At 41.6% G+C, this 72,089-nt stretch overlaps 2 protein-coding genes across 2 annotated transcripts; both read right to left on the reverse strand.

The window, feature by feature from the left end:
- Window positions 1-2,060: 2,060 nt before the first annotated feature.
- On the reverse strand, window positions 2,061-22,386 carry LOC117558264 (tetraspanin-8-like). The gene is made up of 9 exons (XM_034234317.1): window positions 22,220-22,386; window positions 20,043-20,099; window positions 9,770-9,889; window positions 8,813-8,887; window positions 6,592-6,687; window positions 5,964-6,083; window positions 4,898-4,930; window positions 4,716-4,799; window positions 2,061-2,715 (listed from the first exon to the last, which is right to left on the reverse strand). Exons 1-9 carry the CDS (start codon window positions 22,277-22,279, stop codon window positions 2,626-2,628), a joined length of 735 nt encoding a protein of 244 aa, XP_034090208.1. The 5' UTR covers window positions 22,280-22,386; the 3' UTR covers window positions 2,061-2,625.
- A 30,538-nt stretch (window positions 22,387-52,924) lies between these two features.
- Window positions 52,925-67,956, reverse strand: LOC117558271 (tetraspanin-8-like). Its single transcript, XM_034234330.1, has 9 exons — window positions 67,773-67,956; window positions 65,608-65,664; window positions 60,453-60,572; window positions 60,173-60,247; window positions 57,040-57,129; window positions 55,543-55,662; window positions 54,888-54,920; window positions 54,714-54,797; window positions 52,925-53,593 (listed from the first exon to the last, which is right to left on the reverse strand). Exons 1-9 carry the CDS (start codon window positions 67,830-67,832, stop codon window positions 53,504-53,506), a joined length of 729 nt encoding a protein of 242 aa, XP_034090221.1. The 5' UTR covers window positions 67,833-67,956; the 3' UTR covers window positions 52,925-53,503.
- Window positions 67,957-72,089: the final 4,133 nt, after the last annotated feature.

Here is a 72,089-nt window from a genome sequence, read left to right on the forward strand (position 1 = left end):
GTTGACGGCCGGCACTTTAAAAAAAAAAAAGGTTTAACGTCATCATTTAAATTGCGCTGACAGCCGACAGAGGGCGACAGCGGCCGCTAATGCAGTTGTGTGGTTTTTATGTCAAATAATCACACATGAAGAAGAAAAAAGACCGGCCACATGAAGAGAAGGGATTAGACGCCACGGCAGACAGGGAGAATGAAAAAACATGGTTAAAAATCAAAGAAAACGAAAAAGGTGGGGCCGAGAAGGGAAGAGAGAAAAAGATGAAGTCACTCGCAGGTGAAGCATATACATGTGGCAAATTGACAGACCTTTTTGGCAGCAGCGCTGCTACAAGCACTATCAGCAGCAGCAGCTTAGAACAAGTGCAAGATGATGAAGAGAATGATGAGGGCGCGAGTTCAGATATACAGCCAGCCTCCTGCGTTCATGATGAGGGACAGAGTTGAGCTGCTGGAAGAACCAGCTCAACTGGCACGTATACAAGTGCAGGGCAAGAGCAAGAGGTGGGTGAGAATGATCCCTTGAACTCAGTGGCGTTTTCTCCTGGAGGCCAAGGGATGCCAGGCTTCCCCTGTTTGTTTGTATTGTAGTTATAATATTAATAAATACATAAAAACACTTCGTTTAGTTTCGGTAATTATTCTGCCGGCCCGTCTCTCCCCCATTCTCATTGAGTATTTTACAAAGAGTGAAACAGCGCCCCTCTAGATGTTATGGTGAAACAGTAGATTGCACTCTGTTGTGAGAGGAGGCCAGCCGAAATTGGCTTCCCTTGGTTAAAAAAAAATGGAGGGATTGACCAATCAGATGAGGCTCACTCATGCCTCACAATCCAACCAAATCGCATCAACTTCAGTTCGTACTGTAACTGTCATCACTGCCCTTAAAAAGTAGCAAGCAACTGAAGCAAGTGCAATTATGGAGGGTGGAGAATTTCATCAAAAATAATTTTACTAAACTTCCGCTACAGCAGCAACTAAAAATGAAATCTGATGATAGGCCAATGCCCAAACTGGAGCTGTGTACTGAGATGAAAAAAGGAGCGAATCGGACGTAAAACTTTAAATAATAAACAGCGGATTTCTAACATTTGACATTTCATGTGGCCGGACTGGGTCAGTTTCCAGGGCTGAATTTTAGTCCCAGTCCGCCCCTGCATGAAGAAGTGGATTTTGCATAATTGGTCTCCTTTAAGAAATATAGGAACAATGCGGAAAGGTGAAGTGGTAACGAGCAGGTTAATTCACAGCAATCTTAATAGTACACTAATAAAATACTCAGCAAAGACAGGAAGTTATGACGAGGCTAAGGAACGTGGGAAGGGTTGAACACAACGTTGGAAATATATTGGAATTTGGAGAAAGCACTCAGTATTGAGGAACAGTCAAAATTCCAGAAGGAGGCAGCGTCCACACAGCGGCGTGTGTTGAAGCTCGCCGGGGGGCGTGTCTGAAACTCGACCAACAACCAATCACATGAATCTCCCGCCCCTGACACACAAGCAGCGGTTTGATTGGCTAGAGCTTGTACTGGCATCTGATTCGATTGGCTGACGCTTCTGCCGAAAGTTGAACATTGCTCAACTTTTGCAGCGAGCCACGCCAGCAAAGCTCCCACAATGGAGTTCGGCGAAAAGTGACGTCACCCATTCAAAGTGAAGCTTTCAACGCACGCCGCTGTGGACGGGCCGTAACACTGCAGATGCCAACGGCTGTAAAACACCAAAGAAGACGAATCGTCTTTCACTTTTTGTTGGATTCTGGTACTCAACAAGTCCAAATAGTGCCAAATATAACTGCTAATGATATTTAGGAGATCTGAAATTAAATCAGTTTCACAGCAAGGACTAATGAAATGATCACATATCTGGAAAAACCACATAAAGAGTAGAGTTTATAACTAAATTATTAACTAAAGTCTGTAAAATGTTCCCGGCAACTTTAGAACATGTTATTTTGTCCAGGTTTCGATGAGGACACACTGGATCCATGATACTCACTGAGTCTAAAGCAATGGGAAGAGAGTGGAGCACAAAAGGGTTATTAGATCAGGAAATAACAACGTCAGGTCCGAATGGCTTTATTCAAGTATCACAACAATACAGGATTAATATCTAGAATAAAGGTTTGTTTGTTTTATCCTCAGAGTAATCATCTTTCAGGCATGACGTTACACACTCTGGACAGTAGGTGGCGGCATTCACCTTAAACTGTTTCCTAATGATAACTTCAGAAATGTCTTACAATCACTGACCATCGAAACATCGATATGGACACTTCATTTGTAATTTTTCTTAGAGTTAAAGGTTAAATTGGCAATAATTCTTTAAGCAAATGAGATGCTCATAAACGTACAAATAAAGCGTGGGAACTGGGTTTCTTGGATCCAGAAGAAGTTCCTGACGTTTACCCAATACCACTATTCTATAACTATAATACAGCAAACGATCAAAACACACAAGAGCGATTACAAAAATAAATGTTTTGCAACTCAAGTTCCATTCTCCTCAGTACAAAAAGCTGAAAGTAATAAAGCAGTTTTCCTGAACCACATGTCAGGAGAAGATATAATATGAAAGGTAAAGTAAGGCCTCCAGTGAAAGGTCAGAGGTCACGAGAGGAGCGTTCTCTAGTAGCTCTTCATGGCCATGGACGATCCTCCGCTGTCGTGCTTTCTGATCAGATGGATCATCAGGACGCTCATCAGCAGGGCCAGCAGCTGGAAAAAACACAGGAAGACGGTTAAAAAACAGACCAATCAGAAGACACTATTGCGGAAGAGAAAAATAAAAAGGTAAGCAAATTTAAAATCCACTTATTTTTGCCCCATGAAGCGTTTTACCTCGTAACTAACTTGCTCCGAATTAATAACAACAAATTCTACATTTACTTCGGTTATGTTGAGGTCCAACTGCAACATTAACATTGCTGTTAAATCAAATCAATCATCAACAATAGGGGAAATTCCGACCCCTCTTTAATATTATTTCCTTTTATTATTATTTTTTTTATCCATCCATCTTCTCCCGCTTATCCGTGGTCGGGTCTCGGGGGTAGCAGTTCCAGCAGAGAGCCCCAAACGTTCCTTTCCCCTCATCAACCAGCTCTGACTGGGGGATCCCAAGGCGCTCCCAGGCCAGCGAAGAGATATAATCCCTCCACCTGGTCCTAGGTCTACCCCTTGGTCTCTTCCCAGCTGGACGTGCCTGGAACACCTCCCTAGGGAGGCGCCCAGGTGGCATCCTAACTAGGTGCCCGAACCACCTCAACTGGCTCCTTTCGACGCGAAGGAGGAGCGGCTCAACTCCGAGTCCCTCCCTGATGACCGAACTTCAGCCACCCTGCGGAGAAAACCCATCTCGGCCGCTTGTATCCGCGATCTCGTTCTTTAAATTATTATTCATTTATTTAACAGGGACAACATTTCTATACATGTGCCAGAGTTAGCCAAGAGGCTATTTTTCATCTGTAGTCCCTGGTCAACCTAAAGACAATACATACAATCAAATAAAAACATGCAACAAACATTACTGGAATACTTAATAAAAATAAATAAAACAAAAAACAGAACAATTCAACAAAACAATTAAATAAAAAAGTATTCCAGGAAGTATTGTGTTGAACAAACCCAACCTATTACTCATTGTGTCCAAGGTTTGGTTATTTTTTTGTAATCTCCTATAATTAATAACCTATAATCAATAACCTATAATTAGGGATGCTCCGATCGCCAATTTCGGGGCCGATCACCGATCGCTGATCCGATCGAGTGGGCGGGGCCTAAATGGAAGATTTAAACTTTAAATCTTCCATTGAAAGTGATGTTTTAAACTCAGTTAATGCTCATTCTCTGGAGCTTCCACAAACAACAATCAACTTAATTATTACATTCAAATGATGTACATTATTCAAGTTTACATTCATTTTGGAGAATAACACGGGAGAGATGAGCGGAAGCGCTCTCTTTTCCTCTCTCCCTCCCTCTCTCTCTCTGACAGCCTGTCAGTATCTCAGCTCACTGATCCAGTAATGAGTGACCCGACAGTGAAGAATAAATATATTTATAACTAGTGTAGCTAGTTCCAGAGGTAGATAAAATAGCTAAGTGTGTTAGGTCTAACTCTTGTGTGTTTCGCTGCGCTCACCTGTCCGGCGGGCGGAGCTGCAGGATTTCTGCTTCACGTTGCATTCCGCTATTTTACTGTCTTTTTCAGACACCTTAAAATAATGCCAGACCGGTGAAGCCATGTTGGCGAGCTTGTTTTGCCGCTCACAGAGAAAAGTGTCATGTATTTTACGTCATGCGATCGGCTCTCGCGATCGGCATGTTTAGAGAGCACCGATCGATCGGCAGAGAGAGTATCGGCCGATCTCGATCGGTGACCGATCGAGATCGGCCGATACTCTCTCTACTGACCGATCGATCGGAGCATCCCTACCTATAATCATGCGTTCATGTGAAATTTGCTGACTTTTCTCAAAACACAACAACTTCTTAAGACCTCCAAATGTTACGTTTAGAACTTCGACTGAAGACTAGGAGAAAAAATGACTTTGTGGTTTGCTAGGTCCAATGAATTAGTTAGACCTTAAATGAAATGGAATAGCAAAGCAATGTGTCGAAGTCAACCCGAGCTGTTACGGTTGGCGGCGAAACGCTGCTGAATGGAGCCGAATCCATCAACACGGACAAAAAAGAAGAATAAATAAGAAACTTACTGCGAGGATTGCAAACGTGAAGCAGAAGCCCATAAAGATCTTGAAAAAGATATCGAAAAACCCAAAGATAACACCGCTGCAGCTCTGCAGGAGAAAAAGATGGAGAAAGGGTCATTATCTGGAAACGTCACAGGAAGGAGAACTGGATGGTGTCTTGGTGTCTTGGTTAATTGATTGAATACCGTCGCGTAGATCTGGTCTGGGCCGAAGGTTCCCTGCAAGAAAAACAAAGGTACAGAAAGTCATAAACAAGTGTTCAAAAACAGCTATACCTGCATTTAAACAGAAGTGAACCACACATCGTCAAGAGGTCATTTAAGGCATCCCACTCCCTTAATAAACCTTTACTGTATTAACTAAACCTGTAAATACATGAACACCCTAGGTCAGGGGTGTCAAACTCAAGGCCCGGGGGCCAAATCCGGCCCGCGACTTCATTTCATGTGGCCCCACATGCCGCTTTACAGAAGCACATTGCCCATAAACTACATGTCCCACAATGCATCTCAAATATGTCTTTTTTTTTCAAAATGTTGCTTTTTTGTTTTTGTTTTTCCAGAATTTGGCTTTTCTTTTTAAATCATTTTGTGACATGCGCACTGAAGAGACTTGCAATTGTTTGCCCAGACTTCTGCTTAGTTATTACCCTATCCGATAATAAACCAATGCAGAGGCAATAATGTAATATAATACATTATTTTATATATATTAAATATTTATATATTTATTCTTATATAGTCTTATATATAAAACCGGCCCTATGAGTGCAACCATGATGCTAATGTGGCCTGAGTTGAAATTGAGCTTGACACCCTGCCCTAGGTAATGCAACAGTTCATCTTTAAGAGTATATGTTATGTTCTGATCCTGTGATGATAACTCCTTCTTGCTTTACTCAGACAACTTTGACTTTCTAAGCAATACTGAGAATTGTGATTCATGAGGTATTACCCTCATGAATCACTGTTTAGAGTTTTAAAGAAACTCAAACACACAACTGCCATAGTGTTTTAGGGATATAGGATTCAATATCTTAATCTGTTCCTTATGTGGACGGAAGAAGCTCGAATGGCAACTCATAGACCATCCACGACTACCATCATTACCTAAAATCATACACAGCTTCCAGATGATTTGGTCGTTAGTGAGGTAAAAGTGGCGTTAAGTTTTGCACAAGAACTAAATGGGGCTGACTGATTACCTATACAGTATATTTATAGACCTGGTCTTTCATTTAACAAAACCTACCACAGGTTTGTCTTTACATCCGGACGCAAAGGGGAATCCTGTATGTTGCATCTTGCACTCACAGGACCGAGAGATGTTGTTTCCCCAGTCGCTGGAGCTGACTACACCACAGCATTGGGCCTGAAAACATACGAGACAAAAGGTTACACAAGGTGGGAATTTAGCCTGGGAACTATCCATTTCCAATGCTTCTAATGGGTTAAGATAAGAAGTACTTAATGGATCCCGATTTGTGATTTGTTTGCATTGCAGCAGCATAAAAAGACAAGGCCGTGTACATTAGAGGAATGAAAAGACTAGAAATAAACAATCCAAAATGTAAAAACAGTAGAAAATATACACGTTGAAATACAAATTTAGATTAACAAAATATAAAGCAGGAAGTTATATATATTAAGTGTGTAAGGAATGGAATATTAAACATTACATTGAATATAAATGTAAAATGTACAGTGAGTTTTTATCAAATATGAATGTAACTGTAATGTAAGCATCAATGTACAACCCTTCATTTAAAAAAAAGAGATCTATTTACTTCCTCTAACGTACATTGGAAAGCATTCATCCTAGAAGAACCGTGTTTTAGGTTAGCTAGACTACATTTGAAAGATTTTAAAAGTGCATTTACACCCTCTTCGAATCTCATTAGCATCGATTTCATTTCTTTGTCTTCCATGAAAGGCTTTGCCACTTCAGCGGAGGCGGTGTCCAAAGAATCCTTCAGCTATAATAAAACAAACAACAACATTAGCATCAAGACCGAGAGAGAAGGTTTAAAGAATGTTAAGAAAGTCCAACCCGGTCTCACGGCATTTTGTGTTATAGTCACGAAATTAATGTAATCTATTGATTCGTGTTCACCAACACGATTTTCACATTTTTTTCGAGTCACACAGCGATTTTAAAAGCAATGTATTTCTATTGGTAGTGTGTTTCGTGCCTGCCCCATGGCTTTTTGTCCGGTCGGGTCTTGGAAGACCGGAAGCTGTGGGGTTCATAAAAAAGATGTCTTACTCAATATCTTACCCTAAGCCTAACCCTTTTATTTTAAATTCTATAATGTCGGATTTTTTTGCCGTCCCCGAGGAAAAGAAATGGCTCAGTCCCCCAGATAACTGAAATTATTATTCACATTGCTTTTAAAATCGTTCTGTGTGACACTAAAAAAATGGCGAAATCGTGTTGGTGAACACGAATCAATAGATTCATTTCGTGACTATAACACGAAATGCTGTGAGACTGTGTTGGAAAATCAACTTAAACTAGCATCAAGTTCGAGCACCATTTAAAGAAAAGTGTAGTGTTGTAACATCTACTAGCTGAAAAGCTTAAATATAAAATGCTGAAGTATGTTTTCATTGGCTTTATAATCAATAATCAATCTGTCTATCACCTTCTATCATGGGCCACTTCTGATTGGTTAACAATGGCTGGTACATGTGGAGCACAGCACTTCTGATTGGTTAACAATGGCTGGTACATGTGGAGCACAGCACTTCTGATTGGTTAACAATGGCTGGTACATGTGGAGCACAGCACTTCTGATTGGTTAACAATGGCTGGTACATGTGGAGCACAGCACTTCTGATTGGTTAACAATGGCTGGTACATGTGGAGCACAGCACTTCTGATTGGTTAACAATGGCTGGTACATTTGGAGCACAGCACTTCTGATTGGTGTGGATGACTGACACACAAGAAGAAAAAATATATATAAAAAATAAAAGTTAAAAAAATAAATGTTAAAAAAATCGCAGACTTTGTGATTTGATAATCGCATCATTTCGAATCGCAATTTCGATTTAAAATCGATTAATCGTTTAGCCCTAGTGGGTGTGTATCGCAATGATGCTCGAAATGTCCCTTATAGGCCTACGTCTGTTTCCGGTTATTTTATTTTGAAATTCAGTTCCTGACGGACGCCAAAAAAGCCCAAGATTATAGAATTAAACAAATAAAAACAAGGATACTTGTGTGTTATTGGTGAGTGAATAACAGTGTGTTATTGGTGAGTAAATAACAGTGTGTTATTGGTGAGTAAATAACAGTGTGTTATTGGTGAGTAAATAACAGTGTGGTTATTGGTGAGTAAATAACAGTGTGTTATTGGTGAGTAAATAACAGTGTGTTATTAGTGAGTAAATAACAGTGTGTTATTGGTGAGTAAATAACAGTGTGTTATTGGTGAGTAAATAACAGTGTGTTATTAGTGAGTAAATAACAGTGTGTTATTGGTGAGTAAATAACAGTGTGTTATTGGTGAGTGAATAACAGTGTGTTATTAGTGAGTAAATAACAGTGTGTTATTGGTGAGTAAATAACAGTGTGTTATTGGTGAGTAAATAACAGTGTGTTATTTAGAAAAGAATAACAAATTAGAAGGAAAAAAAGATTTAAAAAAATACAGATTTCAGTATTTTCTGAGGCATCATTTATTTTCCTCGCGGACGGCAAAAAAAGTCAGACATTATACGATTTAAAATAAAAACAATAATCGTGGCTTGATATTGAGTAAGAAAATGTTTTTATGAACCCCACAGCTTCCGGTCTTCCAAGACCCGACCGGACCAAAAGACGCAGGCACGAAACACACTACCAATAGAAATACATTGCTTTTTAAAATCGTTCTGTGACACGAAAAAAGGGGAAATGGTGTTGGTGAACACGAATCAATAGATTACATGTCGTGACTATAACACGACATGCCGTAAGACTGGGTTGGTTATAGACAGCACGTTAGCATCAAGGTAGATAAAGATAATATAAGCATGAAGTCAGTTAGATATAGAGGAAGTCACATGGAGGTAGAAATAGCATTGCGAAAGTAGAGAGCTGGATAAACAGATTACCTTGTTTCTTGAGACAACGACAACAATGCCAAAGATCAGCATGATGATCATTCCCGCCACCATGAAGCCTGCAAACTGTTATCAATGTCAGAACACTCTGTTAGATATGGTGGTTAATCTAAAGACAAATTAGTGTCATCATATAATAATATAATATATATAATAATATATATAATAATATAAAGAGAAGAAGAAGAGAGGAAGAAAGAGAGAAAAGAAGGATAGAAGAAAGAAGGAAGAGAAGAAGAAGAAGATAAGAGAGAGAAGAAGAAGAAGAGAAGGAGAAGAAGAAGGGAAGAGAAGATAAGAAGAAGAGAGAAGGAGAAGAGAGAGAAGAATAGAGAAGAGAAGAGACAAGAGAGAAGAGGAGAAGAGAAGAAGAAGAATAGAGAAGAGAAGAAGAGAAGAAGAAGAAGAGAAAGATATAAGAAGGAGAAGAGATAAGCTAGAAGAGAGAGAAGAATAAGAAGAATAAAGAGATACGAGAAGATAAGGAAGATAGAAAGAAGAAGAATATAAAGAGAGATAGAATGAAATGAAGAAAGAGAAGAGAGAAGAAGAGTAAATTAAGATATAAGAAGAAGATAGAGAAATAAGAAATAGAAGAATAATAAAGATAGAATATATAAGAATAAGAAGATAATATAATAGAATAATCATAATAAGAATAGATGAATAATAATAATATAATATATAATAATATTAATATAATAATTATAATATAATAATATATAATAATAATAATAATATAATATAATAATAATATAATATATAATATAATATATAATAATATATAATAATATAATATATAATAATAATAATATAATATAATAATATATCCGCCTTTCAGGGCACAGAGAGTCGCTTTCCAGAAAAACAGGAGTAAAAAACAAACAAAAAACAGTCAGACAAACAAAACAACATGAATTCTTCCTCAGTTTCACATCTTGTACGTACTATTTTGAAGACGAGTTCTTTCTCCATGCATGCAGCAACGATTCCCAAGACAGGGAGGATGAGGACACCGAGGGCAAACACCCAACTCCAGGCCAGACTCGGACCCCCCACCGCCGTTACCTGGAAAACAGGACAACACAAGGTCACAGATGGGCCCATAGTTCATCCTCAGTCTCTCTATTTACTTATAGAGCACATTTAAAACAACTTCAGTGGAACAAAGTGCTGTTCAGGGAACACATCACCTCTCTTCTCCTCTCTTCAGGGGACCTCACCTCCTCTAGGGGGGACCTCACCTCCTCTAGGGGGGTCCTCACCTCCTCTGGGGGGTCCTCACCTCCTCTAGGGGGGACCTCACCTCCTCTGGGGGGTCCTCACCTCCTCTAGGGGGGTCCTCACCTCCTCTGGGGGGTCCTCACCTCCTCTAGGGGGGACCTCACCTCCTCTGGGGGGTCCTCACCTCCTCTAGGGGGGTCCTCACCTCCTCTAGGGGGGACCTCACCTCCTCTGGGGGGTCCTCACCTCCTCTAGGGGGGTCCTCACCTCCTCTAGGGGGTCCTCACCTCCTCTAGGGGGTCCTCACCTCCTCTAGGGGGGACCTCACCTCCTCTCTAGGGGGGTCCGGGGGCATGCACCCCTGGGAAGATTTTTTTTTTTAAATGTTGAAGTGAAATGCATCAATCTGGTGCACTTTGAGCACAAAATGAATTTATGGACACAGCTCTCCACTCTCAGATGAAAGAGAGCTGTATATACTTTTCAATAATCCAAACATCTTTAGGATATGATCACAACAAATAACAAATCATTTCAACTGGTTTATTCATATCTTGTGTTACCTAGTTAGCATTCTTTCTTTTACTTTATGCATATTTTACTAATCACTCCCCTTTTAAACTGTTTACTGTCCTATAGCACACATAGGAAGGATTTCTTACTTTATCTATATTAATAAAGGGGTGCTCTCTCACACACACACACACACACACACAGGTTGTGTGCTCCTCCGTGGCGATGACGGCTTGCGTTAAAAAATAATAATAAACATATTTGTAAAGTGGGGGGACACAAACGGGATTTCGAAAAGTGCTGGGGACATGTCCCCCCCCCTGTCCCCCCTGGAGATTACGCCATGCGTGTGTGTGCGTCAAGTGGAATAAATATATGCAAGTTACAACACACACAGTAAAGCTCTGGCCCTCATGTGCTGTATAGGCTGCATGATAGGCTGTTCAATGGGGCTGATGTGTAGATTCTGCCAGAAGGAAAATCAGCGGGGAGGTGCCACATTGCTTTTCTTCCCGACTGCAACGCTGGTCCCGCAAATCAAGCAAGAACGTGATTGGTCGATATTCATTGTGGGGGTGGGGGGAGGAGGGGTGTTAGATAGATATAGAGTTGTAGTAAGTAGATAGAGTTCGCTATGATTTAGGTTTCGTTTGCATGGGGTAGATTCTTTTAATTACATTTCGTTTTTTGTTTTGTGTATTTTTTACATTTTGGATTTTCTTGGCGAGCTATTTTTAGAACGTGCCCGGCGGGCGCCTCCCGTTGCCCCTGCGGGCGACTGAGTGCCCGCGGGCACCGTGTTGGCTACCCCTGCTGTAAGTACTAGCCTAGCTTAGCTTAGCTGTTGTCAAGTTGCCATGGTGAAGCTGCTTTATCCGCCGTTTAAACAGTAACGTTACACATGGTAAAATCGTGCTCTTACTCTGCTTGGAAAATAGTTGCAAGCAAGCGAATTGTTTTTTTATATTAGTTTTTCAATTTGATCCGAATAGTGAAAATAATAGGAGCAATGTGGAACATCTGGGGCTAAGGCAATTATTGGCTACAGTTCGTTCATTTGTTTTCCGTTCTTCATTTATTTAAATACTGTTGACTGTATCGGTAACAAGTGTTACCTGTTAGGCCGACTGTTACGGCTATGTTATTAAAAGTATTGTTATAACAGAAATATGTGTTTTGTATCTTCAGGTTGTAAAACGTTATAGACGGAGTTTGGAGCCAGATTTGGTCCCCGGGCGCTGCGCTGCGCTGGGTTACATGCAGAGGACACATTTAGTTTTAATGTGTGCGAGTACTGAGACAATAAATACATATAAATCGTAATAGTATGCTCTTTCTGCGCTTCTGCTTAACAGCGTGTTATCAGGTGTCTCGGAGCGTGTTATGAAAAAAAAAAAAATCTCTCCGCACCGAATATTCGCTGCTGATTACTACTGAATATCCGGAGCCCGAAAAATGGTATTCGGGACAGCCCTACTAGGAACATGTATTAATGTCCACATTTGTATCCTTACGGCCCGTCCACACGGCGGCGTGCGTTGACGCTTGCCGGCGGGCGTGTCTGAAACTCGACCAACAACCAATCACATGAATCTCCCGCCCCGGACATACAAGTACGCGGTTTGATTGGCTAGAGCTTGTACTGGCATATGATTCGATTGGCTGACGCCTCCGTCGAGGCATCAAAAGTTGAACATTGCTCAACTTTTGAAGCGAGCAACGCTAGCAACGCTCCACGTCGCTTCCCAAAATGCAGTTCGGCTAAAAGTGACGTCACCCAAAGTGAATGGCAGAAGCGTTGGAAGCTTCAACGCACGCCGCTGCGTGGACGGGCCGTTAATGTTTGTGTTGTGATCGTAGTCTTGTCTGTTGGTTGTTTTGTGACGTGATTTAGTTTTGCTTTTTTTGTAACTGTCTTGCTTTTGTACCATGTTAAGACCCCGTTGAAACATGATGGTTCATTTCAAGGGGTCTATCCTAAACTAACACATTTCAAATAATAATATGTTGCTTCTGAAGATAAATGATTCATTTATCAACATCCGAGAAAAATACGCTACTTAGCCAGGCTAGCTTAGATCAGAAACAGCTTGTTCTGAAATCGATGTTGAGAGCTGCGTTTCTGGCAAATACGTCTTGCAAAACGTAGTGCTCGACTGAAGAGTGAATTATATAAGTATGTTTAAATACCATCAAATCCTGGTGTGGACAATTATTCTTCTACACCAGTGTTTCTCAAACGTTTTCATACCAAGGACACTTAACCAATAAAAAAACACAAATATCCAAAATCACATCGTTTTTCTAGAACAGATTACAAATCGCCTGAAAATGGTACAAACAAGTGGCAACATGTTTGACGAAGGTGTTGCGCTGGGCTATATCATGCAATCGAAAGTGAAACTTAAGCTCGCTCCATTGCGGAGATATTCCCGCGAGAGTGCGGAAAACTTACATTTATTCATTTATTTCAAATGTGAAATGTTACCAATATACTCACGGACCACTAGGGGGCGCTCACGGACCACCAGTGGTCCACGGACCACACTTTGAGAAGCACTGAATCTACACCAAAGCTACTCAAAATGTACATTTTGATTTTTTTCGTTTTTAAGGCTGCATATAGATGTAAATACATCTTCCGGCACTTATTGATTAACTGTTGACAAAATCACTGTTTATTCTAGTATATACAAGTAATGAGTTTTGTTACACTTTATATCATATTGTAGTAAATGTTTACTTCTCTATCTACTTTCTCAAAGGCTTCACATCCAGATGGACAGACAGAATATATTCATTTAATCGTTTGCCATAACCATGTATCGTTTTTAAAACAGCGGCGTGTTTCTACTAATATTAGTGTTGTTGCCGGTGTAGAGCCATCGTACAGTTATCTTTACACAGCAGCTCATACTCTGGTGAAAGAATAGACCGACACAAACATTGGATTTGTTGGCAATTTAAAAAAATAGAATATCCAATAATAATCCCCAGAAAATGATATAAATTCCAGGAAAAATCATTGTTTCTAAACTGGATTATGTTTAATTCCAGGTTTTACAAAAGTCTTTGAATATTTGCCTAACTTTTCCTTTTCAGATTGTTAAACATTTTGAGAATTGTTACATTTTTCCCTTCACATTATGAAATGACATAAGGATTGAGAGTTTAAGTAATGTAATTATGTTATCAGGCCATAGTCTTTTAATTTAATATTTAATGAAGCTAACGTAAATATAATCCTAAATTGAAGACAGTGCAATTTTGCAGAACACAGATTGATTAGATTAGAGTGTCTTACACCTGAGCTGGATCTCTTATGGTCCTGAAGTTTAAAATGCTTGACTAGTGATTGCCTTGAAGTAAATCTTTAATGCAAGCTGGTTTTGATTTTATAGTTTGATAAATGAGATTAAATTAAGCTTAGCGCAAGTTCAGACAGGAAGACCTATCACTCCGTATTGCACGTCATGGCAATACTCGCTCCCTGCACTAGATGACAGGGAGCGCCACTCCTCAGCTAACCTATCACTCCCCTCCATTTACAAGCCTAATTATCGCACCTGTTAATCCCTCTATATATGCTCTCCCCTTTCCTATCGGCTGTCTTCCAGGTGTCAACACGCAACCCTCCTCCACCCCTTCGCCTCCTGCTTTCAACTCAGGGCCAAGCTTAACCTTCTCCCTTCCAACCGGACCTAACCACTTATCACCACCACCAGTGTCCAGACCCAGGGGGGTTCATCGGAAACGGTTCTTCCCTTCCCGATTGATATCCTACAAAACCTGGGCCTAATCGCCAAAACACCATTTCATTCACTTGTTATAAACTGTCATCATTATGTTTCATTTATATAATGTGACCGATAATAAATATGTATTCCATACATCACGTCTCTCCTGATTGAACTAAGGAGTAAATGTTAAAACATATTAGTTTAAAATAAATGTTGTTGTTATTATGTATCTGTGATTTTATTATGCTTTTGACAAAAGATGCTCCAAACACTGATGATTTTTCTATTGTGATTGAATGTCTCAATCTTATCATGTTGTTCTTAATGTGATTGTTATTGATGTAATTGATGTTGTGTAAGTCCACACTCAAATCTGAAGATTCCCATTGATTTAAGTACTGAACAAAATATTATTAGACTAAGGTTTTTAGGTTATCAAAATTGATAAAAAGAGAGAAACTGTTGGAACCTGGCTGCTCAGATACCTCATTCACACCAACGCAACTCCGGTTCAAGCTCCGTGCTAGAGCTTTTCAGGTTCAGAACCGGTTCTTCGGTTTAGCTCCGGCTCTTTTCACACCGCCCAGAGTCCGACTGGTGCTGCGTCATCGTTTGCGTCATGACGTAACCGTTTGCGTGCCTGCTTCATAAAGCCAAACCGCGTACCGTACCTCTGTAATCTGTACCAGATTCCCAGCAGGTAGCTGGTCTCTTCAGTGGACCACTGCTGCTTGTTAAGTTTCTCCATCGTTGTGTACAAACTGGATACAACGCCGGCTTCTTGTTGTTGTTCAGGAGTTGATCCCGCCCCTGCCCCCGCCTCGACGTAAGTGTGACGTATGCGGTGCTTTTGCTCCAGCCGGACAATTTGTTGGTGCTTGAAACGAACCGGATTCCGGAGCTAAGAGGCTGCTCCGCTGCGGTGTGAAGAGGAAAACCCGGGGCTTTTCAAGCTCCAGCTCCGAACCGGCCCTGAAACACCGTTGGTGTGAATGAGGTGTCAGTGTTGTGTCTCCCTGCTCCTGCCTGCTGGCGTCAGCTGATAGAGGTGTTATGGTTCTATGTTGTTATGCAGCATGTTGATGATTCTCTCTGAGCTAAACACACGGGTCTGGGGTAGAGTTCTTCAGAATTGACGTGGCAACTCTACCGTGAAGTCAGAACCTCTGGCTCTTGGACTTGTTTTGTGAATTCTCCGGCTGAAGCTCCTCAAAGCTCCTGCTCTCCCCGTGCCTCCTTTGAGTCGATGACTCCTCCTGCATTGCCACACAGAAGTTTCCCCCTCACCAAGTTTGATTTCTGCTCTGATTGCATCGTCTCCCAGAAAAGGTGGAATGGAAAATCTCCTGAAGGCTGCATCTGCTTTGCATTAAAAACAAAAAGGACTGAAAGCCTCCTCTACGTCTCACGCAGCTGCCAGGCCTTCCTTATAAACATCCCCATCCTTCACCTTGACTTGTTTTAAACATCTCTAAACAGGTACGGGGTGTTCAGATGTGTGCAGGATTATCCAAGTAACAAACCAGCTGCTTTGGTTTTCACTCAAAGCTTTGACATAATTAACATTCCTACGTCTGAAAGAGGTTATAAAAGGTTGTTTAATGGTACTATTTGTATTTACAGTAATCAACACAAACAAACTCTGGAACCTGTTTTAACTTATTGTTTTATTTGTAGTTCACATCTGACTCATTTAGTGGTTTACTCTGTGAGTCACGTTACGGTAAATCTGCCGCCAGGAGACATCCCGTAATGGAGAAGTTGTAAAAGATGATTGTCACACGAGATGTCAAACTCTGGCAGAAATACAACCCTGTTTCTGGTTCAACTTCTGTCGGAGCGCTTGTAGTTTATGCTTCTAGTAAACCCAGAGTAGTGTTGTTATATCTCTGTAAAAAGTCCAGACGCTTGATTCTTTGTACAAATTACCCCAAAAGATATAAAGTGAGCTACAGCTATAACTAACTAACGCTGATGCAAAAGGCTGCAGTTCATTCCTGTCCACTGCCAAGAGTCCTAAACCCAGGAAATGACTCATCCTTTTAGCATTTCCTGTCCCCTGGTCTGGAGGTCAATGGTTATCTGAAAGTGCTTTTGGTTGTTGGTTGAGATAAGGTCGGTAGTTTAACACAATCTGAAGAGATGTTGAGGTTTTGTCAAACGAAATGGTTGGTTTTTGGTCTTTTCATGGGATTTATTGACAATGAAATGAACCATCACATTTGAACCGAGCTAAAAAAGGCTTACACCTTTTCCAAAGTCAAATTCAAGCATTTTCAAGGTGCATTTTCCAGCTTTTCAATCATCTTACAGCTGTTGTAAATTACATATTTATATACACATACTCAAATGATTATTTCCCTACCTCACATTAACTCAGATGTTCTTTATGCTATAAACAACCAAATGTGTGTTTCGTGATAATAATAATAATGGGTTCCATTTATAAAGCACTTCATATTTGATTTCAAATCCAGAAGTGCTACAAGTGATAGCCTTCTACACGAGGATGAAAAATTAAAGAAAAGAAAAGTAAGTTTAATATTTCAAAATGAGTGACCTGTCGTAGACTGGGCCTCCCATATAACCTGTCTGAGCCGATATACAACAATCAGCCAAATAACTTTTTAATACATTATTGATTACTATTGTTGAGGTACTTTTAGGTTGGCAGTAAACACAAGTCAGAGGTAAATGGTGTACTTTCACTCCTCTACATGTATTTAATCCCTTTAGTTACTTCACAGATGTGGATGAATGATCTGAAATCTAATCAAGTGTTGAATCAGACTTTAGTTCCACCTGGAGTAAATCCACCAGCTACCCTGCAGTATACAAAGTACTTCAAACTAGCTGCACCTTCACCAGCTTTGAGAACACTTTCATGATCAATCATTATAAAACATATCAATATATTATTCTGAAATGGACCAATCTGCACAACGACTACTTTTACTGTCTTTCACTATATTTTGATGAGAATACTTTTCTACTTTTACTTGAGGAACATTTTGAATGCAGGACTTTTACTGTAACAGAGTATTCCTACACTCTGGTACTTCTACCTTTACTCAAGTACAAGATCTGAGTACTTCTACCTTTACTCAAGTACAAGATCTGAGTACTTCTACTTTTACTCAAGAACAAGATCTGAGTACTTCTACTTTTACTCAATTATAAGATCTGAGTACTTCTACTTTTACTCAAGTACAAGATCTGAGTACTTCTACTTTTACTCAAGTATAAGATCTGAGTACTTCTACTTTTACTCAAGTACAAGATCTGAGTACTTCTACTTTTACTCAAGTACAAGATCTGAGTACTTCTACTTTTACTCAAGTACAAGATCTGAGTACTTCTACTTTTACTCAAGTACAAGATCTGAGTACTTCTACTTTTACTCAAGTACAAGATCTGAGTACTTCTACTTTTACTCAAGTACAAGATCTGAGTACTTCTACTTTTACTCAAGTACAGGATCTGAGTACTTCTACTTTTACTCAAGTACAATATCTGAGTACTTCTACTCAAGTACAAGATCTGAGTACTTCTACTTTTACTCAAGTACAAGATCTGAGTACTTCTACTTTTACTCAAGTACAGGATCTGAGTACTTCTACTTTTACTAAGTACAAGACCTGAGTACTTCTACTTTTACTCAAGTACAAGATCTGAGTACTTCTACTTTTACTCAAGTACAAGATCTGAGTACTTCTACTTTTACTAAGTACAAGACCTGAGTACTTCTACTTTTACTCAAGTACAAGATCTGAGTACTTCTACTTTTACTAAGTACAAGACCTGAGTACTTCTACTTTTACTCAAGTACAATATCTGAGTACTTCTACTTTTACTCAAGTACAATACCTGAGTACTTCTACTTTTACTCAAGTACAGGATCTGAGTACTTCTACTTTTACTAAGTTCAAGACCTGAGTACTTCTACTTTTACTCAAGTATAATACCTGAGTACTTATTCCACCTCTGGTAGTGTATTAGTCTGAAAATCACGCAGAGCTGCATAGAAATAGCCTCACAATGGAAACAAGTGGAAAATAATATTTACAAATGTGTCCAATGATTTGTAGGTAATGCGACTCAAGACACCTGACTTATACTTCTTCAAAGGAAGACTGCGTTCATTCTACAATTACATGGCATTAAAGCAACATGTAGTTTTACTTGTATAATACTTCAATTTTATATAAAAGACAGTTTGTTTTCATCTGTTTTCAAATAAACAAAGTATTGGCTTTCAGAATATTAAACTTGTTTCTGAAAATTCAGAAAAATACAACTTTGAAGCTTCGGCATAATTACAAGCGGAGAACGGACTAATGTAACGTCACAGCAAGCATAACAACAGCCGGTGTTTCTTGTGAGTGTTTCCCCGGTACACAAACACACACACACACACACACACACACACACACACACACACACACACACACACACACACACACACACACGCGAGCTTCCCCCAGACCAGTAATACAAAGGAAGATGTGTCTTCGGGTCAATGTGACTGATTTCGAGAGAGCAAGTCACATTTGGTTTAGGCACGAAACATACTACCAGTAGAAATACATTGCTTTCAAAATCGCTCTGTGTCGAATCAATAGATTATATTTCGTGACTATAACACGAAATGCCGTGAGTGCTTCATCCTCTGAACACCACACGATGGCGACTGTAACGCACATAACATAGGTTACGCTCCTCTGAAATGATTGTCCCCTGCCTAATCTAAAATGCTTCTACGGCGTACCTTTCATGTGGCTCGTCAGCGCAGACTCTCCCATCGTTATGTTGCACACTTTGCAGGAGGCTACTCGTGGGCTTGACCCTCGTCTTAGCCATGGCTTGTATTTGTCTTCTGCTAGCCAACGCTCGTTGAAACTGCAACCTCCTGGCACACAGTCATCGCTCACTCTCATCAGAATGCCCAGGTCACACGTAACACAAACACTTGCAGGTCGCGCGCATAGCGCGGGAAGGCCCCAGCGGAGCTGTTTTATGTAGAAGCGACGCAATTATTTTCTTTTAATCTAAAAAGCGAACTATTCAGTCAGACAGTAATTTATTGTAAAAGTAAAGCATTTACATTTTCAAGCACTTTATCTCAATTTCAAGCACCATTCCCAAAATTCAAGCACTTTCCCCAACCTTGAAAACACCACGTCAAATTTCAAGCATTTTCAAGGATTTCAAGCACCCGTACGAACCCCAGGGAGATGCTACCTTCAGGGTCCACTACAGAAATAGGACATCCCTGTACCACTCTATAGTAAAAGGAGAGTCGTTTTTTTGCTTGGTTTGTCAGCAGGACTACAGAAAAACTAAAGGCACCATTTTCATCAAAATTGGTGGAAGAGTGAAGCCTATCCAAGCAAGAAGCTATTCTGGATCAGAGTCACGAGGCAGACGCATATTTATGTTTCACTTTTGTTAACATTTAGAGGTATGGCTTTTGCCCTGCAGTCATGTGGTGTCGGAATAATCCGAAAAAATGTATCCAGAATCGAAAAATGTCAGGTTTACATTTGGAGAAACGTATCAGAGAGATATCTACGTATTGACATAAAAGGCAGCCGTTCATAAAGTTAGAGGCTCATCTTGGCTTTTTAAACTTCTGACAATTTAAAATGTTAAAATGCAAATAAACGTCTGCATTTCGAAAGCCAAAATGTAGGACCTTTTGTGGATTCACTATCTATGATGTTGTTGTTGTTGTTGTTGTTTACCTGGTGGCTGAAGGGGGTGGCCTGCACTGCTCCGTAGACCAGCACACCGCCGAGTATCTGAGGACAGAATCAAATGTTAAAAATGCCAGGTATGGAGGCTGAAGAGTGCCAAACAATATAGATTTTTGGAAAATTGAGGATAAAAGACAACATGTAAACAATTTAGAAAGAAATTAAACCAATTGTAAATTAAACTAACATATATTTAAATGGAATAAAAAAACAAATGGCAAATTTCTACCTATCCATGCCTGAAGTGTGTACCCGTTTCTGTCATTCCTGCCTTTCGACACTAGAGGGAGATAGAACCCAAAAACTAAAATCACTTTCTCCGGCTCCTCCCAATTCTTTTTTTGAAAGTTGTAAATAAATTACCTTTTTTTATTATACAATTAGCTGATGCATTTACTCTGCTGCAAAAAAGATATGAGAGGCAGGAGACATTGTGTTGGTTTGAAAAGGAAGGAAAGTGGGTGTGATGGACAGGAGAGCATTGCAAAACTGGCCCCGGTAATGGTACAAATCTCAACCTGTCCTTCAATGGACAGCGTCCCCCCCCCCCCCATCTATGTATATACTCGCATTTTAGACTCTGTTACTAACTGTATATCTGTAGACTTGGTATGTCTTAAATGTCCGGTTAGGATGTATTAGAACGAAATCTAAAATGAAAATTGTAAATAAGCAATCTGTATGTAAAAAAACACCTGTATGTAAATTGTAAATAAGCCATCTGTATGTCAAATATGTCTTATATGTCTTAAATGATATGATGAATTGGAAATGGAGGACCCTGATGTAAACAAGACGAAAGTCTTTCTCTGGTCTGCATCCCCTTAACAATTGTATGTTTTGAGCTGTACTGTACTGTACCCAATATACAAGCTGTTAATAAACTTTTCAATCAATCAATCAAAAGTGAAGAAATGTGCAATAAGTTTTATTGCCTTGCACAATTCCAAACTTTATTTTTTTTGTTAATCTTTTCATTCTTTCTGCCTAAAACAAGCAAAGATAAAACCAGCTGATCGAGCTGAACAACATTATTTCTAAGTGAAATAAAAAAGGTGGAATGAAGGGCGCGAAAAGATCTCTTTGATGTTTTCGCGCTTTTTTATTCTAGAACCTGATTCAGCTTTATTCTCTTGCTCAGTTTCCCACATGTTTTGGTGAAAAGGTTCAGTTTTATAGCTTTTTTCTCTTCTCCCTCAAAAACAACCAGACCTTAAATGCCCCTCACCCCTCAGACCCCCCTCTCTCTTTAGTTCCTTCTTCCTTTCTCCAGCGCTCCGAGCAAAACACAGAGAAACCATCTGAAACTCGACCCGGCTGCCATTGTTTTGTGCAGTTACTGGAAATGACTGAACGCTGATGTAGACATTTGAGTTACACGAGTAATACATAAATAAAGAATCCTTCACTACTTTCATTTAAGTTTTACGCCTTCAAGTTTTACGCCTTAATTTTCAATTAAATCATAGTTTTAGGCTTTTTTACATTAAGAAATTTAATTTAAGAGTTTTGAAAACCCATAAATAAACCAAATAAATTCTAAAAACATATATATTTGTATTTCTTTTGAGCAAATCTCTATCCTTTCTGTTTTTCTTCATCATAATAAAAATAAATTCTAGATTCTACATTTTTGTTCCCAACCAGATAAAACCCTATCTTTGTTTAATAACAAGTGAAATAATTTTAAAATATATATTAATTAACTTATTATACACTTATATACTAATAAAGGGCTGGCTTATCTACAGCCAGTTGAGTAGCACTTGAAATGTTTTAACTCTATGAAACCTGATGTACTTTATGATTCTGTTTTCTTCTAGTTTGTATTTTATTGGTCGAACGCACTTGTCTAAATATTGGATAAAAGCGTCAGCTAAATGCAATGTAATCTAATAATCTAATAATTCATCAAAGTGTTGTGACTTCTTGCAATCTTCATTTTGTAGAATTATTTTTATAAATAAAAAAAACATATTACTACAATTTCGATTTCTTTCGATCAATTGAACTTTAAACACAGACAATTACAATAAAAATATTTTACTTGGTTTTCTTTTCGAATGCTAACCCGAACCTCTTTCCCCCTCTTTTGACCCTTTAGCCCAAACACAAAATAACGTTGAGAAAAAGGAGCAATAATAATCATAAAGATTTGTACTCACTGCAAACACCACATTGAAGAAGATAAAGAGGCATTTGATGCATCCGTTAATTTTCCCCATCTTCAGTTTTGAGAGTTTCTCTGAGATGCAACTGCGTGCTGACACTGAAACACAGAGGGTGTGTGAGAGGGTGTGTGTGTGTGAGAGGGTGTGTGTCTGTGAGATGGTATGCAACAGCAGTCTATATGGCGCTGGTATGCAGGAGCATGTGCTTTGATGCTGAGAACTCAGATCTGCACAACATAGAACAGATCTGCACGACACAGATCAGATCTGCACGACACAGAACAGATCTGCACGACACAGAACAGATCTGCACGACACAGAACAGATCTGCACGACACAGAACAGATCTGCACACAAGAGTGATTCTGATCTAGTTCATTTTTCTCATTTGTTGCATTGCATCTTTTCCATTGAATATGCTTTGTGTGAACAGATAAGAATATTTAAGGCCAAACAACAAACTTTTTTTGGGACATTATTTACTTTTTAAAATGCTGCAAATACAAAACGCAGCAAGAAGCTCAAACACAACGGAAACCAGGGGACACTAAAGAGTGACGCACACAACGGGGAGACCAGGGGACACTAAAGAGCACTCCGGCCCCAGCTGTGTGCGTCACTCTTTAGTGTCCCCTGGTCTCCAGCTGTGTGCGTCACTCTTTAGTGTCCCCTGGTCTCCCAGCTGTGTGCGTCACTCTTTAGTGTCCCCTGGTCTCCCAGCTGTGTGCGTCACTTTTTAGAGTCCCCTGGTCTCCCAGCTGTGTGCGTCACTCTTTAGTGTCCCCTGGTCTCCCAGCTGTGTGCGTCACTTTTTAGAGTCCCCTGGTCTCGCAGCTGTGTGCGTCACTCTTTAGTGTCCCCTGGTCTCCCAGCTGTGTGTGTCACTCTTTAGTGTCCCCTGGTCTCCCAGCTGTGTGTGTCACTCTTTAGTGTCCCCTGGTCTCCCAGCTGTGTGTCACTCCTTAGTGTCCCCTGGTCTCCCAGCTGTGTGCATCACTCTTTAGTGTCCCCTGGTCTCCCAGCTGTGTGCGTCACTCTTTAGTGTCCCCTGGTCTCCCAGCTGTGTGCGTCACTCTTTAGTGTCCCCTGGTCTCCCAGCTGTGTGCGTCACTCTTTAGTGTCCCCTGGTCTCCCAGCTGTGTGCGTCACTTTTTAGAGTCCCCTGGTCTCCCAGCTGTGTGCGTCACTCTTAGTGTCCCCTGGTCTCCCAGCTGTGTGCGTCACTCTTTAGTGTCCCCTGGTCTCCCAGCTGTGTGCGTCACTTTTTAGAGTCCCCTGGTCTCCCAGCTGTGTGCGTCACTCTTTAGTGTCCCCTGGTCTCCCAGCTGTGTGCGTCACTTTTTAGTGTCCCCTGGTCTCCCAGCTGTGTGTGTCACTCTTTAGTGTCCCCTGGTCTCCCAGCTGTGTGTCACTCCTTAGTGTCCCCTGGTCTCCCAGCTGTGTGCATCACTCTTTAGTGTCCCCTGGTCTCCCAGCTGTGTGCGTCACTCTTTAGTGTCCCCTGGTCTCCCAGCTGTGTGCGTCACTCTTTAGTGTCCCCTGGTCTCCCAGCTGTGTGCGTCACTCTTTAGTGTCCCCTGGTCTCCCAGCTGTGTGCGTCACTCTTTAGTGTCCCCTGGTCTCCCAGCTGTGTGCGTCACTCTTTAGTGTCCGCTGGTCTCCCAGCTGTGTGCGTCACTTTTTAGAGTCCCCTGGTCTCCCAGCTGTGTGCGTCACTCTTTAGTGTCCCCTGGTCTCCCAGCTGTGTGCGTCACTCTTTAGAGTCCCCTGGTCTCCCAGCTGTGTGCGTCACTCTTTAGTGTCCCCTGGTCTCCCAGCTGTGTGCGTCACTCTTTAGTGTCCCCTGGTCTCCCAGCTGTGTGCGTCACTCCTTAGTGTCCCCTGGTCTCCCAGCTGTGTGCGTCACTCTTTAGTGTCCCCTGGTCTCCCAGCTGTGTGCGTCACTCCTTAGTGTCCCCTGGTCTCCCAGCTGTGTGCGTCACTCTTTAGTGTCCCCTGGTCTCCCAGCTGTGTGCGTCACTCCTTAGTGTCCCCTGGTCTCCCAGCTGTGTGTGTCACTCCTTAGTGTCCCCTGGTCTCCCAGCTGTGTGCGTCACTCTTTAGTGTCCCCTGGTCTCCCAGCTGTGTGCGTCACTCCTTAGTGTCCCCTGGTCTCCCAGCTGTGTGCGTCACTCTTTAGTGTCCCCTGGTCTCCCAGCTGTGTGCGTCACTCTTTAGTGTCCCCTGGTCTCTCAGCTGTGTGGGTCAGTCTTTAGTATCCCCTGGTCTCCCAGCTGTGTGCGTCACTCTTTAGTGTCCCCTGGTCTCCCAGCTGTGTGTGTCACTCCTTAGTGTCCCCTGGTCTCCCAGCTGTGTGCGTCACTCCTTAGTGTCCCCTGGTCTCCCAGCTGTGTGCGTCACTCCTTAGTGTCCCCTGGTCTCCCAGCTGTGTGCGTCACTCTTTAGTGTCCCCTGGTCTCCAGCTGTGTGCGTCACTCTTTAGTATCCCCTGGTCTCCCAGCTGTGTGGGTCAGTCTTTAGTGTCCACTGGTCTCCCAGCTGTGTGCGTCAGTCTTTAGTGTCCCCTGGTCTCCCAGCTGTGTGCGTCACTCTTTAGTGTCCCCTGGTCTCCCAGCTGTGTGCGTCACTCCTTAGTGTCCCCTGGTCTCCCAGCTGTGTGCGTCACTCTTTAGTGTCCCCTGGTCTCCCAGCTGTGTGCGTCACTCCTTAGTGTCCCCTGGTCTCCGTTGTGTTTGAGCTTCTTCAGCGTTTTGTATTTGCAGCGTTTGGTTTCAGCAGCTTTTAGTAAACGCTGCGCATGTCTCCTCAATTTGCTGAATGTTTTCTAAATGCTGCATGTGTTGTTGCTGAAGATGTTTCTTCATTTGTTTTGGAACATTTGTTTTTTTATATTTGTACAGTTTCAGAAGTGTTGGGCCGTTGTGACGCATTTGCACCTGTCGGTAAAATGAAAAATTTCCAATAAAATATAAAAAAAAGTTACAAATATTGACATTTAAAGTTATTAAGTTAGAATGTGTAATACAATATATAAAATATACATTAAAATATATTATAAAAGCATAAAAAGGTTCAATTAAAGTAAGATTGTGCAATGAAAACATTTAGTTAATATAGGTCATATGATGTGAAATCACTGAGATGATGGTGTGAAAGACAACGGACACAATGACAAGTAGCTTCATGTATGGATCTATTACAAAACATCAAATCATTAAAGTGAAGTCTGGCTAAATCTGGTTTAAAGTCGTTCAGCAAACAAAAACTACTTTAAAGAGTCCTCTGCTGCTGATGTTCAGGTGTATATCAGTATGTAGTGTCTCTACTTTAAAGAGTCCTCTCCTGCTGATGTTCAGGTGTATATCAGTATGTAGTGTCTCTACTTTAAAGAGTCCTTTCCTGCTGATGTTCAGGTGTATATCAGTATGTAGTGTCTCTACTTTAAAGAGTCCTCTCCTGCTGATGTTCAGGTGTATATCAGTATGTAGTGTCTCTACTTTAAAGAGTCCTCTCCTGCTGATGTTCAGGTGTGTATCAGTATGTAGGGTCTCTACTTTAAATAGTCCTCTCCTGCTGATGTTCAGGTGTATATCAGTATGTAGTGTCTCTACTTTAAAGAGTCCTCTCCTGCTGATGTTCAGGTGTATATCAGTATGTAGTGTCTCTACTTTAAAGAGTCCTCTCCTGCTGATGTTCAGGTGTATATCAGTATGTAGTGTCTCTACTTTAAAGAGTCCTCTCCAGCTGATGTTCAGGTGTATATCAGTATGTAGTGTCTCTACTTTAAAGAGTCCTATACTGCTGATGTTCAGGTGTATATCAGTATGTAGTGTCTCTACTTTAAAGAGTCCTCTCCTGCTGATGTTCAGGTGTATATCAGTATGTAGTGTCTCTACTTTAAAGAGTCCTCTCCTGCTGATGTTCAGGTGTATATCAGTATGTAGTGTCTCTACTTTAAAGAGTCCTCTCCTGCTGATGTTCAGGTGTATATCAGTATGTAGTGTCTCTACTTTAAAGAGTCCTCTCCTGCTGATGTTCAGGTGTGTATCAGTATGTAGTGTCTCTACTTTAAAGAGTCCTCTCCTGCTGATGTTCAGGTGTATATCAGTATGTAGTGTCTCTACTTTAAAGAGTCCTCTCCTGCTGATGTTCAGGTGTATATCAGTATGTAGTGTCTCTACTTTAAAGAGTCCTCTCCTGCTGATGTTCAGGTGTATATCAGTATGTAGTGTCTCTACTTTAAAGAGTCCTCTCCTGCTGATGTTCAGGTGTATATCAGTATGTAGTGTCTCTACTTTAAAGAGTCCTCTCCAGCTGATGTTCAGGTGTATATCAGTATGTAGTGTCTCTACTTTAAAGAGTCCTATACTGCTGATGTTCAGGTGTATATCAGTATGTAGTGTCTCTACTTTAAAGAGTCCTCTCCTGCTGATGTTCAGGTGTATATCAGTATGTAGTGTCTCTACTTTAAAGAGTCCTCTCCTGCTGATGTTCAGGTGTATATCAGTATGTAGTGTCTCTACTTTAAAGAGTCCTCTCCTGCTGATGTTCAGGTGTATATCAGTATGTAGTGTCTCTACTTTAAAGAGTCCTCTCCTGCTGATGTTCAGATGTGTATCAGTATGTAGTGTCTCTACTTTAAAGAGTCCTCTCCTGCTGATGTTCAGGTGTATATCAGTATGTAGTGTCTCTACTTTAAAGAGTCCTCTCCTGCTGATGTTCAGGTGTATATTAGTATGTAGTGTCTCTACTTTAAAGAGTCCTCTCCTGCTGATGTTCAGGTGTATATCAGTATGTGGTGTCTCTACTTTAAGAGTCCTCTCCTGCTGATGTTCAGGTGTATATCAGTATGTAGTGTCTCTACTTTAAAGAGTCCTCTCCTGCTGATGTTCAGGTGTATATCAGTATGTAGTGTCTCTACTTTAAAGAGTCCTCTCCTGCTGATGTTCAGGTGTATATCAGTATGTAGTGTCTCTACTTTAAAGAGTCCTCTCCTGCTGATGTTCAGGTGTATATCAGTATGTAGTGTCTCTACTTTAAAGAGTCCTCTCCTGCTGATGTTCAGGTGTGTATCAGTATGTAGTGTCTCTACTTTAAAGAGTCCTCTCCTGCTGATGTTCAGGTGTATATCAGTATGTAGTGTCTCTACTTTAAAGAGTCCTCTCCTGCTGATGTTCAGGTGTATATCAGTATGTAGTGTCTCTACTTTAAAGAGTCCTCTCCTGCTGATGTTCAGGTGTATATCAGTATGTAGTGTCTCTACTTTAAAGAGTCCTCTCCTGCTGATGTTCAGGTGTATATCAGTATGTAGTGTCTCTACTTTAAAGAGTCCTCTCCTGCTGATGTTCAGGTGTATATCAGTATGTAGTGTCTCTACTTTAAAGAGTCCTCTCCAGCTGATGTTCAGGTGTATATCAGTATGTAGTGTCTCTACTTTAAAGAGTCCTCTCCTGCTGATGTTCAGGTGTATATCAGTATGTAGTGTCTCTACTTTAAATCCAATCCAATCCAATCCACTTTATTTATATAGCACATATTAAAAACAGAGGGTTTACCAAAGTGCTTCACAGCAGACATAACATTATAGTAAAATATAATAGTACAAGAATAGATAAAAGGCACATAAGGGCTATGGACAGACAAATAAAAGCATAACAATCGATAAAACAGCTCAAACTGACTCGAGAGCGAGGGAAAAGAGGTGGGTCTTCAGGCGGGACTTAAACGTTTGAAGGGTGGGCGACAATTTGACATGGGGGGGGCAGGTCGTTCCAGAGCCTGGGGGCTACCGCTGAGAAGGCTCGGTCTCCCCTGGTCTTTTTCCTAGTTAATTACTAGTTAGTTAAAAAGCTCTTTATTTCTCTCATACTGCCTGTGCTGCAGCACCTCTTTTCACCCTCTGTCTGAAACCATAGCCACCCAATTAGTGCTTCAGATGGAAGGTCTAACCCCCAAAACACACCAGGAGCGTCTGCGTTGTGTTACGGCCACGCTGCGGCGGTCGTAAGGATCGCGGCCACTCTAGTCAATGGGTGCTATTACACCACACGCGCCGGGTTACGGCTCAGACGCGTCCCAGAAGCGGCTCGGCGCAGCGCTTCTCTAAAATTAGGATGAATCCTATTTTTGCCGCGGCGCAGCCGTAAGGTAAAGTCGGGCAGGCAGCCCCCCCCTCGCAGGAAGTGGAAAGGTGAGCATCCGGGCCAGGTCCATCCCCCACATATACTAATTTAGCAGACCCCACAACACCTCCACTACGAAACGCACCATGGACGACGAGGTGTTCATAATGGAAGTGGAGAAACACACAATTTTATATGATGTAACCAATGCTTTTTACAAGGACTTTACAGGCACTGTAAATGATATATATATATAGAATAATTATGATGATGAATGCATATTTTTTTACCACTAAAATACAGCAACACATCTTTGATTCATGTTGTTTATAACTGGAATATTACAATTATTATTAACTGTGTCTGTAGTCTACAACACAACAAAATAGGAAATAACAACAATAAACACGATTTAAACAGACACAAACATAAACCATTTAACTACGTATAGCCTACTTACTTGTAGAAGTACAAATGTCCAGGAAATATTCCAAAATCAACAACAACTGCGAGGCTGCACACACGACGCTCCGCTTCTGCAACGTTTTGAAACGCGTCTGGTGTGTGTTGTCGCAGGAGGAGGTGGCAGCGTGGCGCAGCCGCAACGTAACGCAGCGCAGACGCTCCTGGTGTGTTTTGGGGGTAAGAGCTTCTGACCACACACTCAGGCACACACCCAGACAATTGCACTTTGGTAACGTTTGAGTGTTTAAGTGTGTATTTCATATAGTAATGGGAATCTGATTGAACTCTAATGGACATCACTTACGGCCCCTACACACGGCGGCGTGCGTTACCGCTTGGCGGTGGGCGTGTCTGAAGCTTGGGGATTTTTTACGAACAACGCGACCAACAACCAATCACATGAATGTCCCGCCCCGCACATTCAAAGCAAAGCATTCATGCTACATCCATGCTGGCTAAATATACTGTCTATGCTTGCTAGCTGTCCATTCAAACGAAGTACACTGGATATAAACTCCCCAAACAGGCGAACACCTACCAGTTTCACCCACTGTCTCTGCCACCTCCCCCCATGCCTGGCTCCTCCGGTTTGTATCCCTGTATGTAAAGAGGGACTGGTCATATAGTACCGGGTGATTCCCTCCCGCCACGATCATTTTCTCCTCCATTTTTTGACATGGGAAATAACTGCGGTCTGGCTCTCCCAACATACACGCGGTTTGATTGGCTAGCGCTTGTAATGTCAGATTTGCATACGCGGGATTTGATTGGCTGACGCCTCCGTCGAGGCGGCAAAAGTAGAACATTGCTCTACTTTTGCAGCGAGCACCGCGAGAGAAGCTACGCTTTGCTCCCACAATGCAGTTCGGCGAATCGTGACGTCACCCCATTCAAAGTGAATGGGCAGAAGCGTTGAAGCGGCAACGCACGCCGCCGTGTGTAGGCTCCGTTAGTGTCTATGAGTCAGTGTTCAAGTTGGAAAAACTCTTTCTATCAGCCTTTTATTCAGCTCAAGACAATTATGTATGCAAAGCAGTACCACATAAAGAGTGTCTTAACCAGGGGCGTCGCCTGGACCTGGAAACATTCGGGGCTTAGCCCACAGTGGCGGCGCTACAGTCGAATTTTCTACTGCAAGACTCCCCACACGCACATACACAATTGCGCCATCTGGTGTCACAAACGTGTGCCTGCATTAGCTTTGTTACGGCAATGGATTGTGGGAGATTCTCATAGCACGTGAGGATCTCTTGAGGGTAAGGTGCCTGTATTATCTCGGTGGACAAAATGTATGTTTTTATTTTATAAGGACAATAACGTACTGTTGTGTTTGTTTAGTTTAAGGTTAATTGTTTAATGCTCACAGTCACAGCAACATGTTTTTTGTGTGATTGGCTATTTGTTTTATGATTTATCAACGTGATCATCAATAGCTAATCTGAGCACCAGAACCCAGCTCACGTGTCCTTTTATGCTGTCCATTGAAATGCAGGTATGTGAGTTTTGTACACCAGTTTATTTATGTTTAATGTTTCACATTGCTCCACATGATGCCTCGACTACAAAGTCTTCCATGTTTCTACGCTTCTTCCTCTGTGTCACAGTTTCGGGAATATCAAGATCATTGCACAGGGCCTTGGTCTTGTCATAGACCTCATGTGCTTTCTCGTTACTTCGGTAACTGTTCAGTGTGTTCTCAACTGCTGTTTTGTAATCTACTGCCTGCACCAAGTCAATTGTTTCTTTCTGCAGGTATTTGTGCAGGCCCTGAGTGGTTGAGAGCAGTGTCTGGAACATGACAGCATGTAGATGGTACTGAATTTTCAAAGCTTGCTTTCCAGTCCCTTTGCTAGAGGGGCTAAAGGCTCCCTAAAGTCTTGATCAAAGCAGGAGGTTTTTGACATGCCCAGCAAACAAGTTGTTTGTCCCCTACCTCTAGCTGTTTCTGAAATGTTTGCAATCTCTGATGGTGGACAAGAGATGTGGAGAAGAAAGAGTAGAGACACTCCAGGAGATCAACGCAGCTATGTGAGTTTTGAACACCAGTTTGTATAAGTTTAATGTTTCACATTGCTTGTGAAAAATATACTACCACTATACGATCACTGATGTTTTGTTGTTGACTGGACACTTATTTTGTAAAAGAGATAGCATGTGAGGATCGCTTAAGCAATGCAGCTCACGTGTCCTTTTTATATGCTGTCCATTGAAATGCAGGAAAGTAATCACCAGCTCTGAGTGATCTGTTGCCGAGGGGACACTACACCGGAGTTACATAAGCACAGACAAAGTGCTATTTTGGGGGGAACTCACCTCCTCTGGGGGGGGGCCCCAGGAAGATTTTTTTTTAAATATTGAAGTTAAAAGCATCAATCTTGTGCACTTTGAGAGCAACATTAAGAGATATGGATACATCTCTCAACACCCATATGTCAAAAAGAAATCAAAGAATCAGAATCAGAAACGGGTTTATTATTTAAAAACACTTCATTTTCCAATTAAATCATAAACTATGTCAAATTATTAGAAATTGTTAGTAATCAGATTAAACAGAAAAAAGGGATGGAAGGAGGAAATAATAATCCCTCATCTCTTGCTGTTTGCGGTTGAAATGATCTATTTTGCTGGCCAAACATGCTGGATGGAAAGCAGTGGTGTCTCACTTGCCTTGACTTGTATCTGCAGTCCCTAAATCAGTCATGTTACTCATTGACTCTTGTCTGTTCTGGTGTTCCTGTTCATTGTTGTCTCCATGGTCGTTCTTGTCTGTTGCATCTCCTTCTTGTGTGTCCCTTTCTCCTGTTCTCCTTTCTTCATCCTCTACTCTGTTTGGCTCATCTGTGATGACTGTGGGTAAACACAAACAAGTATGTAAGTCAATCAGTTTCCAGCTCTGTCAAATAAATGAATTTCAAGATACACAAATGGGTCTTCATTAAAATGAGTGTCACCACACTGTCACAAAATGTAATGCTAACCAATAGGGGTGTAACGGTTCACAAACATTTCGGTTCGGTACGTACCTCGGTTTTTTGGTCACGGTTCGGTTCGGTACGTTTTCGGTACAGCAGAATTTTTTTTCACAAAACAAAACATATATATATATTTTTTTATTATTATTATTAAACTGTGAATAATGTATTCACTCAAATAAATACAAAATATAATAAAATAAACATTAAGGTGCAGCATTTCGATGAACTGAAATAATCTGTATTTGAACTTTACTGTACTAGTACTCACAAAACATAAACTATTAGTTTTGGGTTTTTAATTATTATTAAACTGTGAATATTCACTCAAATAAATACAAAATATAATAAAATGAACATTAAGGTGCAGCATTTCGATGAACTGAAATAATCTGTATTTGAACTGTAGCCTACTGTACTAGCACCTAAGCAGCCAGTTTGACATTAGGACTTGCTTGTCATTGTATTTTCATGTTTTTTTAAATAAAAATTAACTTGTCCACATTGCTTGCTGAAAGGGCAGATCTGCTGGCACTAACAATGTCTCCTGCTGTGGAGAACACCCTCTCTAGGGACAGAGGTAGCAGATACAGCCAGGTAGCGCTTTGCTAACATGGCAACATAAGGATATTTGGCGTTTGTAATAGCTTTGGCTCGGTCTGAACTTTCTGCGAGTGGTGGAGGCTTAAATGCTAGCGGGAGTTGGGTTTGCACTTCAGTCTTTTTTCTTTTGGTACCGGTGATATTCACGTTCGGGTGATGCCTTTTCAAGAGTGTGCAAGTTTGATGTATTGCCAGCCGCGTAACCAATTTTAGTTGAACAATGCCGACAAACAGCTTTGGTTCGGTCCACCTGTCTTTGTCCGTCATCCTTGTACGTAACTGCGAAACCAAAATGTTCCCAAACCGGAGACTTCAATGAAGCTGGAGGATTTTCGAGCTCAACTTTATCTGCGTTCGCCATGAATTTTTGACAGTTCCTCAAATTACTGACTACATTTGAACGCATCCCTCTGACCAGCTCTCATAGTATGCCTCTCATCCAATGAAATGACTTGCTCGCTCTATGACGCGTTGAACCCAATGTGAGCAAATTACTCTGAATGCTGCGACGCAGCACCTGAGATTACTTCCAAAAAGTTATTCACGTTCTCAATTTTTTACGTTTAACGTTATATTCGTTCGGTACACTTCGGTACACACCTGTACCGAACCGAAGGGCCCGTACCAAATAATTTCGGTACGGGTACGTGTACAGTTACACCCCTACTAACCAATTGAAAATAGTTAAATTTACATTGGAAACCTCTTGTAGATATAACTGTTAAGAGTAGTTATCTGCCAATAGGACAGAATCATTCCTATACAAATGCAGTTTGAGTAATTCACTTAATATATTCACTTAACACTTTAATATAGTCATTTTCACTTAATACTCTAATATAGTCCTCTTTCTGCATTCAACACTAAGGAAAGTTGTACAATTTGACATGATAATGAGGAAAAAAGGCCTCCAACAATGCAGATCATTTTTTGATCATATCAATTTTAAGATGGGGGTCAAGGCTTAATATTTGGGAGCATAGTGTCCCTTCCCCCTTTCAGGAGCCCCACTGGATTAGCTTTGATCTGAAATATTTGTATACAAAGCTTGTTAGCTGGCTGTCCATCTCATAATGTACACATAGAAACTAGCTGTCAATAGGAAATATCAATCAGAAGAATTATAATTTCTTGCAAAAATCTGTCACAAAAGAGGTTGCACATTTAAATGCAGGTGTTGTTATGGCAACGTCAGTGGCCAGACAGCCACATTTACTGCTGCAAATACGTTCAAACATGCTGTTGACACATAAAGCAGTGTTAACTATGCCACCATTTCAGCTGACTTTTTCTCAGAAATACTGTCACATAACATCCATATATTTCAGTGCTAGGTTGATGCTTAGCTAAGCTAACTATGAAACACTTTAACTGACAGGACTCCGGATCAACTGTGTAATGTAAGGTAGCTTCTAGCTTCATGTCGAACACAGACAGTAAGTCAACATTTCCCAGAGAGCTTTCTTTGAAATCATCAGGTAACGCTAAAAAACACAACATTTAGATTGAATGACAAAGTGTTTATTTAATATATCTGGCTACTAGCTATAGCTACTTGCTAACGGTTTAGCTTACCCGCGCGATTCAAAGTAACGTCAACGTAGCTATCATTTATGCTTTGCTTACATGTTCGCATAACTTGTAAGTTTACTGACATTTACATACCTTGTTCACCTGGCTCAGGTGGTGGCTCTGGGGTTGTTGTGTGAGCCACCACTTGAGAATTGCCGTCTTTTTTATTTAAAAAAATGTCTAATGTCCATCTTCAGAAACTCCGCGTCCGCGGCTGAAAGTTTAAAGTTCAAACACTGTCACAGAGGAGAGGTACGTACCTGTCAGCCAATAAAACACGTTTATTTCCATGCAACTCTCTGATTGGTCTGGTGGTTGCCTCTGTTGCATTCACTGAACACGGGAAATTACATTCCTGCCGTCCTCTAGGTAAAGTACGGTTAATGTATTATATTATTGAGGGAGAATTTGTCCGGGGCTAAAGAAAAAACATCCGGGGCTAAAGCCCCGGATGCCTACCCCAGGCGACGCCCATGGTCTTAACGTTGACAAAGATGAACGTTGAACCGATCTAGCAGGAACAACTTGTCGATGCACGGTGGGTGAACTTTAAATCCGCCCCCACATTTAATTAGTAGCTTCGCTTTCCCACCAACTTTCATGATATTTGGCAGTAGCTTTGTGCCGTAATCCTGCAGGGAATCAGAGATGGGATCAGGCAGGATGAGTGGAAATACCTGTTTGAGATCACCTGGATCTGAAGGTTATTCTTGAATAACTTGATATGATAAAGACGTGGACATCAACACTGCTGAGATTTCTTCTCTTGGTTTAGCTTTGGGGCGTATGACAACAAAGCCTTTGAATATCGATCAGGTTACAGTGGGGTTTTTTCAAGAGAGCTTACCCACCATTCAGGGTGCAGGATGGTGCGCAAAGACCCAGTGTGTGTGTGTGTGTGTGTGTGTGTGTGTGTGTGTGTGTGTGTGTGTGTGTGTGTGTGTGTGTGTGCGTGCGTGTGTGTGTGTGTGTGTGTGTGCGCTTTACGAGGCTCATTGTTAAAGTTTTTATGATGGAAAAGTAACATTCCTGTCTGTGACTCAGGAGAATCAACAAGAAGGATAAACCACGCGAAGGTCGGGCAGAAAACACTCAGACAACCAGATCAGACACTTACATTTCGTTTTTCAAAGTGATATATTTCAACATCTTCAGGCCAGATTTCTGTGATAATGTATACTCAGACTGACACCCCGTATACATAGTAATGTGCATGTTATTTAAAGGTCCCCTATTATACTGTTTTCCATCAGTATATCACAGGTCTCAAATATATCCAGAGCCTGTCTCTGATTGGCTGAAACACCAAACAGATCATTGCAGCATTACCCATAATCCCCTCTGTTTCAGCCCTGTTTCCAAAGTGCTGATTCTCTGTCTGTTACTTCAGATGAAAATAAGGAGCCCCTCCCCACGCCCCTCTGAGAGACATTTGGTTACAAAGAACTCAATGGTGCTCTAGGAGGAGATTCAGGTGATAAGACCTGTCTCTGCGGTCCTGCCTGACTCTCATCACACTTCCCTGATGGCTCCCACAGGATTGTTGACATTCTCGTGGATTCATCTTCTTATTACAGACACATGCATTTCCTAACATTTGGTCTACCTATGTTGTAAATGTATTATCTCTTTCAAATCAAATCAAATCAAGTTTTATTTATAGAGCACATTTATAAAGAGTTTTGGTGGAGCCAAAGTGCTGTACATATAATAAAAATAGCCTACAGTAGAGACACTTTACAGCAAATACAACAACACAGATTGTTCAGAATATCAGTATGAGAAAAACGACACCCTCTGTCCTTAGATATTTACACACGGCATCTATTGCACGTCTGTCCGTCCTGGGAGACGGATCCCCCCTCTGTTGCTCTCCCTGAGGTTTCTCCCATTTTTTCCCCTTAAACTGTGGGTTTTCTCTGGAAGTTTTTCCTTGTACGATGTGAGGGTCTAAGGACAGAGGGTCTAGGGACAGAGGGTCTGAGGACAGAGGGTCTAAGGACAGAGGGTCTAAGGACAGAGGGTCTAGGGACAGAGGGTCTAAGGACAGAGGGTCAAAGGACAGAGGGTCTGAGGACAGAGGGTCTAAGGACAGAGGGTCTAAGGACAAAGGGTCTGAGGACAGAGGGCCTAGGGACAGAGGGTCTAAGGGCTGAGGGTCTAAGGACAGAGGGTCAGAGGACAGAGTGTCTGAGGACAGAGGGTCAAAGGACAGAGGGTCTGAGGACAGAGGGTCTGAGGACAGAGGGTCAAAGGGCAGAGGACAGAGGGTCTGAGGACAGAGGATTTAAGGACAGAGGGTCTATGGACAGAGGGTCTGAGGACAGAGGGTCTGAGGACAGAGGGTCAAAGGGCAGAGGGTCTGAGGACAGAGGGTCTAAGGACAGAGGGTCTGAGGACAGAGGGTCTTAGGACAGAGGGTCTACGGACAGAGGGTCTAAGGACAGAGGGTCTGAGGACAGAGGGTCTGAGGACAGAGGGTCAAAGGGCAGAGGGTCTGAGGACAGAGGGTCTAAGGACAGAGGGTCAGAGGACAGAGGGTCTAAGGACAGAGGGTCTAAGGACAGAGGGTCAAAGGGCAGAGGGTCAAAGGACAGAGGGTCTAAGGACAGAGGGTCTAAGGTCAGAGGGTCTAAGGACAGAGGGTCTGAGGACAGAGGGTCTTAGGACAGAGGGTCTAAGGACAGAGGGTCTAAGGACAGAGGGTCTAAGGACAGAGGGTGTCGTATTGTCATACTGATATTCTGTACAAACTGTGAAGTCCACTGAGACAAATGTAACATTTGTGATATTGGGCTATAAATAAACATTGATTGTTGATTGAAGATGAGGGGGGGTACCTTGGTTGCTGATTGGCTAACAGTTACACAAGCCAAAACATCGTTATGACATCATAAAGTGGCCAAAATCTGATCAGCTCATTTTCAGGTTTTATATAAATGGATCAAAAAGAGAGAATATTTTTGTTCACACACACACACACACACACACACACACACACACACACACACACACACACACACACACACACACACACACACACACACACACACACACACACACACGCACACGCACACCACACACACACACACACACACACCACACACACACACACACACACACACACACACACACACTGTGGCTTTGGGATGGAGCTGTGGCTGGGGGTGAGTCCTCCTCCACAGATAAGTGCAGCTGGAGGATTAACACGGTAGCCTTGCCTAACCCTAACCCTAACCCTAACCCTTTTCCTCACTTCCTCCCAATATGAAAAAGTGAATTTTTGAATAGGTGACCTTTAATGTAGTACAATGTAAACAACTTTTGTTGTTACTGTTTTGTTCTATCTTTAGACATTTATTTTAATTTCGTATGTTTATATAAATACTTTTTTAAAAATGTATTTTTCGGTCATGTATACATATCTTTTCTTTATTTTATATCGAGGGGTGAGAACCAGAGGGGCAAGTAAGTGACATTTTGGTCCAAAATGAGTTCTATATATCAAATGAAAGCTCTCGATGAGCTCTTTCTACTGAAAGGGTGCATGTGAATTCTAAACCAATCCAGAGTTATTCATCAAAAACCAAAAGACCTAACACAGAACACACTGAACTATTTGGAAATGTATTATGGGTAAAGCCTTTGGATAGCACTTGAGTCAAAACGGCTGACACCATATGTAAGCAAGCTAGGTCAACCATGAGAAGAAAGCTTTTCACTGCTGAAGAAGTGTTACTAAGCTTATTTCAAGATGCAGAAGAACTTGATGAAGAGAATGAAATAATCCAGGATTCAAAGTCAATGCTGAGTGACAAAGGAAACTTAGTTTCTACAGATCCATCTTCAACAGAGAATTCAACTCATCAGAGATCAGCACATGAATGTTCCAGTATCTGTCAACTCTTTCAGGTACTGAGCATGTGGTGGGCAGAACAGGAATGCTGGTTTTAGTGCCATGTGTCTCCATGCAGTCAACACCTTGCCCATCTCCATTATTGACCATACATTCATGGGGTCTGGAGTTTCTGGACACAGCAAGATGGAATGTGACAGTGTCCATGCAGCCATTGAGACCGCCAGAAAAAAAGGGCCTGTGTACAGTTCGGAGGGGTACTACTGTACACTCTAGTGAGGATGGCAAGGAGGAACAGGCCATAGAAGGTGATTGAGCTTGGGCACAGCGACTTTCTGGATTTCAAGTCCTTCTCCCAACACGCTGCTCGATTATGGCAAAAATCATAATCACGATTATTTTGGTCAATATTGATATCACGATTATTAAATACGATTATTCATTGACTTTGAAAACATCTATTTATTGAACTTAAAAAAAATAAAAATAATTTGAACAGTATCTTTTTAACAGTTGATTACCCTGAACTTTAAGTATAACTCAACTGCAAAGTATTCAGCTGAAGCCACGTCTTTTTTAACTTCCCCACGGCATTTGTCATATAGGGCCGGCAGTGCAGATCTGGTGAAATGATGCCGAGATGGCATCGCGTAACGCTTGTCCATATTGTTAGCCAGTTGCTAAAAAACCCTGGTTGCTAACCGTGCTAACTGCGCACATGTCTTTAGCTATGTAGAATGTGATGGCTGGTTATATCTTTGTGTCCTTGCGAGCTGGTTGAGTAGGCCGCGGCACTGTAAAGCACGTCCTTAATTGATGACTGTGATGTGATGGATGAAGTCGAGGGGGCACGCTCGTGAACTGTCAACGGGGGGGGCGGGGGGTGCCTCGCTGCGGGGAAACTGTGGACCTCGTTGCAAGCCAAAATCGTAATCGAGATTAAAATACGATTAATTGCACAGCCCTACAACACACGGTCCGAAACAGAACCAAAGACACAGAGGGAAAAACAGTTAGTTGGCAGAAAATGAAATGGCTGCGCTACACAAAAGAGCAGCCTCGCTGGAACAACCTGGGGAGCCTCCGCTAAGACGCTGCGAATATCCACTCAAGCCCTGGTCTTCTCTGTAGCGGAATACTGCACCCCAATAGCACCGGCCGGCCTCCGACGGGAGGCTGCCACCCTCGCCCTGGCCAGGAAGGCACAAAAGTATGACTGGCACATCCTGCACAACACCACAATAACACCAGCACCTCCAAGCAGACTTAAGTCCCGCCACCCCTACAACAAAGCAGCTCAAGAGATGCTCAACTCCACCTCTGAGGACATCTCCAGAGATGCATGGTTGGCAGCAGCTTGGAAGCAGGAGTGGGAGTCAGCCGGGCCCTCCCGAATCCACCGTTACATCTGGGACCCAGGAGATGGCGCCATTGGAGGAGACGACCTACCGCGCCGGCAGTGGACCACTCTGAACCGTCTACGAACTGGGGTCGGTCGATTTAAAACATTGATGAAGACGTGGGGCTTGGCGGACAGTGCGGCATGCGAGTGCGGTGACCCTGAGCAGACCGCTGTCCATATAATCACCATCTGCCCCTTCCACCCTCGGAAGCCAGCCTCTTCGACCTAGGACCAGAGATGCGGGCATGGCTACACGACACCGAGTTGGACCTCTAACGTTACACGAAAGAAGAAGAAGACACACACACACACGTACACACACACACACACACACACACACACACACACACCACACACACACACACACACACACACACACACACACACACACACACACACACACACACACACATACACACACACCATGTATACATCACTGCAGGGGACAATGCATTGACTTACATGCATTTCCTGGAGACGTATCCTAACCTCAACCATAACCAACACATGCCTAACCCTAACCCTTAACCCAGAACAAGTGTTTGACAGGTTTATGATATCACTGCCCCGTCTAAGACACGATCTGACTTTCATTACATTTGACTCGAGTGTTTCGTCAACTTAATGTGTTGCTTAAAATAATACTTCTGCATACAGTATGTGACACTGTGAGTGTTGCACGGCCCGATACGGCTCAGCTGACTCAGATAAGGAGATATATGATACATTATCAGGGCCGCCCCTCCCTACAGGCCAATCATGCAGGCTGCAGGGGGCCCCGCCCAGAGGGCCTCAGCTGCTGTGCGCAGTTCTCCGTGCACCCCCCCTCCCTTATATAGACCACCCTCGGAAGCCAGCCTCTTCGACCTAGGACCAGAGATGCGGGCATGGCTACACGACACCGAGTTGGACCTCTAACGTTACACAAAAGAAGAAGAAGACACACACACACATGTACACACACACACACACACACACACACACACACACACACACACACACACACATACACACACACCATGTATACATCACTTCAGGGGACAATGCATTGACTTACATGCATTTCCTGGAGACGTATCCTAACCTCAACCATAACCAACACATGCCTAACCCTAACCCAGAACAAGTGTTTGACAGGTTTATGATATCACTGCCCCGTCTAAGACACGATCTGACTTTCATTACATTTGACTCGAGTGTTTCGTCAACTTCATGTGTTGCTTAAAATAATACTTCTGCATACAGTATGTGACACTGTGAGTGTTGCACGGCCAGATACGGCTCAGCTGACTCAGATAAGGAGATATATGATACATTATCAGGGCCGCCCCTCCCTACAGGCTAATCATGCAGGCTGCAGGGGGCCCCGCCCAGAGGGCCTCAGCTGCTGTGCGCAGTTCTCCGTGCACCCCCCCTCCCTTATATAGACCACCCTCGGAAGCCAGCCTCTTCGACCTAGGACCAGAGATGCGGGCATGGCTACACGACACCGAGTTGGACCTCTAACGTTACACAAAAGAAGAAGAAGACACACACACACATGTACACACACACACACACACACACACACACACACACACACACACACACACACACACACACATACACACACACCATGTATACATCACTTCAGGGGACAATGCATTGACTTACATGCATTTCCTGGAGACGTATCCTAACCTCAACCATAACCAACACATGCCTAACCCTAACCCAGAACAAGTGTTTGACAGGTTTATGATATCACTGCCCCGTCTAAGACACGATCTGACTTTCATTACATTTGACTCGAGTGTTTCGTCAACTTAATGTGTTGCTTAAAATAATACTTCTGCATACAGTATGTGACACTGTGAGTGTTGCACGGCCAGATACGGCTCAGCTGACTCAGATAAGGAGATATATGATACATTATCAGGGCCGCCCCTCCCTACAGGCTAATCATGCAGGCTGCAGGGGGCCCCGCCCAGAGGGCCTCAGCTGCTGTGCGCAGTTCTCCGTGCACCCGCCCTCCCTCCCCGCGAGAGTGAGAGGTGACAAGGGGAGCACGTCTGTAACCCGACACCGTTGCAATGAATCGACATCTGACCAATCACGGCTTTGATACGGCCACTAGTGCAGGTAAAGAGATGTCGGTGAAAAGACAGTTTCAGTCCGGCGCAAAAAACAAACCATGAAGAAACTAGAGCATCACTCGAAGATGGGTTATTGTATGAGTCAAATGAACAACTTGCAAATGTTGTATAAGTCAAATTGCCAATTGCCATATTAAAACATCAGCTGCAATTCACGACATGAAGAAGGCAGTCTCTGCAGAGCATACAGGCTAATGGAGATTCAGTTATTTCCAGCATTCTTTATTTACCATTCATTCAAGTATGTGATGCCTTTTATCTGCTAATGTACAGGAGGAAGAGAGACACACTGTCTGTCTACTTGGCTTACATAACAGTTAAAGTTTACAGCCTAAAAAACATGGAGCATTTTTTCCCCTTTTATTCATTTTTATGTCAATTTGCACATTTCATGGTGATGCTCAGCCTCTCCCCTTAACTCCTAACAGTCATCATCATGGTGATGCTCAGCCTCTCCCCTTAACTCCTAACAGTCATCATCATGGTGACGCTCAGCCTCTCCCCTTAACTCCTAACAGTCATCATCATGTCAACCACAACACAGAGAAGTACTGATAGCAATGTGTGTGTAGTTGTTGATACATTGCTGACAGAGGGAACTAGAATACAGATTTAAGAAATATCAGTTTTTGAGCATGTTATAAGCATGTTTTGTCTTGACTATATTACAACTAAATTATAATAAAATAATATAGTATTTATATTATTGAATTGATTATGATTATTATTATTATTATTAGTAATAGTTTATTTGCATTAATTATATTTTAATCTTTTTGAGGCTAGTATTCACCTGTAAACGCATGCTGAACGACATACATGCACATTTACCATTTACCTCACTGTATACAAAAGTAACTGTTGACAATAATAATAAACAGGAATTATATTTGTGAAGTAGCCTACTTTGTTTCCACTCTTGTCGGTTTGGGGGGGGGGGCCTCATCTCACAATGTCGCTTGGGGCCCCAAGTTGGCCAGGGGCGGCCCTGTACATTATGATGTGATATGATATGAATGATAATGGGACACATCGACGTCTGCACGCACAGTGCCGCGGACTGTACGTAACGTAACTTTGATCCGGTTACTGATGTTGTGGCAGATATTTAAGTAAGCTTTCTTAACGCTAATGTTATAATAGTCAGATTGCTCTGAAGATGGAGGTGATATTCTATTAATGTTCACGTTCACACAGTCGGTGATTTTTGCCGGCCGTCTTTCTGTATTTCCTTTCTCCTGTAATATTACTTGATCGCTTTAAACTCCGCACACTGAGCTCTGATTGGTCAGCAGGCGGTGCTTTCACTGAGTTGATCTCTTAGTCTGCAACCTAACCTGCTCCGGACCAGGCTATCCGTTCAGCATCAGTTACCATGGAGATCTAGCCCGCTAAGAAGAGAACCAGCGTCGTAGGACCGGAAACCCAGAGTTAACCCTGAAGTTAGCCGCTAAGCGAAAATCCGGCTTCGTAGTACAGGCTTTTCTGAAGCTGCTTTCCTCTCCCTGCTATATTTGGAGAAGCCAGATAACGTGGGATAGGATAAGAGCATTCCTCCCCTTCAACTAAAACAAGTGGGACAAATAGAGAAAGTTCATTCAGAACCGGAGATATATACATTTATTTATTTATTAATTCTTAATGAAAGTATATCTATGTGTAAGTTCTGTTTGTGAGCTCTGTTGTTAAATAACATTTAAATAATTACAAAAATGACATTATTTATTATATTTCTATTTATTTATTTCCAACTCCTGAAATGTAATTGTTTTGTTTTTAAAGTCAGATTTTAATTTATTTAATTTTATTAGGTAAATAATGTTTAAATAATATAATTATTTATTTAAATTAGTTATAATATTAATTTTATTTAATTTTTATTTAGTAAAATATCAAGAGTTTCGGGGCCCCTCAGAAAGTATTTAGGGCTTCACTTCCTGTCAGTGTTTGAGGAGATAAGTGTGTGTGACGAGAGACAGAAGGGTTTCACACACACACACACACACACACACACACACACACACACACACACACACACACACACACACACACACACACACACACACACACCACACACACACACACACACACACACACACACACACACACACACACACACACACACACACACTGACCTGGGAGAATGTCCGATATGTGAGGCTCTGCAGATGCATTTCCATCACCATGAAGAATCCTTAATCTTCACAAACCTGTACTTTATAAAAACTGTTTTCCTCGTGCTTCTACTTTTACAGCTTTACTAGTTACTGTTTACAGAAATGTGTTTATATGAAATATATTACTTATCCACCCGGTAGTACAATAAGTTCTCAATCTCGAGGAAACTGGCTTCCAAGCCAATATTTCAAGGATGCTACGTCATCGAGTGCCGCTGAAGGACTGTTCCAATCTCCAGCATACTTGGAATTCCACAGAGGCCGCGTCCTTGGTTTGGGGGTAATTTCGAGGCTGCACATGTGTAGACTCCGTGGTCTTAAAATCCCCACAATGCTTTGCGCACGGACCAATTTCCCCAAATCTGTGGCGGAAAATGTAAGGCGGGGCCTCTCATATGACGCACACTTGCAAACTTGCTCGCCTGTTCCACTCTTCGTTTTCCGAATGCCAGGAAGGATTCTTGCCTCGCTTCTGAAGGAAGTGACTCGGAAGACATGTGCTACCAAGCACGTTCGGCCGCTGTTCCTCAGAGGAACACAGTGGCGGAGGAAATGCCTCAATGTCAAAGGGGGTACATGAGCCAACCACCTTAGGTATAAAGGCAGGGTTGGGCTTCAGCAACACTCTCGTTTGCTCCGGGGCAAACTGAGTGCATGAAGGATGTACAGAGAGCGCATGAATGTCACTGACTCGCTTGGCAGATGCCAGAGTCAGTAACAACACTGTCTTCAGTGACAGGTGTTTCATGTCAGCTTCTTCCAGGGGTTCAAATGGAGGTTGTTGAGTGAGCCCATCTAAAACCACTGCCAAGTCCCATAAGGGCACCAGTGACCTGGAAACAGGGAGGAGGCTGCGAGCCCCTTTCATAAAACGGCAGACCAAGGGATGTTGGCTAGCCGTCTTTCCCTCAAAGCTCACATGGCATGCAGCAATAGCAGCCAGGTACACTTTGATCGTAGAGAAAGCTCTGTGTTTATCAATCAGGTCCTGTAGAAATGATAGAATCACCCCGACAGGACATTGAAAAGAGATGTGTCCCTTTTGAAGGCACCACTCCTCAAACACCCTCCACTTACAGTCATAGAGGGACCTGGTGGAGGAAGCTCTTGCACTCTGAATAGTGTTTATCACCTTCTGAGGGAGCCCCACTGTATTCAGGTTATACCACTCACGGGCCAGGCTCATAGTGCCAAGCGCTCTGGGTGTGGGTGAAAGATCGCCCCCCCCACCTGAGACAGTATGTCCCTGCGTAGCGGGAGCTGCCACGGCTGCCCCCACAGCAGCTGATATATCTCCGCCAGCCAGTACATTGCAGGCCAGTGTGGAGCTATTAGGATCAGTGTGTGGCGTTGTTCTCTCACTCTGGCCAGAGTTGGGGGTATCAGAGCCAGGGGTGGGAACGCTACAGAAGGACCGGAGGCCAAACGTGCGCGAGCGCATTGAAAAGAACAGCTGACATTGAGCGTTTTCTTTTGATGCGAACAGATCCACCGCGGCCCGGCCATAACGCACCCACAGCTGACTCACAATCATTGGATGTAGAGTCCAGTCTGCATATAGTGGTGCACCTCTGGACAGCAGGTCCGCCCCGAGGTTCATCACTCCTGGTACATGCGTCGCTCTCAGAGAGAGAGACGTCCGCAGCTCCATAAGATCAGTTTGCGTGCCAGCATGTGTAACTGGAGGGAACGCAAACCCCCTTGGCGGTTTATATACGATATTGTGGTCGTGTTGTCTGTCCTCACGAGGACATGATGTCCTCTGAGAAAAGGCAGAAAGCGTTTCAGGGTGAGGAACACCGCTAAAAGCTCCAGATAATTTATGTGTGACCGTTGGAGGTCTCTGCTCCAGAGACCCCTCACAGGTCGACCTTCATATATACCCCCCCAGCCCGTCAGACATGCGTCTGTGGTGACCACCTTCCGCGATAGGACAGCACCCATAGGCACGCCCCGTACTAGAAAAGTCGGGTGTAGCCAGTGGCGCAGTGCCATTACGCATTTCATAGTGACCATCACTCTCCGCGGGCCATGACGCACGGGGTCCAGTCTGAGGGCAGCTACCCAGCGCTGAAACTCCCTTATGTGTAAGCGTCCCAGTCGTACCACCAGGATGGCTGACGCCATGAGCCCCAGCAACCACAGACATGATCTGAAGAGAACATATTTGCGTGGCTGGAAATGAGCGAGGCAAGCCCTGAAGGCTTTCACTCTCTCTGCTGACAGGCGGGCTGTAAAGGGCACCGGATTCAGGCGTAGGCCCAGGAAGAGTACAGTCTGGGCTGGGGACAACATGCTCTTTTCTGTGTTTATTACGAAACCCAGGTCGAGCAGGTGTTTTACGAGGACATTCGTCTGCGTAATAGCCTCTTGCTCCGACTGTGCGAGAAGGAGCCAATCGTCCAGATAAGTTGCCAGGCGAATACCCTGTTGTCTTAACGGGGCTATCGCGGCTTCCGTACACCGTACAAACACTCGTGGGCTGAGAGACAGACCGAAGGGAAGTACTCTGTACTCGTAACAGACACCCTGAAAGGCGAACCTCAGATATTTCCTGTGTACCTAATATACTGGGATGTGGAAATACGCGTCTTTCAGGTCGACTGATGTGAACCAGTCGTTTTGGCGCACGAGACGCAACAGAGATGTGTGAGTGAGCATTCTGAATTTGTATCTTTTGAGATATTTGTTCAGAGCCCTCAAATCTAGTATAGGCCGAATCCCGTTCCCTCCCCGTTTGGGAACAAGGAAATACTTGGAATAAAAGCCGCTCTGACTCTGTTCGGAGGGTATTATAGATATAGCCTTCTTGTCTAGTAGCGAGAAAATCTCTTGCTCCAGAATATGGGCCGACTCTCCCCGGGCTTGCGAATGTAGAATGCCCGAAAAGTGAGGGGGGGTGACAACGAATTGGAGTCTGTAACCCTGTGCTATTGTCTTGAAAACCCAAGCAGAATCTGTGAGCATTCTCCACTTTTCACTTCTCAAAGCGAGTGGAGATGTCACATCTCTGTCGTCTGCCCTCAGTGTCTCTATTTGTTGTGTTATGGGGCCCTCTAGTGTCTGAACACGGTGGTACCCCAGGTTGACAACCCCGGTCGACACTGCGCATGCGCGTGGCGGTAATGCCTTCACAGCCCCGTCCATCGTCCGCCTTCTGAGAGAGGTAGCAGCCACTGTTAGAAGGGGGGTAGACATCAGACTGTTTATTGTTTTTTATTGTCTTTCTTTTCATTTTTATTGACTGCGCCCTTGGCTTTAAGCCTGGAAACGACAGTGGAAAATTATCTATTAAGAAACAATAGTGATGACATGTGTTTGTGTGACTTAAACGAGCAGCGGAGCTTACTGTCTTTGATGTTAAGTCCATTTCCCTCATGGCGCGAACTTGAGGATGACGTTCTGACATCACTCGAGGCGGCGGGAAGATGGGGGCATGGTTGCACCCCGGAAACACATGAGCATCTAACACTGGAACGTGTTCTGGAGCTGGAGAACAGGGAACTTCCAGCTCTTTTATCGAGGAGAGGAGAGGAGGCTGTCAGGCCGCCCTTTTCTTCTTCCTCGTCTGGTGGCTGAAAGTCTGGGCCGGCTGTGCCTGAGCGGCTGCTGCCGGAACCGGAGACTTTCTTGGCCAGCTCGTCTTCGCCTCGTGTCTGGGCTGGAGACCCGGGGCGGGCTGTGGCCTCTGCTGTTTCGGGATCTTGAAACGGGCAGGAAGTGAGGCAGCCTGAGCGAAGGACTGCCGCAGGGCCGTTGAAGGTGGCGGCTGGACCCTTCGGGGAAGACAAAGCCGGAGAGCCTCATACTACTTCTTTTTGGATTCACACCGCTGCTGCATCGAAGCTAGAGCGGAGCCAAATATGCCCTCGGGAACAATAGGCATGTCCAAGACGTCCTCTTTTTCCCGGTCTGGAAGGTTCGTCAGGTTCAGCCACCTGGCTCTCTCCTGTACCACCATTATCCCCAGTGCTTTGCCCGTGGCTTGGACTGCACAGCGCTGCACACGGAGGCAAATGTCCGTGATCGCTGCGATTTCGTCCCACACGGCAGGCTCAGGTTTGATCGTCATGTCCTCGCAGAGCTCCACCTGATAGAAGGTCAGCAGTGAGGAGACGTTGAGCGCCCTGGCGGGCAAAGCTGCGGCTTTATAGGCTCGTTCGGTCATTGCTGACTGGAAGCGGTCTGCCTTTGCCGGTAGCGTGGGGTTCCTGCTCGGTGCCGAAGCCAGCCGCGGTTGGAGGTGGGTTGCTGCCACCAGCGGCTCCATGGGCGGCATGCGGAGCAGGCCGAGCTTCTCCATGCCGTCACAGTCCAAAGAGGAGGCTCCCTGGATTGGGGCCTTGTTGCTGTTTGTACATGAATATCTCTATTCTCTAAAGGTAAGTACATCTTGCCAGTATGTGAAAAACCTCTTCAGTCTCCAGTTTTTAAGTTAACATTTAGATAAAGTACATTGGAATCTAATTTGACTATCATATTTATATATATTTTCAAGCTTACTCAATTTCAATGTTTAATATTCTGATTCAAAATGTGTTTTTTAGGAGAATTGATAGATTGAGCCTGTAGAACCCAATTATTTAATCAGGTTTACTTCCTGTTGGGAACAAAGCAAACATTTAATAAACTGAGCTTCCTTACTTGTAGTCATACTTTGACCGTAACAATCAATCAATGTTTATTTATATAGCCCAATATCACAAATGTTACATTTGTCTCAGTGGTCTTCACAGTGTGTACAGAATATCAGTATGACAATACGACACCCTCTGTCCTTAGAACCTCTGTCCTTAGACCCTCTGTCCTCAGACCCTCACATCGTACAAGGAAAAACTTCCGGAGAAAACCCACAGTTTAAAGGGAACATGGGAGAAACCTCAGGGAGAGCAACAGAGGAGGGATCCCTCTCCCAGGACGGACAGACGTGCAATAGATGCCGTGTGTAAATTGAAAAGATAATACATTTGCAACATAGGTAGTCCAAATGTTTGGAAATGCATGTGTCTGTAATAGGAAGATGAATCCACGAGGATATCCATCCAGGACCTATGATCCAGGACCACAGCCACGACTCAAGATCCAGGACTCGCGATCCAGGACAGAGGAGCGCAGGATCATCCATGACTCCGGATCCCGGCGTATATAGACACCAAAAAGAAAGACATTTGGGGAAGCTGGGTTAATCGGAACATGAGAGTACACAGGTATAGACAGAGAGAAGGAAGAAGTAAGATGTCCCCCGACAAACTAAGCCTATATCAGCAAAACTAGGGGCTGAATCTAATCAGCCCTAACTATAAGCTTTATCAAAAAGGAAGGTCTTAAGCGCACTCTTAAAAACGGATAGGGTGTCTGCCGCCCGAACACAAACTGGAAGCTGATTCCACAAATGTGGAGCTTGATAAGAAAAGGCTCTGGCTCCCATTGTACTTTTAGAGACTCTAGGAACAACCAACAACCCTGCATTCTTGGAACGCAATGCCCTAGTAGGACAGTAGGGTATAATGAGTTCTTTAAGGTAAGATGGCGCCTGCCCATTAAGGGCTTTGTAGGCGAGAAGAAGAATTTTAAATGATATCCTGTGTTCTATAGGGAGCCAGTGTAAGGCAGCCAGAACAGGAGTAATGTGGTCCCTTTTCCTAACTCTGGTTAGTACACGAGCTGCAGCATTTTGAATCAGCTGAAGCGACTTGACTGACTTCTTGGTACACCCTGATAATAAAGAGTTACAATAATCCAGCCTTGAAGTAACAAATGCATGGACTAGTGTCTCTGCATCGTTTTGAGGCAAGATATGCCTGATTTTTGCAATGTTACGTAAATGGAAGTAGGCGGTCCTTGAAATTGATTTTATGTGGGCGTTAAAGGATAAATCCTGATCAAATATAACACCAAGATTCCTTACAGTCTCACCGGAGGCCAAATTAATGCCATCCATAGTTAGTATATCTTTAGATAATTTGTTTCGTAGATTCTTCGGGCCAAGTACAATAACTTCAGTTTTGGTCGTGTTTAACATCAAAAAGTTTAAGGTCATCCACGTTTTTAAGTCCTTGAGGCAGTCTTGAATTTTATTTAGATGATTAATTTCATCAGGCTTGATTGATAAATATAGTTGAGTAACATCCGCATAACAATGAAAATGTACAGAATGATTCCTTATAATATTGCCTAACGGAAGCATATATAATGTGAACAAAATAGGTCCGAGCACTGAGCCCTGTGGCACTCCATGGCTAACTTTGGTTTGCGTGGAAGATTCATCATTGACACGTACAAACTGAGAGCGTTCAGATAGATAGGACCTAAACCAGTCTAAAGCAGTTCCCTGTATGCCAACTAAGTGCTCTAGTCTTTGCAATAAGATATCATGGTCGATAGTATCAAATGCAGCACTGAGATCGAGCAAAACAAGAATAGAGACACGTCCCTTGTCAGAGGCTATTAGAATGTAATTTGTGACTTTAACCAGAGCTGTCTCTGTGCTATGATGTGTTCTAAAGCCAGACTGAAAATCTTAAATAAATCATTGTTTTTTAAGTAATCACACAACTGTTTTGCGACCGCTTTCTCAAGAATTTTTGAGAGGAACGGAAGATTGGAAATAGGTCTATAGTTGGCTAAAACCTCTGGATCGAGGTTGTGCTTTTTAAGAAGCGGTTTTATCACTGCTACTTTGAATGATTGTGGAACATAGCCTGATAATAAATACATATTCATAATATTTAATAAATAAGTGCTAATTAATGGAAAAACTTCCTTCAACAGCTTAGTTGGAATTGGGTCTAACATGCACGTTGATGGTTTAGAAGAGAGAATCATTGAATTTAATTGTTCAAGGTTTATGGCTGAAAAGCATTCTAGTTTACTATCTAGTGTAATATTAGAACTTACGTTTCTGGGAGCTGTTGATAACACTATACTGGTCAAAGGCAAGAGGTCATTAATTTTGTTTCTAAGAGTAACAATTTTATCGTTAAAAAAGCACATAAAATCATTACTACTGAGTGCTATGGGAATAGAAGGCTCAATCGAGCTGTGGCTCTCTGTCAGCCTGGCTACAGTGCTGAAAAGAAATCTTGCATTATTCTTATTCTCATCTATTAATGAAGAGTAGTAGGCTGCTCTCGCTTTACGCAGTGCTTTCTTATATTCATTGAGAGCAATATGCCAAATTAAACGAGATTCTTCAAGTTTAGTGGAACGCCATATCTTTTCAAGTTGTCTCGACTTTTGCTTTATTTTGCGGGTTTCGGCATTATGCCATGGAGCTAGTCTATGTTGTTTTATTTTCTTCTTTTTCAAAGGAGCAACAGAGTCTAATTTTATTCGCAGCGCATCTGTAGCGCTATCAACAACATGATCAATTTGGGGTGGTGTACATTTTGTATAAGTTTCCTCCCTTACATGCAGACATGCTATCGAGTTAAGTATTGGTGGAATCTCTTCCTTAAATTTGGCTATAGCACTAACAGATAGGTTTCTGCTGCAGGAGCTTTTGACTAATGCTTTGTAGTCTCGTAACAGTACTTCAAAAGTTACTAAGAAATGGTCGGATAAAGCAGGATTATGCGGTTCGACTAATAGTTGCTCAATTTCAATACCATAAGTCAGAACAAGGTCGAGAGTGTGATTATAGCAGTGGGTTGGTTTATTTACACTCTGACAGAAACCAACAGAATCTAATATAGAGTTAAATGCAACAGTAAGGCTATTTTTATCAACATGAATATTAAAGTCACCTACGATAATTACTTTATCTGTTTTAAGAACCAAAGTTGATAAAAACTCAGAGAATTCAGATAAAAATTCTGAATAAGGACCTGGTGCACGGTACACTGTAACAAATAAGATTGGCTGCAAAGTTTTCCAGGTCGGATGCGTAAGACTAAAAACGAGACTTTCAAAGGAGGTATAATTTAATTTTGGTTTAGTATTGATAAGTAAACTTGAGTCAAAGATTGCTGCAACTCCACCTCCTCGGCCCGTGCCTCGGGCAATATGAGTGTTGATATGGCTGGGTGGAGTTAACAACAGTAACAAATAAGAGTTCATATAAATTCCCATATCCACACTGTAGCTACTGCATATGATATAAAGCCCATTGAACATTTTACATGTTTTGACAGAATGGAGGCAAAGATATCGTGGAACTATGCTGAGTGTGGTGAAGCTCCACGTCCTCCATGTGCAGCAAAAGAAGACGCCACACCTCCCAACGCGTCCATCTCCATCGAGGGATCGGAGGGGCTTGATGAGTGTAAATGTTTGGTGAACATTGCCTTCTGCTCACGGACATCATCCATGCAATAAACTTAAGTAACAAATCAAAGTTGAAATACGCTTCTGTCGTTTTCAAAAATCTTTCTTAAACTTAATTTCCTCAACATTTCTCTTGAAAGTCGTGGAATATTGAGGTACTTGAGAATTTTCTTTTCGTTGCACTTTATACTCCACTACAAATCAAAGGGAAATATTGTACTTTGTGCTTCACTATCTTATATAGAGCTTATAAGGTTCTGTTTTTTAACTTACCATTTTTAAATATTGTTAGAAATCCTTGAGCTATTAGGTTTTTGTTTGTTAATATCGGATTTTGTACTACTTTTTACGTGTAATGCTCAAACAGCATTTAGCTAATTATACCTTTTCATTACCAGACTTTCACTTGTAATAGAGTATTCTTACAGTGTGGTATGAATATTTGCTAAACTGATTGTTGTTTTGAAGTCTTGTATTACTGTGTGATCTTGTTTTTAATGATGCTCTGTAAGGTGTCCTTGAGAGCTTTGAAAGGCGCCCATAAATAAAATACATTATTATTATTATATCAATGTGTTTCTGTGCCTGCTTTGTTTAATTTAACGGATGTATGTGCAGTATTTGTTCAAATAATTGTAAACTGTAGATTAGTCATGGCTTGTATCAGACAACAGAACGAAAATAGACGTGTTGTTTAAAAGTTGTTTCATGTTTTGTAGTAGCCTTAGTGTATAACAGTTTTATTGAATACGAATTGCATTTGATGTTATTTGATAATTATATTTAAATATTACCTACATATTTATTAAATAAAAGATACAAATAGCAAGTAAAACAACCTGTAAATCCAAATATGTTTGAGATTTGTAATAAGATGCAAATGTAATCTTAAGTCAAATCTACTATACAATAGTAAATCAAATGTACTCACAAAAACAGTAAAGTGTGACAGTAAAGTTTACTTAAGTGCCTTTAGTAACAAACACTTCTTAAATGTAAGTAGAAGCTACTTGAAATATACGTTGTTAAATTGACTATGAGGACACACTGAATCCATGATAATCACTGAGTCTAAAGCAATGGGAAGAGAGTGGAGCACAAAAGGGTTATTAGATCAGGAAATAACAACGTCAGGTCCGAATGGCTTTATTCAAGTATCACAACAATACAGGATTAATATCTAGAATAAAGGTTTGTTTGTTTTATCCTCAGAGTAATCATCTTTCAGGCATGACGTTACACACTCTGGACAGTAGGTGGCGGCATTCACCTTAAACTGTTTCCTAATGATAACTTCAGAAATGTCTTACAATCACTGACCATCGAAACATAGATATGGACACTTCATTTGTAATTTTTCATAGAGTTAAAGGTTAAAAAATAAAGCAATTGGCAAGTAATTTTGTTTATGCAAATGAGATGCTCATAAACGTACAAATAAAGCGTGGGAACTGGGTTTCTTGGATCCAGAAGAAGTTCCTGACGTTTACCCAATACCACTATTCTATAACTATAATACAGCAAACGATCAAAACACACAAGAGCGATTACAAAAATAAATGTTTTGCAACTCAAGTTCCATTCTCCTCAGTACAAAAAGCTGAAAGTAATAAAGCAGTTTTCCTGAACCACATGTCAGGAGAAGATATAATATGAAAGGTAAAGTAAGGCCTCCAGTTAAAGGTCAGAGGTCACGAGAGGAGCGTTCTCTAGTAGCTCTTCATGGCCATGGACGATCCTCCGCTGTCGTGCTTTCTGATCTGATGGATCATCAGGACGCTCATCAGCAGGGCCAGCAGCTGGAAAAAACACAGGAAGACGGTTAAAAAACAGACCAATCAGAAGACACTATTGCGGAAGAGAAAAATAAAAAGGTAAGCAAATTTCAAATCCACTTATTTTTGCCCCATGAAGCGTTTTACCTCGTAACTAACTTGCTCCGAATTAATAACAACACATTCTACATTTACTTCGGTTATGTTGAGGTCCAACTGCAACATTAACATTGCTGTTAAATCAAAAACAGTGCAAAATAAGACCCAATTTTAATTTTTTTTTTTTTTTTACCAGTATAGCTCATCAGTATTCGAGTAAGAAGTCTTGTGTTGAACAAACCCAAACCAATAATCTTTGTATTCAAGGTTTGGTTGTTCTTTCTAATCTCTTTCAATCAATAAACAATCATTATGGTATAACATTAGATTATCTGTCATTGATGGACAGTCACCAGAGAAGTTAGCCAAGATTTTCCTCAAAACACAACGACTTCTTAAGACCTCAAAATGTTACGTTTAGAACTTCGACCGAAGACTAGGAGAGAAATAACGTTGTGCTGGGGAAAATATAAGTTGTCTTCTTCTACTATGGGTTTTCTGATGGGCAGTGATGGGTGTGACCCTGCAGCTGAGAAGGCAGGGCATCATTCATGTTGTTGATACCAACGAGAGCACACATACGTTGTCTCCTCTCCTCTTTGAGGGGCAAAGAGCAACATTGCTTTTCCAGAGACGTCCCGACGCCTTCCTGACACCTGATGACGCCAAACCGATTTACGACTCTGTTCGGTACCTCCTGACTTTAGACTATATAAGCTTGATGTTACTTCCTGCTCCTTTGAGCAGCATACCTCATGTGTGTAAGTTGAACCATATCCTTTGTATGTGACTTAACTCTGCTCCTTCTTGCAAGAATAAATTAGTACCTGACTATTGATTCTCAACCCGGTGTCGAGTGATATTTTCCTTACACTTTGCTAGTGCATTTTTTAGGTCCAATGAATTAGTTAGACCTTAAATGAAATGGAATAGCAAAGCAATGTGTCGAAGTCAACCCGAGCTGTTACGGTTGGGGGCGAAACGCTGCTGAATGGAGCCGAATCCATCAACACGGACAAAAAAGAAGAATAAATAAGAAACTTACTGCGAGGATTGCAAACGTGAAGCAGAAGCCCATAAAGATCTTGAAGAAGATATCGAAAAACCCAAAGATAACACCGCTGCAGCTCTGCAGGAGAAAAAGATGGAGAAAGGGTCATTATCTGGAAACGTCACAGGAAGGAGAACTGGATGGTGTCTTGGTTAATTGATTGAATACCGTCGCGTAGATCTGGTCTGGGCCGAAGGCTCCCTGCAAGAAAAACAAAGGTACAGAAAGTCATAAACAAGTGTTCAAAAACAGCTATACCTGCATTTAAACAGAAGTGAACCACACATCGTCAAGAGGTCATTTAAGGCATCCCACTCCCTTAATAAACCTTTACTGTATTAACTAAACCTGTAAATACATGAACACCCTAGGTAATGCAACAGTTCATCTTTAAGAGTATATGTTATGTTCTGATCCTGTGATGATAACTCCTTCTTGCTTTACTCAGACAACTTTGACTTTCTAAGCAATACTGAGAATTGTAGTTCAATGTGGTTTTACCCTCGTAAAAATCACTGTTTAGAGTTTTGAAGACACTCAAACACAAAACTGCCATAGTATTTTAGGGATATAGGATTCAGTATCTTAATCTATTCATTGTGTGGACAGAAGAAGCTCGAAAGGCACCACCAACCTTACAACTCATAGACCATCCATACCATCATTACCTAAAATCAAACACAGCTTCCACACTAAATTGGTCCATTTTGTGTGGAAAAAGTGGCTTTCATTTTTACACAAGAAGTCATTTTTACTTTGAAAGGGGGCTGACTGATTACTTATACATTTATAAACCTGGTCTTTCAGTTTCAACAAAACCTACCACAGGTTTGGCTTTACATCCAGATGAAAAGGGGAATCCTGTATTTTGCATCTTGCACTCACAGGACCGAGGGATGTTGTTTCCCCAGTCGCTGGAGCTGACCACACCACAGCATTGGGCCTGAAAACATACGAGACACAAGGTTACACAAGGTGGGAATTTAGCCTGGGAACTATCCATTTCCAATGCTTCTAATGGGTTAAGATAAGAAGTACTTTACTGATCCTAATTTGGGATTTGTTTGCATTGCAGCAGCATAAAAAGACAAGGCCGTGTACATTAGAGGAATTAAAAGACTAGAAAAAAACAATCCAAAATGTAAACATCTCAAATAGAAATTGAACAGCATTAAAAAGTAGAAAATATACATGTTGAAATACATTGCCCCCCCTAGTGGCTGACATATGTTACAGCATTACTACGTCTAAAACTGTTCCAATACAAATATTTCGCATATCAATATTTTAATAGATGTAATAAAATGATTGTTACAATACAAATCTGAATAATATCATGTTTTGTTTGAAATAATTTCATTTTTGAGCAGTCGCATGTGAGGTTAAGGACACAAGTTACCTCGCTTTTTTTTGCATACAAGTGATTCAGCTACTGTATTACAAGAATTAGCAGTAATGGATATTCCAGCCGCTCAAAATTCACCCTCTCCTTCTTGGAGCAGAGATGGACCTTGTTAAAGCCTCTGCTGTAGATTCTGCACTTGAGCATCTTTGAAGGAAAAAAAGAAAAAGCTATCCAAATCTATACAAGATGCTTCAGTTGGCACAGACTCTGCCTATCGGATCTGCCACCTCTGAGAGAAGTTTTTCTGCAATGAGGAGAATTCGGAACTGGCTCGGCTGCGGTCAACGAATGGAAGGAACAAGGTTTTCCTCATTTGCGGTTCTTCACATTGAGGATGACATAACCGCACAGCTGTCACCTGAGGGGATAGTGGACATATATGCGGAAAGTACAAAAAGGCGTCTACTTCTGCACTAAGGTAGGACACTGGTTAATAATATTGTAGCGTGTTCAAGTAACCAAGGGATATAGTTATCAAATAAGTACAAGATGTGCACAGTTATGATACGTTTTACAGTTAAGTAATGCACTGTTGTTGGGGGGAGAGACCGCCCCTTCCATGAGTGTGTGTGTCCAGTGGGCATGAGGCGTGCATGACGGGACAAGTTGTGTTCGTATGTGGAAAAGTCATACTCAAGTGCGGTGAATGCTGGCTTTATTGCTACTGTATCCGTAGCAAGTGTGTAAGGAATGGAATATTAAATATGAAATCGAACATAAATGTAAAATGTACAGTGTGAGTTTTTATCACATATTAATGTAACTGTAATGTAATCATTAATGTACAACCCTTATATAAAATAAATAAAAACGGTTTACTTCCTCTTACGTACATTGGAAAGCATTCATCCTAGAAGAACCATGTTTGGGTTAGTTAGCTAGACTACATTTGAAAGAGTTTAAAAGTGCATTTACAGATTGTTCGAATGCCATTAGCATATTTCTCATTGCTTCGTCTTCCATGAAAGGCTTTGCCGCTTCAGCGGAGTCCAAAGAATCCCTCAGCTATAAAAAAAGAAACAACAACATTAGCATCAAGACCGAGAGAGAAGGTTTTAAGAATGTTAAGAAAGTAAATAAACTTAAAACTTAAACTAGCATCAAGTTCGAGAAAACACCATTTAAAGAAAAGTGTAGTTTTGTAACATCTTCTAGCAGAAAAGCTTAAATATACAATTCTTAATGATGTTTTCATTGGTTTTATAATCACTTAAAACTTAAAGGTAACTAGACGGAGTGTTAGCATCAAGATAGCTAGAGATAGCGTTAGCATAAAGGTAACTCGACGGAGTGTTAGCATCACGGTAGCTAGAGATAGCGTTAGCATAAAGGTAACTCGACGGAGTGTTAGCATCAAGATAGCTAGAGATAGCGTTAGCATAAAGGTAACTCGACGGAGTGTTAGCATCACGGTAGCTAGAGATAGCGTTAGCATAAAGGTAACTAGACGGAGTGTTAGCATCACGGTAGCTAGACTGAGTGTTAGCATCAAGGTATCTAGACAGAGTGTTAGCATAAAGGTAGAATGAGAGAATGTTAGCATCATCATCGATAGAGATGTTAGCATTAGGGTAAATAGAGAGACTGTAGCATCAAGGTAGATAGAGAGAATGTTAGCGTGAAGGTAGCTGGACAGAGTGTTGGCATAAAGGTAGCGAGACGGAGTGTTAGCATCAAGGTAGCTGGACAGAGTGTTAGAATAAAGGTAGCTAGACGGAGTGTTAGCATGAAGGTAGCTGGACAGAGTGTTAGCATAAAGGTAGCTAGACGGGGTGGTAGCGTCAATGTAGCTGGACAAAGTGTTAGCATCAAGGTAGAACGAGATGTTAGTGTAACAGAGTTATAAATGTTGGTGTAAAATCCGGGTTAAATTGGAGAATTACGACATCTGGTGTTACAAACGCGTGCTTGCATTGCTGTAGTTTTGTTACCGCAATGGATTGTGGGAGGTTCTCATACCGCGTGAGGATCTGTTGAGAGTAAAGTGCTATTGTATTATGTATGTGGACAAAATGTATGTTATTATTTTATTAGGACAATAACGTTCTGTTGTGTTTGTTTAGTTTAATGTTAGTCGTTTAATGCTCACAGCAACATGTTTTTTGTGTGATTCGCTATTTGTGTTACGATTTCGTCAATAGCTAATTTGAGCTAATAGGCTAACGTGAGCGTGGTGCTATCTCTCCAACAGAACGCAGCTCACGTGTCCATTGTATGTGTCCATTGCAATGCAGGTATGTGAGTTTTTTACACCAGTTTGTTTATGTTTAATGTTACACATTGTTTATACTACCACTATACGATCATTGTTGTGTTGTTGATTATTGGACACTTATTTTGTACCAGCTCTGAGTGGTCTGTTGCTGAGGGGACACTACACCGGGGTTACATTAGCATCATCATAAATAGAGATGTTAGCCTCATAATAGAGATGTTAGCATTAGGGTAAATAGAGAGAATGTTAGCATCAAGGAAGAGAGAGATAATGTTAGTATGGAGTCAGATTTGGGTCAATATTCTAGCGTGTAAAACAAGCTACTCACGAGCAGAAAATGTGCTTTTACACGCGCATAAAATGACTCTCGCGCACAGATTAAACCCCGCGAGCGGTTATGCGCTCGCTCGCGAGAGACACTGCCCTCTTGCTCCCTCACGGGAATGTCAGCCTCACCTGCTCGCGGAGTCTGTCTGCGCGCGTGAAAAGTTTCTGACACTTTGGGGCGGAGCCACTGGACTTTGATTGACAGCTGCAAGGAAGCCCGGAGTTGCCAGGTTTGATAAATGCCTGAACTACCAAGAGCCGAGGAGTGAGAGCTGCAAGATCAGTTGGACGAGATTGAATGGTAAAGTTGTTCATAAAAAACTATTATATTCGTAAAGTGTACAGCTAATATATATATATATATATATATATATATATATATATATCAATTCATTTCATATACAAAAATGACATTAATTCTAGGAGTGCAATACTTTTACAAACACTATAGTAATAATGTGCATTCATTATGACAATATCATACTATTACTATAGGAGTGTTCTATAGTGTGTTCAAAAAAGAACTACAGAAACACTATATATTATACTATAGTTATACTATTTAAAATAATATAGGAATACTACAAAGATCTAGATACAGAGTATTACTATTGAAATATTATAGGGCTACTATAGCTAATAAAATGGCACTACAGAATAAACTATAGTAATACAATAGCTGGTGAAAAATACTACAGAACACTACAAACTTACTATAGGACACTATACAACTCTTACAGTATACTATAGTTCATTTCGTAAGGGAGGTGCATACAGCAGACAGTATAGCTAGCAGTTTTCGACAGATACAGCCCACTCAAAAATATATTGTTTTATATAACATTAATTAATATATATATATATATTAGCTGTACACTTTACGAATATAATAGTTTTTTATGAACAACTTTACCAATCAATTTCGTCCAACTGATCTTGCAGCTCTCACTCCTCGGCTCTTGGTAGTTCAGGCATTTATCAAACCTGGCAACTCCGGGCTTCCTTGCAGTTGTCAATCAAAGTCCAGTGGCTCCGCCCCAAAGTGCCAGAAACTTTTCGCACACGCAGACAGACTCAGCGAGCGAGTGAGGCTGACACTCCCGCGAGGGAGCAAGAGGGCTCTCTGGCGAGCGAGCGCATAGCCGCTCGCGGGGGTTTAATCTGCGCGCAAGGGTCATTTCATGCGCGTGTAAAAGTACATTTCCCGCTCGTGAGTAGCTTGTTTTGCGCGCTAGAATATTGACCCAAATCTGACTCAAGGGTATATATGTATATAAAGAGAACGTTAGCATCAAGGGTTTATAGACAGCACGCTAGCATCAAGATAGATATATAAGCATGAAGTCAGTCAGATATAGAGAATGTCACATGTAGTAGAAATAGCATTAGGAAAGTAGGTGTGTTGCACTGTTGGAGGAGCCTGTGACCTAAGATTTTCATCGTCATGTAGCTATGTTCATATGACAAAATAAAAAAACCTTGAAGGTAGCTGGATAAACAGATTACCTTGTTTCTTGAGACAACAACAACAATGCCAAAGATCAGCATGATGATCATTCCCGCCACCATGAAGCCTGCAAACTGTTATCAATGTCAGAACACTCCTGTTAGATATGGTGGTTAATCTAAAGACAAATTAGTGTCATAATAATAACTTAAATTGATATAGCGCCTTTCAGGGGACCGAGAGTCGCTTTCCAGAAAAACAGGAGTAAAAAACAAACAAAAAACAGTCAGACAAACAAAACAACATGAATTCTTCCTCAGTTTCACATCTTGTACGTACTATTTTGAAGAGGAGTTCTTTCTCCATGCATGCGGCAACGATTCCCAAGACAGGGAGGATGAGGACACCGAGGGCAAACACCCAACTCCAGGCCAGACTCGGACCCCCCACCGCCGTTACCTGGAAAACAGGACAACACAAGGTCACAGATGGGCCCATAGTTCATCCTCAGTCTCTCTATTTACTTATAGAGCACATTTAAAACAACTTCAGTGGAACAAAGTGCTGTTCAGGGAACACATCAAATAACACAATAGGAGTCAAAGAATAAAACAAATAACTAGAATCCCAAACAGTAGGTAAAACATGTACCGTATGTTCAGAGCTCCTTCAGACTGGAATCATTCACCACAAAATATCGGACGCTTAACTTATTCTCAAATGTCTTCTTTTGCTGTTAACTGTACGCCTACATGCTATTGATCAATTCACAAGTACAGAACACTTTGTTTTATTCTTTTGTTGTTGTTGTATTGCTAGGAACATGTATTAATGTCCACATTTGTATCCTTAATGTTTGTGTTGAGATCGTAGTAGTCTTGACTGTTGGTTGTTTTGTGACGTGATTTCGTTTTTCTTTGGTTTTCACTGTCTTGCTGTTTGTAGGTTACCATGTTAGGGTATACGTGAAACATGATGGTTCATTTCAAGGGGTTTATCCTAAATTAACACATTTCAAATAATAATATGATGTTTCTGAAGATAAATGATTCATTTATCTTCAGAAACATCCGAGAAAAATACGCTACCTAGCCAAGCTAGCTTAGATCAGAAACAGCTTGTTCTGAAATCGATGTTCAGAGCTGCGTTTCTGGAAAATGCATCGTGCAAAACGTAGGGATTTATAAAATACTCAACAGACTTAATCTCAATTACAAGCAATATAAACAGCATATATGGTTAATATTTTCCCTTTTACATTTGTTGGATCACATTAATGAATTAAAGTGCTGCTTGTGTTTTTGCCCACTGACCGGCTGGTCCCGTGGCTCGTCTTTTTTTCATGGGGTTTATTGACAATGAAATTAACCATCAACACATTTTAACTGAGCTAAAAAAGGCCAGTGCAAACAAAGGTAAACAGCAGTTCCTCTTATGGCCAACGGAGGGCTAGTTCCAATTCCCATAGATAGCTGCAAGAATAAGTCATAAAACCGTAAAATGACGAATTGTATCACTTCCTGTACCCTGGAGTGGAAGTCAATGGTTTTCTGAATGTGTTTTTGGTCCTTAGCCTGAAAGGAGGTCTGTGGTTAACACAAGCTGAGGAGATTTTTATTCTACGTAATAAAATACATTAGGAAATAACCCCCTGGTAAAATTCCATAAACGTTTGTTGGAGATTATTTTCTGCAATAACCCAAAATCCAATGGAAAAATCCCTTGTTTTTTTGTGGAGGGAACCAGGGAGATGCTACCTCCAGGGTCCACAACAGAAATAGGACTTCCCTGTACCACTCTATGGTTTTTTGCTTGGTTTCTCAGCAGGATTACAGAAAAACTAAAGGCACAATTTTCATTAAAAATGGTGGAAGAGTGCAGCCTTGGCCAAGCAAAAACCCATTACATTTTGGATCTGATACACAACAACACATTCTCACTCCCAACTCGGCCTATGTTGACGTTATGTCAGGGTCCCTGTTGCCACTTTCCAACGCAAGGGGAGGCCCTTTAGCGTCGAGTTTCAACTATCAGGGAGTCCCATACTTGCATAGAGCTCCCTGAACGTTGGTAATAGACGAGTTGGGATCGCAGAGAAATGCTCTCCGCAGATCCATTCTCACAGCGTTCATCAACCTTTTTCTAACTCACTATCAAGCCACACTTATTGTTGTTACTTCTTTATTTTAATTGAATAATGTCGGACTTTTGTTGCTGTCAGTTATGGGGAGAGTAGGGGCTCAGAAAACTGAAATCTGTATTGTTTCATCATTTTTTCCTTCTAATTTTGTATTATTTTATAAACCACACACTTTTATTTACTCAACAATAACACATAATTATCCTTGTGTTTATTTATTTGTTTGATTAATAAACACAAGTTAGAGTCCGTCAGGACCGAGGGTCGGAGCAGCTCATAGTAGTTGCTTTAGAGAATTTTACACCCGGAAGTAAGTATTCTCTCCGCTTTGCTTGACAAACCCCGTGATAGTCCTCAAGCTCTGTGATTGGATGTTTGAGTGGCAGTGCGCCGAGGGTTACGCCGAGCGTCAAACAGCACTTTGAAATGGGATAGAACCACGGCAGACTGTCAAAAACTGGATTTGAACAGGTCCACCCCGTCCCTTCAAAACACTTTTCAGAGTTTTACGGGGCGTGGTTTGCAATTCGCCCAGCCAATAGAAATTAGCCGCTTTCACACCGCAGGACTTGCGGTACTTTAGTGCCGGCACTAAAGTGCCACGGCACTGAATCCGCCAGGGGGCTAGTGCCAATCGCATTCACACCGCAGGACTTTCCCTGAGGCAAGATTACGCTGACGTCACTTCGTCTTCTTCTTCTCTGGGTTTACTGGCAGGCTGCAAAACCACTTCACGGCGAGTACAACAAAAAACGAGAGAAGAAGAACTACACGGGGGAGGGGGTATAAAGCCCACCCGCTGTATGAGGCGTTTGTTTACTTTCCGACCTCAGACATGATGGAGTTCATAAGGGTAATTTACAAATAAAATACCCCATTATAACAATGGACTTTATCTTTATGTATTTATTATATATTACCCCCTCAGGCTGATTTTGGAAAAGGACATTAACCCTTGTTTGGTGTTTTTCCCTTATTTATCTAAAACAAATGACATGATAAATTACTTGTGTTTTTGCCATTGCTGCACAAGGTTGCAACATCGTAGATAAATTCAACCACCAACACCTGTCTGCTCTCACATTCTTCTATTCTGCAAATTTGGGGTGGGACACAATAAATAAAGCTTCGCCAGTTTGTTTGTTTTATTGCACAGTCAAGACATAACAATAACGGCATCACGCTGTTCCAGGTGTGTCGTATGCATGTACATTGAAGTTAAATAAAAGTGTGAAATGTAAAATAAAGTGTAAGTAGTTTCAAAACAATGTAACAGTGGCAATATATAGCAGTAGACACACCTTAGTGCAAGTTAGGTGTCAGTATTAAAAAACAGTGGCAATATATATATATAATAACAATAGAAAATCGTTACCACTCTTATTATTGTGGTCTTTAATTTTGTTATAGTCCTGTCTGAGTTTCTTTATTTTTACCCGGCATCCGTGTGCACTGTGCACGATTCCCAGCTCAAGTAGCTTTTGTGAACATCGCTCAAAACATTTGGAGTTGGGAACTGCTTTCTGTAGAAGCTGCTGCATCCCGTCCTCGGAGTAAATTGGGAACTGCTTTCTGTAGAAGCTGCTGCATCCCGTCCTCAGAGTAAATTGCCAGAAGCGCCGACACTTCCTCATCATTCCACCGCTCCGGTGTTGTAGTACGTGTGGTCATAACTGCTTTAAAGTACAAACAACCTACTCGCTCAGGTGTGGATGTGGTTTTGTAGCGAGGAAAAAAATGGCTGCCTAACAAAGAAAATTCAGAGTCTAACGGGGCGTGGTTTGCAATTCGCCCAGCCAATAGAAATTGGCACTCTTTCATCACCAGGTTCGTACCACCTCTCTGGCAGGGACTGAAAATGGCCAAAAGAGTTCCCGGCACTAAGTAGTCCCGGCGGTGTGAACGCGACATTATTGGTACTAACGGAACTAAAGAACCAAAGTACCAGGGAAAGTCCTGCGGTGTGAATGCGCCTATAGGTACTTTTTTTGTACTTTTTTGGTACCACCTCTCTAGCAGGCACTACAAATGGGGGTAAAAGTGTCAGGAGTTGAGTTTTGGATGTTAAGTTTTGGTTTTATTTTGCCGTTCTGTGTTCCCTGTCGCATGTTTTTCTCCTTGTGTCTTGTCTGATCCTTCTTCCTGTGTTTGCCTTCCTGTCGTTAGTGTCCCTGGTGTGTCTGATTGTCTCATTGTGTTCACCTGTTGCCCTTGTGTTTCTCCCTCCTTTACCCAGCTGTTTCTTGTCCAGTGATTACCGCTCTCTGTATTTAGTCTTGTCTTTCCCTGTGTTCCCCTGTCGGTTCATTGTTTGTCTTTCCCTTCACGTCACGCTCCATGTTTGTCCCTGAAGTTTTGATCCTGGATTCTTTACTCGTGCTCCCCTGTTTTGGTAATGTTAAGTTTGTTTCTTGTTTTCTTTTGTCATCTGCTTTTTTTGTAGAATAAAGCTCGCTTTTTGTTATCCCTTAAAACCCGCTTATCCTTTTTAATCCTGCATTTGGGCCTTTCCCGAATCGTAACAAAAAGCTCCCGGCACTAAGTACTCTTTTTAGTGTGAACGCGACATAAGGGATACTAACGGAACTAAACGGGAAAAGTACGGGGAGAAGTACTCCGGTGTGAACGCGACTATTAAAAATATACTGCTGTTTCCAGTTTAGTTTATGATGGATCTATTTTTTTCATATATTGTTTTTATATTTATAACACCAAACCGACAGAAAATATGGTCTTAACATGACCCAGTGGTCTAGTTGATAAAAAGTATATTATCAAGCATAATATTAAAATTAACTCTTATTTTGAAAATACAGCTTCCTGTGTTCGAATGAGCTGCTCCGACTATCGGTCCTGACGGACTCCAAAAGTTCGACAATCAAACAAATAAATAAACACAAGGATAATTGTGTCTTATTGTTGAGTAAATAACAGTGTGTGGTTTATAAAATAATACAAAATTAGAAGGAAAAAACAATGAAACAACACACACACACACACACACAACATAGGCCGAGTTGGGAGTGAGAATGTGTTGTACACAACTATGTTTCATTTTTGCTCATATTTAGAGGTATGGCTTTGGTGTTAGTCAATGTCGGAATAATCAGAAAAAATGTGTCCAATCTGGAAAAATGTCAGGTAAACATTCTTTAAAATTGGAGAAACGTATCAGAGAAACTTATCAATATAATGACATAAAAGTTCATAAAGTTAGAGGCTCATTTAGTTTTGTAAACCTCTGATTGGTCAAAATGTTGAATTGAAAATATACTAATTTGCATTTTTTCTGCATTTCGAAAGCCAAAATGTAGGACTTGTTGTGTATTCACTATCTGTGATGTTGTTGTTTACCTGGTGGCTGAAGGCGGTGACCTGCATTGCTCCGTAGACCAGCACACAGCCGAGTATCTGAGGATAGAATCAAATATGTTAAAAACGGCAAGTATGGAGGCTGAAGAGTGCCAAACAATATAGATTTTTCGAAAATTGAGGATAAAAGACATGTAAACAATTTAGAAATAAATTAAACCAATTGGAAAATAAACTAACATATATTTAAATGGAATAAAAAACACAAATGGCAAATTGTGTTTCTCCTTTCACGTCTTTTGTAATTTTGTTTTAATTTCTACCTATCTAGGAAGGTTTCTAATTTCTCTAATTTGTCATTTTTATAATACAATTAGCTGATGCATTTACTCTGCTGCAAAAAATATATAAGGAGAGGCAGGAGACGGACATTGTGTTGGTTTGCCCCTCACCCCTCAGACCCCCCTCTCTCTTTAGTTCCTTCTTCCTTTCTCCAGCGCTCCGAGCAAAACACAGAGAAACCATCTGAAACTCGCCATTTGTTTTTTGCAGTTACTGGAAATGACTGAACGCTGATGTAGAAATCTAATGTAGTTACACGAGTAATAAATAAAAAAATAATCCTTCACTACTTTCATTTAAGTTTTACACCTTCATTTTCAATTAAATCAAAGTTTTAGTTTTTTTTTTACATTAATATATTTAATTTAAGAGTTTTAAAAACAGGGCCTTCAAGGTATTCAGAGAATACCCTGGAACACTCAGATAAAACAAACACAAAATCGATTTAATTATATAAATAAATGAGAATGGTATCTGTGTTGTTGATCTGTAATATCACGTTGATTTGTTTGTCCTTCTCGGACCATGCAACCAATCAGATCTTGTTCTGGGTCTCTGGGTAGAATATCCTTCAACAAGGTATTCTACATTCTTGATCGAAGGCCCTGGCCGTTGCACTGAATGAGAGTGCACGTTTGGACTGACAGTTTGATCAACCAATAATATATTGATTTGTAGCCAATGGGCGTATTCTTTCAGAGTTCCCCTCGGTTCCAGGGTATTCAAGAAGGCCCGCTAGTTCACTGGCTCGAGACAGAGGATCTAGATCAGGGCTATTCAATTAGTTTGGAATGGGGCCGGTCGATGAAAATGATCCAAAGCAAGGGGCCGGGAAAAAGATGACTTGAAATATGAGCAATCATATTAAGAGTTTCAGATACAGTAAATACTACAACAGCATAGTGGAGTGCATTGTGTTTAATTAAATCAAACAACATAGCCCCAAGGCCTTTAAAGATCTAAATGGCAAGTTCAGAACTCAGTAGGCCGACGTGTGAAGGTCATTTAACCATCAACATCATTTCATTTGATTTCATTTAGGTGAAATTATCTAATCATTCAGGCAGAGATGCAATAAATGACAGGAGTTGTCACTACAGTAGAGAGGGTTCGAAACCCGAGCCCACTGAAGTTTGCAGGCATTGTCTTCCCCTCTATCTCTCTATTTAACACCCTCTCTGGAATAAAGGCACTCTGGCCCAAAAAAATATCAATAACTAAATAAAAGAAAAGTAGATTACTTTTTAACATTATACTCAAAGGGCCAGTAAATATCACCCCGGGGCCGGATTTGGCCCGCGGGCCGCCAATTGAATAGCCCTGCTCTAGATGAATGCGATGAAGCAATTAATATATATATATAATTCTTGTCACTACCCTTTTCAAGACGACAATTGAGTGAAAAGACAGACATTATAACGGCAGGTGGGGCGGCGGTGGTGGCGGGGGGTGTGTTTGTGTCTACAGAAGGTCCAGTTGTGATAGACACGGTTCGCCACCGCTAAATAAAATAACTTCTAAAAAGATATATATTTGTATTTCTTTCGAGCAAATCTCTAACTTTTCTGGTTTTCTTCATCATAATCAAAATAAATTCCAGATTTCTTGGGTTAAAATAGATTTTCTTGTTCCAACAAGATAAAACCCCATCTTTGTTTAATAAGAAGTGAAATAATAACTTCTTGCAGTCTTCATTTTGTAGCATATTTAACTATTTGTATAAATAATTATTTTTAAACACAGAAAATAATTATTAAATATTTAACTTGGGTTTTCGGATTCCAGTCTTTTTTTCCCTTTTTAGCCCAAACACAAAACAACGTTGAGAAAAAGGAGCAATAATAATCATCAAGGTTTGTACTCACTGCAAACACCACATTGAAGAAGATAAAGAGGCATTTGATGCATCCGTTAATTTTCCCCATCTTCAGTTTTGAGAGTTTCTCTGAGATGCAACTGCGTGCTGACACTAAAACACAGAGGGTGTGTGAGAGGGTGTGTGTGAGAGGGTGTGTGTCAGGCGCGCCAGATTCATTTTAGAAGTGGGGGGGCCAAAAAAAGTGCGTGTGTATGGCCCAATCCCAAACCACGCCCTACACCTACACACTCCCCCTCCGTGACGGAGTGAACTCCGTGGAGTGACACATTAAGCTCCCTCCTGTCAGATGGAGGGAGTAAATACAGCAGCAAGCTTTGGGACAAACTCCCCTCTCTCCGGCAGAAACAGGAAATGCCGTAACTGTATGTAGGCCTAACAACAGTTTCAAATCAGCATCTCTTTGAAAAAAAATGTAAATTAATAACTCAAATACAACTCCAAACATCTTTAATTGTGTTACTTTTTTGTAAAGCTATTTTAGTTTTAAACCTGATGTTTATAGTTTCTTTGTTTTTGCAACAGTCTGTAAATATACACAACTTTATAATAAAATGCACACAATTACCTTTTTCTAGACTAAACACAGGTTTGATCCTAAGTTAAAAAAAAGATGTGGTTATCATGAGGTTGTTAACATCGCAATGTATCACTATCGTTTAGTGGTTTTGCAAAGAATTAACCACTCTGTTTTTGTACCTTTCTGCGTTATTTGAAGTATCTTCTCTTTGCTCAAATAATCTAGCGGTCTCATTTTTTCCGATAGTTAGCTGTACAGCTTTACCCCATACTTGCCAACCCTCCCGATTTTCGCGGGAGACTCCCGATTTCACTGGCCTCTCCCGGTTTCCTCCCAGGGTCATATTTCTCCCGATTTCTGACAAAATCAGATTTACTCAGGACTGTTTCCACTCGGACTTTAATACAGCTACACCATTGTTTGGTTTCCATGGTAGCACGTCTCTTTAGCAGCGCGCGCAACTCAAAGTCTGAGAGGGTGGGGAAAATAGTCACAGAAAACAGAACAATAATTGACAACTCTGCTCACTCCTGTCCTTCACATATGCTCCATACAGGATGGTGCTACAGGCCGCAAGGCAGTGCCCTTACAACTACAATAAGCATGTTAATGTTAATCCAGCTCCGGCGATCCACTAGCACCCCTCCCCCCGGTGGTTTTGAAATGCTCCCGATTTCTGAGGTCTCCAGGTTGGCAAGTATGCTTTACCCGCCTCATTGTCCCGACAACAAACCTCCATGCAGTCGGAACCAGCCTGTTTCGGTTCAACAACGGCGGCGGTGGGGGCGGCGGCGGTTTTGACAGTTTCTGCGGCCGCAGAGCTGCTGCTTACGACGCTGAAGTTGGCTTCCGATTCAGAGCATCCGATTCGGCAGTTAAGGGGAAAGTTAAGGGACATTTAATTGACAGCGCTGAGCTAACAATCCTCCGTGTTTGAACCTCTTAAATCGCTGCATAGCCGATTTATTTGGACTGGATTATCCCAGAGACTCTAAAGATTCTTTATAACACGGTTTGAGATTTGTGAAACCTTAATTCTATTTGTGAATTTAAAAAAAAAAGAGGCAGCAGACGACGTCGTTCACCTGGCTTCGCTGATGAAGGTCCAGGCTCCGGAGATGGGATGTGACCTTCCAGTTGTTAAATGTAAGTTTAGATTGACTGTATTTAGTTTTCTTCTGCGCTGGTTCTTCTGACATGTTTGCAAGTGTATATATTCTTTCTATCTCTAGGTTAACGGCTGACACACACAGAACAACGTAACAAATAAAGTAAACAACGTAACAAATAAACAAATCTAAGCTTTTTTATTGGTTGTAATTTACATGGATACATTAGAATGGTGTAACAATGTCCTATTTGATTGGGTTAAAATGTAGGCCAACATATTCTTCCTGTTATGTCTGCCTGCTTTATTTTACCTAATGCAAAGTGACCTGCTCCATCGAAATCAGTCGCATTGACCCGAAGACACATTTTGATTCCTAGCTCTCTAATGATATCAGGATTGTCTTTGTAGGCTACTCCAAATATTAAGCAAAATATGTCACATTATATAATGACTGTTACAGAGTCATCATTTTGAGAAAAAGGCCTTCAAAGTGTCCTCTTCTCTGGATCGATCTGATTGATTATTAGCGGAGCAAATGATTAAAACACTACGGAGGGAAGATATTTTCGTTTGGATTACTGCACTCACGGGAAACACCGGCTGTTGTTATGCCTGCAGTGACGTTAAATTACTCCGTTCTCCGCTTGTAATTATGCCGTTACAAGCTTCAAAGTTGTAGGCCTATTTATCATCTGAATTAGCCGAAAAAAGTTTAATATTCTGAAAGCCAAGACTTTGCTTATTTGAAATCAGATAAAAACAAACTGTAACGGACCCTGCCGTGTTATCTATGATGACCTTACATTCATAATTTCAGCCGGAGGGAGGGGGAGCGGCGCTGAGGAACAGCAGAGTGGCGAGTGAGAGGCCAGCTGTCATCTTCCCTTTACAAGCTTCAAACATGCCTGTAGCTAGTGAGATTGAATATAACAATAAAAAATAACAAAATATACACAGCTAGATCAGATCGCGTTTTAGATGCGACTTTAGAGTAGAGGGGAATTATTGAAACGGGATTTGTACAGTACATCTGCTGCTGCGAAAATGTGGGGCAGGGCTGAAAAGTGGGGGGGGGGCAATGGCCCCCTGGCCCCCCCGCTTCCGGCGCCCTTGGTGTGTGTCTGTGAGATGGTGTGTGTGAGAGGGTGTGTGTCTGTGAGATGGTGTGTGTGAGAGGGTGTGTGTCTGTGAGATGGTATGCAGCAGCAGTCTATATGGCGCTGGTATGCAGGAGCATGTGCTTTGATGCTGAGAACTCAGATCCTTACGACATAGAACAGATCCTTACGACATAGAACAGATCTTTACGACATAGAACAGATCTGCACGACATAGAACAGATCTGCACGACATAGAACAGATCCTTACGACATAGAACAGATCTGTTTATGTGTGAACAGATAAGAATATTTAAGGCCAAACAACAAACTTTTTTGAGACATTATTTACTTTTTAAAATGCTGCAAATACAAAAATCTGCAAGAAGCTCAAAACACAACGGACCAGGGGAAACTAAAGAGTGACGCACACAGCTGGGACTGGGACGTTCAGGGCTAGCTATCTAACGTAGAAATATCAGAAGGAGATTTTGCTTAAAATAAGCCCATAAAACATTTTAGGTGAGTTTCCAACAACAGAGACAGTTGTCCAACTTTATAATCCTGAACGTCACCAAACGCTCCGTCCCAGCTGTGTGCGTCACTCACAGATGCTTCAGAGGCAAGAATTATTCCTGGCATTTGGAGAACGAAGAATGGAACAGGCTAGCAAGTGTGCAGGTGTGCGTCATATGAGAGGCCCCGCCTTAAATTGAGCGTGATTTGTTTGAAGACTCATAACTGATTTGCGAAGATCGAAGATGTACTTGAGTAACTGTATTTTGTAAAATGATCATCTCTCCAGGACAGAACCACTAAACTAACATAAAACGATCTCCTTCTGTTTGCAGCCTTGAAAAAGTCCTGGAGAATAAGCAGCCATAAGAAAATCATAAAATCACCATCACCAATCAATAATAAAATGTGTATTGTGTGTGTGTGCTTTTCAACAAGTCCTCCAACTCATACGACCAAATATGCCGATTGTTCAAGCGCTTAATACGTCCTATAATTACGTTTGAAAGTTGTCAGCCTCTAGTGCTCCCGTTGAATGCTAACGTTACAGATGGTCGTTTATTCACAAATAACCCTCTCTGTAAAATCCTAAATTGTAGGATAGTTCGGCCATTAAAACGCTTTTTGATTAGATTTCTAGCGAGAAGTGTATATTGTACTTTTAGAATCCACGTCCAGTCGATATGTAGGATCTATAGTTTGACAGATATTACAAAGATGATTTGAGGTATGCGGCAACCTCCATGTAAAGTTACGGGTTGAAAACAGTATTTCCGGTCTCGACGTTTTCATAATAAAACCAATGATCAAATGATTCAACAGTATCTGCAGTACTCATCAACTAAAAAACATCAGTTTATCCTTGTTAATTATACAACATTTATTGGTTTAAATTGTGTACAATGCTTTTGTGTTTTTCCCAAAGGTTTTTCTCTTTCGCTTCTGAGAGGCACCTGTCTTTTTTCAGAGGTTTTTATAGGCTAAAACATCGATTGTTTTAGCCGCAATGCATGTCGGGATATGGTGTTAATGCGATATGAAATCGGATAAATTAATTTTTTT

This window comes from Gymnodraco acuticeps, unplaced genomic scaffold (assembly GCF_902827175.1).
Source record: "Gymnodraco acuticeps unplaced genomic scaffold, fGymAcu1.1, whole genome shotgun sequence".
Lineage (NCBI taxonomy): Eukaryota > Metazoa > Chordata > Actinopteri > Perciformes > Bathydraconidae > Gymnodraco > Gymnodraco acuticeps.

Excerpts from the sequence above, each read along its gene's own strand:
- LOC117558271 (XM_034234330.1), bottom strand. The coding sequence starts at position 67,832 with ATGGGGAAAATTAACGGATGCATCAAATGCCTCTTTATCTTCTTCAAT. Across the intron at positions 60,248-60,452 it reads AAGAACTCCTCTTCAAAATA|TTTGCAGGCTTCATGGTGGC; the intron begins GTACGTACAAGA and ends CATTGATAACAG. Across the intron at positions 53,594-54,713 it reads TCACGTTTGCAATCCTCGCA|CTGCTGGCCCTGCTGATGAG; the intron begins GTAAGTTTCTTA and ends TGTTTTTTCCAG.
- LOC117558264 (XM_034234317.1), bottom strand. The coding sequence starts at position 22,279 with ATGGGGAAAATTAACGGATGCATCAAATGCCTCTTTATCTTCTTCAAT. Across the intron at positions 9,890-20,042 it reads CCACCCCCTTCAGCCACCAG|GTAACGGCGGTGGGGGGTCC; the intron begins GTAAACAACAAC and ends CCTGTTTTCCAG. Across the intron at positions 2,716-4,715 it reads TCACGTTTGCAATCCTCGCA|CTGCTGGCCCTGCTGATGAG; the intron begins GTAAGTTTCTTA and ends TGTTTTTTCCAG.